At 35.8% G+C, this 72,089-nt stretch overlaps 2 protein-coding genes across 2 annotated transcripts; one reads left to right on the top strand and one right to left on the bottom strand.

Moving 5' to 3' along the window:
• Window positions 1-18,352: 18,352 nt before the first annotated feature.
• On the bottom strand, window positions 18,353-22,332 carry LOC121319965 (THAP domain-containing protein 5-like). Its single transcript, XM_041257972.1, has 3 exons — window positions 22,198-22,332; window positions 21,195-21,405; window positions 18,353-19,855 (listed from the first exon to the last, which is right to left on the bottom strand). The coding sequence occupies exons 1-3, from the start codon at window positions 22,278-22,280 to the stop codon at window positions 19,025-19,027; spliced, it is 1,125 nt and encodes a 374-aa protein (XP_041113906.1). The 5' UTR covers window positions 22,281-22,332; the 3' UTR covers window positions 18,353-19,024.
• Window positions 22,333-22,477: 145 nt separating this feature from the next.
• LOC121319964 (dnaJ homolog subfamily B member 9-like) lies at window positions 22,478-25,537 on the top strand. The gene is made up of 3 exons (XM_041257971.1): window positions 22,478-22,549; window positions 23,680-23,909; window positions 24,129-25,537. Exons 2-3 carry the CDS (start codon window positions 23,693-23,695, stop codon window positions 24,575-24,577), a joined length of 666 nt encoding a protein of 221 aa, XP_041113905.1. The 5' UTR covers window positions 22,478-22,549; window positions 23,680-23,692; the 3' UTR covers window positions 24,578-25,537.
• The last annotated feature ends 46,552 nt before the right edge of the window (window positions 25,538-72,089 follow it).

Below are 72,089 nucleotides of genomic sequence, written 5' to 3'. Positions count from 1 at the left end.
CTGCTAAATGACTAAATAAAACTAATGTAAGTACACAAGTACAGATGCCAGTTAACTTTATGTTACACAATGGAAGTTGCAGGAAAGTGGCAATATTACCTAACAAAGGTCAATGCTCTGTCACATACGCCTTATCTCTAACATAATAATGATGCCATTATCCTTAAAGTCCATTCACATTATTACTTATTTAATTGATGGTTAACTATTAAATAAGAGCCAGTATCCACTGTATTATGAACTGAAGTTGATTATGCTATTTAAATGGTTTTACATTTGTTTAAAGGAACATTTATAGATTTTGATGCAGTAACATTTTACAAGTGAAATCAGATGTTATGTTTATGCCTTTATTTAAAAATGTATAAGTTGCTATATATTAACTTAACATTATTCAGTATGGATGCCTTCTACAAATGCGGTAAAGACTATATAATCAGAGGCAAGGTGAAAATGCTGGGCATAGAACTGACAAGTACGTCAAAACTTAGGCCCCTATGCAACCCAAGCTGAGAAATGTGTGTAAAATGTATGAGGTGATTGGTAGCTTGTTTCTCTTGTAATTGTTCCTTGGTCAAAGAATAGAACAAGTTTGCCTTCAGAATTTAGTTTGTGTCTTCAGAAGTTTGATTGCTGATACACACATCCAATAAAGTTAACAAACCGGAAAAAATAAAACAAACAAAAAAAACTCAAACATTTAATTGAGGTGCTTTGTAAACAGTCCCTGGCTGTCTCTTACTCATTTTAGAATTGTAATTGTTTTTTTTTTCCCTTAGGGAAAACAAATTGTGCGAATTACAACTGGGAGTAAATCATTTTGAGAATCTAGCCCCAAGTGAGAACACAGCAAGTTGTCAGAACAGTCCGAAATTCAGTTTTGAATGTCTTTCTTTTTTTAGATTTGCATCATATAACAGAGGGATTTTACACAACAGGATAAGAAGAGCACAGCACCTTTAAGTGCAAAACACAAGTGAGGCAGGCAGAAGACCAATTCACTGGGACTGAACTGCATGAGTTATGATGTTTCAGACCTATGCAGTGAATGGATGAGCATGGTAGGGAAGATTTAGGTAATTATTATGTTAGCTACTTTAACTTTCCTCTCAAGCCTTAGTGCCTGTCTTGCTTGAATTAATGTGAAGTAAGTCTTGCCTTAACTTACAAAACCTTTTTCTTTTTGACAGGGCTTTATTTCTTAATGTTACTTACATTTTGAACATAAGAACATAAGAAAGTTTACAAACAAGAGGAGGCCCATCTTTCTCGTTTGGTTGTTAGTAGCTTATTGATCCCAGAATCTCATCAAGCAGCTTCTTGAAGGATCCCGGGGTGTCAGCTTCAAGAACATTACTGGGGAGTTGGTTCCAGACCTTCACAATTCTCTATGTAAAAAAGTGCCTCCTATTTTCTGTTCTGAATGCCCCTTTGTCTAAAGTCCATTTGTGACCCCTGGTCCTTGTTTCTTTTTTCAGATCGAAAAAGTCCCTTTGGTCGACATTGTCAATACTGTTTAGAATTCTGAAAGCTTGAATCACTTCGCCACATAGTCTTCTTTGTTCAAGACTGAATAGATTCAATTCTTTTAGCCTGTCTGAATATGACATGCCTTTTAAACCCGGAATAATTCTGGTCTCTCTTCTTTGCACTCTTTCTAGAACTTTTGTAGAGAGGTGACCAGAACTGAACACAATATTCAAGACGAGGTCTTAATAATGCAGTGTACAGTTTTAACATTACTTCCCTTTATTTAAATTCAACACTTTTCATTTGCCTTTGTATAGCTTCCTCACATTGTCTAGATGAAGACATTTCTGAGACAACATAAACTCCTAGGTCTTTTTCATAGATTCCTTCTTCAATTTCAGGATCTCCCATATGATATTTATAATGTACATTTTTATTTTCTGAGTGCAGTACCTTACACTTTTCTTTATTAAATGTCATTTACCATGTGTCTGTCCAGTTCTGAATCTTGTGTGGATCATTTTGAATGACTTTTGCAGCTGCAAAAGTGTTTGCCACTCCTCTTATTTTTGTGTTGTCTGCAAATTTAACACGTTTGCTTACTATACCAAAATCTAAATCATTACTGTAGATTAGAAATAGCAGAGGACCTAATACTGATCCCCGTGGTACTCCACTGGTTACCTCGATCCATTTTGAGGTCTCTCCTCTAATCAGTACTTTCTGTTTTCTACATGTTAACCACTCCCTAATCCATGTACATGCATTTCCTTGAATCCCTACTGCGTTCAGTTTGTGAATTAATCTTTTGTGCGGGACTTTGTCAAAAGCTTTCTGGAAATCTAAATTTAGCCTTGTCATATGTTTTGCAATTATCCATTATCGATGTTGCATCCTCAAAAAAATCAAGAAGGTTAGTCAGACACGATCGCCCTTTCCTAAAACCATGTTGACTGTCTCCCAGGACACTGTTAGCTGTTTTTATTTAAGTATAAAGAGAGAAAGCAAATTACAGCAGCAGTTTTTTGTATTATTCTTTCTCAGTTCACTCAGCTGCCTCTAATTACTTGTACGCTAAGCTTAAAAAGGTTACCTTTTCAAATGGAACATTCAACTTTTTCTTTACATTGATGTGCTGTTTAATAAAGGAAAAACATTATTTGCACCCAGAACAGAAAAACATAAAGTTCAACATCCACTGTCTGTTCATTTTTGTGTTTTGATATTTTGTTTAAATTTTTGATGGCAGACTTTAATAACGCTATCATCATGTTTTAAAAATACATTACATTTATCTTGCTAATGGAAACATGAAAAACTTAGTGATATTACTTATGTGCTGCTTGCATAGACCGCTTTACCTCAAAAAGATAAATTAAATAGCTTGAAACCATTATCAGAATGCAGAGTGTGATGTTCTGCATCAATGAGGGGAAAAGCAAACGGATATATAGATACAGTTTGCTTGACAGTATATGTAAATGCAGGTCTTCAGTGCGCTCTATTAATGCAGTTCCTAACTCCATTAATCACTGCTATGCTCAGAATCTTAAAATAATGGGCACATTTTCATATGTATTCCTTACAGCTCTGTTGACAATTTACTTGTAACAGAGCCATCATATGGTCATTTACCTTTGCCTAGTTTTACCAGTCCCCTGAGCCAGATGAATATGGACGAGGCTGTAAATGAAATTAAAAATGCCATTCAAGTCCCATCGGTCATTTACTCTCATATTGTATTACAACTTGGTATAAAAGATGCCCTTGAATTTTACTGAAAATTACAAACATGTGTCCGGATGGACTGGATCAGGCTTTCATTTTGAATTGTTGTCAAACTATTCTTCAAATGAGTGGACATGACTGATAGGACTTAAATGAGTGGACATGATTGATGGGACTTAAATGAGTGGACATGATTGATGGGACTTAAATGAGTGGACATGATTGATGGGACTTAAATGGCATTTGTTAACTATGTTAAACCTTGCTTAGGCTCAGCTGGTTTTAAACCACAATCACGTTCCAAGACTGAAAGGAAACAATACCAACTTAATAAGGCAAAGTCAGCAGCCTAAACACTGTATTAAACAAACCATGTTATGTCTCTCCAATATATCTTTTAGGAAGTGTCCAATGTGACTGTGCACTGCAACACAGACACAGCTCTGTAGCATGGCATACTGTACCAGCTTCATAAACTTTAGTGCTGATCTGAAAATGATGGGTGGTGCTCATCTTCAGACTATCTCATTTTATACTGTAGCTGGAGGCATAACATGTCTGGTGCCAGAAATAATAAAACACCTGACCAAAGACGTAGTATTTTAAATTAATTTACAGCACAGTGCTTTAGGGGGAAAGGACCAGGTTAACTTAATTGACAAGACACAACGTGGTTGTAATCTATTGTAGTTATAAAACAGATCGCTTGTACAGTTCATCCCACACATGTGCAAACCATACTTCTTCCAAACAAAAGCTCTAAATGGAATCCATAATGTAATGATCCAACTATTGGTGAGGATACCCCCTCCTCATCCAAATTCAACTTCAGGCAAAAAAGTACTTCTTCCCAGCGCTGCCCCTTTAAACGTGTACACAGCTCTGTTTAGTTTACTAGTAATACAGTAAATGTTTAGAAAACCCATAAACTATAAACTAACATGAACCAGCTGACAAATCTGTATAATTTTCTCCCAGTGTATTCTTGTATTAAGTTGCCATCCCATACTGACTGAAGAGCATCTGGTTCATGAATGTGCGTGTCATTGCCAGGTACCAGATTTGTGAAAAATGTTTGGGACATTGTCTCTTTAAATTATCTCTTTCAGTACGATTAGTATTTTAAAAGACATTAGCTACAGCTACATAAACTCAGCTCCGAGGCAACAATCTCTGCTGGCTTCATTTTCTGTGGTGGTCAGAATTTGATTGGATTTCCAGTTTTGAAGTTTTACTTTTTTTTTTTTTGTCACATGTAAATTCAAGTGTTTGAAAGGTGGTGGTTTTCCATCAGGTACACTCAAAAAGACATGTGCCCATATCACCACTTATAACCTACCTTCATTATATTAAAAATAACAATGCTTCAGTGAGCAAATAAGTACATTTCACAAGCAAAAGAACTGAAGCAATCCATCTACTTGCCTTTTTTTTATTTTGAAAATTCATAATTCATATTTCCTTCCTAATGTCTTTCAGATACAGACTAAACTTTTTATTTCTTTTCTATAGCCTATAACCAAGTAGCAGAAAAGTCATTACTTAGGAACGGCAATTGTCATTTTGTGCCTGATGAAGCCTGAACATAAAATGAATGAGGGCTTTTGAAGCCTTGGACCTCCTGCTTTGCCAAATTCCTACAGAATGCCACAGAGCTCCTTGTGTCATGATCCCGTGTTGTAAGGGAGGATATTTCAAGAATACTCAAAGACTAAGACAGTTGGTGTAGTGTGTTCTGTCTCCTGTTCCACTCTCCTAAATCTCTCTTTTATTTAAATAAAGTACCTCCCTCGCTTTAACATTATTAGATGTGTTTAAACAAAGTAAATATTGTAAAACATTTCATTACAGCTCAACAGATGAGCAACAGTGAAACAGAGGAGGACAAATAGTGAAAAATAGTGACACTTGCTTTGCGCCAATGTACAGTATAATATAAAAACATGTTACTGCTGTTTCTGGTGGGGTTTATATTTTCTGACAGTGTTATTTGAAGTTCAAAGAGTTCAGTGGAGTTCAATTGGAAGTTTTGTTCTTGTTGTCCACCTCAAATTCAATTCACAGTTTAGTTTATAAGATAGGTAACACAGAGTAGCTCTGAAAAACAAAATGTTCGCTTCTGTCACTGGAAGTGACTTTTGTTATTCAGTTATTTCTCCATCAGATCCTCTGCATAGGTTTACAGTGCTATAATATAATAATGTGTTGTGTTATATGGGACTGTAACAAACCCCCCTGACAAACCCCTTCATTGTTAACATCACAGAGGTAGTGGGGAATCAATGTTTACTCTTCTCCAAATATATGTTCTTTCACTATTTATTTTGTGAAGTATTAGTTATTCCTCTTTTGGAATCAATGCCAGCACTCTGTTGTTTGTAGTTTTCCCATTCATACAAATCCATATTACAGAAAGTCAATGTTTTCTTCACCCACTGTATGAACAGCTGTATTGATCTACTAATAGAGATGACAGACTTCCCCCATTTACCAAACCACTGTTATGCACCCTATTTAGAAGCAAGTGCAAAGGCAAATATTTACAACAATATAACTAACAGCATTAACCTCGCCATGAGAGGAGGCATCTGTTTTTGTTCTGAGTAGTTTCTTGTTAGTTTTATATTATTTCAAATATCGTATTCCATTCATCACAAATCCACACTTACTGTAGAACATGGTCTCAGGAATAGGAGAGATAATTGCTTACTGTAAGTGTTATTATTATACAGGTTAAAGGGAATGACATCAGTTTACAATAACACATCCATATAAATCCTATAGTTCATATATTTTGAACAGCTTGTATCCCAATTAAACATTTTTTTCCTTATGAATTACCTGACAAAGTGTTTGTGCTGTGGATTGATGTTGTCTTGTTTTCCCAACAGAGAGCCCCTCCTTCCTGTGGGTGGACCTGAGCAATCCATTTGTAGAACACTATATGCCGTGCTTTAGGCCAGCAGAGAATGGCAATTACACAAAGCTTAGTTTAAAATCCTTTAAAAAAAGCACTGAAAGCTATTCCAAGTGAACTGTGAACACAGAAAAAACACAAGCAAGGTCTACTACATTTCATAGGTAATGTCTTTAACTTATATTGACGAGCTACATGGATGAGGTGTAAATCTGAGGTCCTATTATAAGTGAGTTTGCAGCAGCAGTTGCAATGCATAGTTCACACCCAAGTCTCTGTAAGTCGCTTCGGATAAAAATAATATTTAACAATGAACAACAAATATGGGAGGTCAGTATGCAAGGTTTACTATTAGAACTAGTTTCAGTTATAAAAAGGCAACAACCACACAAAGGAAAGTGAGTGAATCAATGGTATCATTTGTGTCATACTGTATGGAAGGTAACCCTCATAGCCTAGACTGGTAGACAACAGAATTGCAAAATGCACTCAACATGAGGTGATACAAAAATAAACTGCTTGGGAGCAATTAAGAGGAAATGAAACTATGTAGTTCTAGTTTTGTAATTGTAACACATATAATTAAGGTTTTGAGAATAGGCCACTTATAGTTTTACCTTTTCTTTAACTGTCACATATTATTATTTGTTTATGTAGCAGTCGCCTTTATCCAAGGCGACTTACAGAGACTAGGGTGTGTGAACTATGCATCAGCTGCAGAGTCACTTACAACAACTTAGTCTCAACCGAAAGATGGAGCACAATGAGTGACTTGCTCAGGGTCACACTTTGACACTTTCGTTTCAGTTGGGAGACCACCTGATTACAAGCCCTTTTCTTTAACCACTGGACCACACCGCCTCCTACGGTAAGCATTTGGTCATTAGAGTGGGTTGCATTCACTCACCACATGCTGACTGGTGTGAGAAGGGATGCTGTTCAGGCTTATAAATGATAAAAAAGGCTTGTGGCAGTGAGGAAGAGTGTGGGCAATGGGGATATATTTGATCATTAGCCAGGTTTTATTGAATGATTGCTAGCTTTGTAAAAGTCAAATAGTTATCAGTATGGTTAGAATTGGGATACTGTTCAAGGTTTAGGTCCAGGTTAAATGCTAAAGAAGTTAATTCCTCTCAAGCATGTGGTTGAAATCAGGTTGCCCCGTCTCCAAATGCGACTTTCAATTTTAATATGGCTACGTTAATGATTCAGCAAGAATTGAAGAGAAAATAATTGTTAACATCCTGTGGTTTTATTGCTCTGATGGTGACAAACTTGCCCTTTAACTCAGAGGTGGACAATTCAGGTTCCAAGGGGTCATTCAATTTCAGGTTCAATTAAATAATTTGGCTGGATCAAAAATCCAGAAACTGAAGTGTCAGTAGCACAGAAAAGGAAAAGGTCACCCCATAGCATTACTAAACCAGAAAACAATGTCTCTGACATTTCACTTAGAATGTGCAAGTAGTCTAAATTTTCTTAATAGGAAAATCATTGCATTTTAAACAATAGTGACAGTGTATTGTTTTACAATGAATTACAAAACAAGAAAAAATTGGTATCATTAATGCGTTAATTTTGTTTACTAAATCTGTAACTTAATGTCTAAGAGGCTTAAAAGAAATAAAAAAAAACCCACAAATCTTCCATTTGCATTGTTTTCTCAGTGTTTATTTTTTGTGCAGATGGTGGGACATTTTCCCACGATGGTATTAATATAAACTGTTCCCAGACAATATCCAGACAATATCAGAGAATGGCATTTCTTGATTAAAGTACTTTTTCAGAAAGATTAAATCAGCAAGACCTGCAAACAGAATGAAATATTTTAATATGCTCTACACAGATAAATGACCTTGGAGAAGGTGCAGTAATACATGTGATTTGAGGCATCATTTTTGGTTACATTTAAAACTCAATCCATTAGTACGGATATAGCACATGGTCTCTATCTGGTGATACTGTTTGTATTGCATGTACAAGATTTTACTGTATGAAGTCACTTGCAGAATCTAAACCGCAATGGTGGGTTAAAAGGCATTAGTCACGATTCATGATCATATGGAACAGTCCAGGCACTTGAAGTCCTGGGTGTCAATTCAAGATGAGACAGATAAAACGCAACAAGAACGCATTCATATATGAATAAAAAGAAACAAAAAAAAACCTTAACTGTCCCAAACTTTCCCTGTGAGCCATATGTCACCCTAGTGACAGAGCACTGACATGTAAAGGTATGTAATGTTCATACATAATGTGCTCCACATTGTCACAACTTCTACTGTGGCCCATTGTGGGGCTCTGTCTTCCATCATGCACATGTTTTAAACCATAAGCTGTTCAATGTGATTTTCTATTTGGTTCTATTGCAGCATCCAGTCTTGGCTCCAGTAGCATTGCTCTCATTAACATAATGTTTGAAGTTTATTAGCTGTTCCAAGACCAGCCACACCTAGCAAATTTGGCTGGCTTCTGTTGTATTTTCGAATATTAATGAATTGTAGAGGCAGTACCATGTAAGAATTGTTTCAACATGCACAACTGGTGAACAGAGGGTCACAAAACAATGACATTGTATTATTTTAAGCGATTGTATTTGTTCTTTGTTTTCTGGATTAATGTAAATTATAGGTATTCACTGGACACTGAGTTCTTCTTCTTCTTCTTCTTCTTCTTCTTCTTCTTCTTCTTCTTCTTCTTCTTCTTCTTCTTCTTCTTCATCTTTATGTCTTCAATATTAACAGCTGGTTCCTTTTAATGACCCAGATTTGCACTGCTCATAGGATAACACAACCATTTTATCTGTATACTCTTTAACAGATCTGCAAGACCGAGAAGCTAATGCTGGTTCCCATGGTGATTTTTTCCCTTAAGAATTAGGAATACCTTACCTTGCAGTATATGATCCCCTGCATCTGAGAACTCAGTTTTAGCATTAGATAAAATGCTGGGCTAACCCCTGAATGTAAATAAATATATAAAACACTATACTACAGTATTTATGAACATATTGTGAACACATATGAATGTGTTATTGCCACATTACTACTGTAGAGATTCATGTCATGTTATAACATAATGCATGGGTTTGTTATAAATGCTTTTGTGTTATAATAACTTATATCTCTCCTTATGTTGCTACATTTCTATTGTCAATTTTTATTATTAATTGTCATCTCCTAAGATATTTTAAAATAAATGTGGAGTTATCCTGCGTCATAATACAATCCATGGTACCAAGTGTTGCCACACTACAGAACTTTTGAAAATATCAGCTTTAAAAGTTTACTATTTGGAGAGGATGGTGACCCCCAGATTCGGTTTTGTCGTTTGAGCTCAAAGCTTTGTACAGCTTTGCAGATAGGGGCAGGAACACTTCTAATTGGTGCACAGTGCTGTCGTAGCAGGATGGCGTTTGAGTTCCTACAATTAAAACTGCTGTCAAGATGATTCACTCTCTGAGAAAGAATAATGCACGGTTGTAGTTTAGTTAAATTACATGCTTTTTAATGTTAACTTGTGAAATTCGGGGGGCGTGAACCAGGGCTTTGCGATTTTCTAATTTCAACTGCCTATCATCATTGACTAATTTCTCCTGTCTGTCATCATTGATCACCTACTAAATCACAATCACAGCTCAGCTCTTTCTCTTGTGTTTTGCTTTTTCCCTCCTCCCCTTCACTTTTTTCATATGCCGCCTGCCTCTGTGTTGGTCCCCTCTGGGGGGATAGTGACTCTCACTTTCCCCGACCTGGAGTTCCAGTAACTCTGCAGGTTCTTTGTGTGGTCAGAGGGGAATACCAGCCACACTATTCTTTCGCAGCATATACGCTATATATCTTGCCACATGAAAGAAGGCTCTGTCTTACTTCCTCCTTTACCCTCCTGGGACAGGGCTCTCTTACTCTTAGTGCTCGAGTCCCATAACTAACAATTATTTGTGTTCTTTCAGGTTCTAATCAGATTTTTTTCAGTACAAAGCAAAACCAGTTTGGACAAAAACTACTGCATTAGGAGGAATAAAGTGATAATGGTACTGTTATGTCAGTGCCCCAGTTCAAGTCCTGCTCACTGCTGCCAACGGAAATGACCAGGAGTGATTTAATCTCAACTCAGTGAAAGTTAGAAACAAGGTGTACAAGTGTGCACAGAATCCTCTTAAGAGTAGCTAGTGCAAGCTAATCGAGAGCAGCTGATGCAGTTTTGTTATGGCTGTAGTACAAGAAGATTAATAAGGACTCCTTGAGGTTTGCTGCTGGCACTTTGCTTTTGTTTTCTCACAGCAAGCCCTCTACAATATCAATGTTTTTCAATGAGTACGGACCACAGAAGGAATTAAACGCCACTTTGTGGCTTTCTGTGACTTCCGCATAGGGAGACAAAGGGGCTAATTCTATTTGATGGCCTTTGTAGTTATCATTAAAGGAGAAAAAAATCATGCTTTTGATACTGCAGGTGTCACAATCAACAAGAGGAATGCTTGGTGGTGGTGGTGGGGGGGTGACAGAGAGGGGCATTGGTGAATCTGATGTGGAATAAAAGTCTAAATTACAGTAGATTTTATTTTCTATATTTCTGCCTAGTAAATATTAAAACTATGTTATCTAACCAATATGCTTGGGGCCTTAATACGTGCACCGCAGATTAATACAGAAATTGCAGTGTCCCTTTCTTGGTTCTTTGAGTTAAATAAATAAATAAATAAATAAATACATCTTTTTTTTCCTGTGTCAATAAAATCTTCACTGATATTGTGGGTGTTGTTTCCATATGTCAGTGTTGATGAATGCAATAGACACAATGGTCACATTAATAGCAAGCTTGGGGTATAGCTAGGATAAGAGGCACTGATTGATCAAAATGAATGAGAATATTTCAGGAAAACACAAAGATCTCATTGTGGGCTATTAAGGCCATTACCTATTTTTTGACCAGTCAGTATGTTGGTTTTCTGGAGAGGCATATTTGTTTGACAAATAATGTTATGATGAAAAACATGCAGAACTTGGAAGTCAACTGTGTTCTTTCAAATTCAGTAAAAAAAAAAAAAAATTAAAAAAAACAGTCATCGAGTATATAGTTTAGAATCATTTTTAATCATAGGATTTAGGGTTAGATTTGTTTACCCCCTTTACTGTGTGTACATCATGTAAAAAGTTGTGAAAACGTGCCACCTTGTGGACATCTAGAAAAAACAACAACATTATTTTAGAACACAGTATTCCAATAGGAGTCATATACTTTATAGTTTGTATGAAAATGTATACTTTGTGTGTGTGTGTGTGTGTATGTATATATATATTGGGCAAATTAACCAATAACATTGAATGGGCACGAATGCAATTCAAGCCCACTAAATCAAGGAGCATCTCTATATTAAAGGCAAAGTAGTAGATAAAACATTCTTCATTAATGGTGAGGCAATACCAACAGTCTCTGAGAAGCCAGTGAAGAGTCTTGGGAGATGGTACGACGGGGATCTAAAGGACACAGTTTGTGTGGAGAAGTTAGACAACAAGCAGTGGAAGGGTTGAAGAGCATAGACAGCTGCACTCTACCAGGCAAACTAAAACTCTGGTGCTTTCAGTGTGGTCTACTGACGAGGTTGCTGGGGCCACTGACTGTGTACGAGGTTTCTTTGACAACAGTAGAGAAGATGGAAGCTTTAATCAGTTCATAGATCAAGAAATGGTTGGGAGTTCCACGCTGCCTCAGCAGAGTGGAACTGTATGGTAAAGGAATACTGCAGCTACCAGTCTCCGCTCTAACCGAGGAATTTAAGTGTGCCAAGGTCAGACTGGAAATGACATTAGTAGAGTCACGCAACAAATGCGTAAGGGAGGCAGCACCTGTGTTGAAAACTGGAAGAAAGTGGGCGGCAAAGAAAGCTGTGGAAGATGCAAAGGCTGCCCTTCGAGTTGGTGATATCATGGGGCAAGTTCAGCATGGAAGAGGGGGTCTTGGTCTCAGTTCAGCTCCTCCTACATGGCACAAGGCAGCCCCAGCTCAAAGGAGGAAGCTGGTAGTCAACGAGGTGCAAAAGCAGGAGGAGAGGATGAGGTAGGAGAGGATCCCTCATGTCCTTTGTGTTCATCACCTGCAACATTAAGGCACATTTTGACAGGAAGAAAGGTGGCTCTTAGCCAAGGTCGGTTTACTTGGCGCCATGACCAGGTGCGGCGATGTTTGGCCTTAGCAATGGAAGACAAGCGTAACCTGACCAATAAGTTGCCACCTGTTCCATCAAAACATTACACACAAAAGACAACATTACTCCGCTCAGGAGAGCAACCACCAAGAAAAAGTGTGAAAACCAATCCTCGCCCAAGACAACCGGAAGCTGCTAGAGACTGGAAAATGCTGGCAGATGTTGGTCAACGGCTTATTTTTCCACCTGAGATTGCCACCACTCAACTTCGACCAGATATTGTCTTGTGGTCTGAATCAGCACGCCTTGTTCACCTGGTAGAGTTAACAGTGCCGTGGGAGGATGCTGTAGATGAGGCGTACGAGAGGAAGAAACTGCGGTATGTTCAACTAGCCACTGAAGCAGAACAGCGAGGATGGAGAGTCCGGGTTTACCCAGTGGAAGTGGGTTGTCGAGGATTTGTGGCACACTCTACAACCCGGTTTCTCAGAGACGTCAGATTCAGTGGCCAAGAATTGCGTCGCACAGTGAAGAATTTATCTGAAGGAGCAGAGAGGAGCAGCAACTGGCTGTGGTTGAGACGGAAAGATTCTGGCTGGGGATCTCAAGCACAATAGAAAGAAAGAAACGCTGATGTACAGGTAAGTAAGCTGGGCTGAGTTGAGTGGGGGACGGAGGGGGGTGATGCTGGGACGCCAGAATCACCGTCGAGCCCTCTTGAGGTGTCGTGGGCTAGTCGACGAAACACTGAGGATGGAAGGTGCCCACTTGAAGACCCCAGAGATGTACCCTACTTAGCTCAATCCAGACGGTTGTCATGCTGATGCGCTGGGGAGGCCGCACTGTGGTTGATCCCCGGAGCCAGCATCGCAGCCGTTGTGTGTGCTGATGCGCCAGGGAGGCAAAATAAGCTGATCCCTGGAGCCAGCATTACACTTCAGCCATCAACACCAGACAGAAGGATATCTACATCATATATGGAAGGAAATGCAAATGGATGGAGACACATATGGATCACATTAGTTTACTGTAAAGCTATGTCTTAGTTGGTGCTTATCTTGGCGAGAGACGAGTTCAAATCAGCATGAAGTTTTAACATCTACTCTTATGTAATGGAAATCATTATATATATATATATATATATATATATATATATATATATATATATACACACATACATACATATACATACATACACTATGGGTCAAAAGTTTTAGAACATCCCCATTTTTTCAGTTTTTATTGAAATTTAAGCAGTTCAAGTCCAGTGAATAACCTGAAATGGTACAAAGGTAAGCGGTAAACTGCCAGAGGTTAAAAAAAAAAGTTTAGGTTACCAAAAATAATGTACATTTCAGAGTTATACAAAAAAGCCTTATTCAGGGAAAGGGATGGGTTAACAACTTACAGCTGTTCTGCAGCAATGGAAGTAAATTAAGCCTTGAAAGTTGATGCTAACAATTCCTACAGGTGTCCCAACTTTTGTTGATTACTTACAAACCCACTGTCTGTATAAAAGCAGTGTTGGAACAGACTGTGTTACTACACCCTCTTAAGCATTATTTGTACAGTATTGTACTGCAGGAAGTAGTATATTGCTCTCATAATGGCGAGATAAAGGCAATTAACAAAGGAAGACAGACCGACCATTATAACCCTTAAAAGTGTAGGTCTTTCCTTTAGAGAAATTGTAAAGAAAGCCAAAGTGTCAGTGAGTACAGTTTCCTACACCATCAAAAGGCACTTGGAAACTGGAGGAAACTCTGACAGGAAGAGGTCTGGCAGACCCAAAGCCACAACAAAATTAGAAGACAAGTTTCGGAGAGTCAACAGCTTGTATTACAGGCGGCTCATAGGACAACAGCTTCAACACAGCTTAACACTGGTCGAAGTAAGCAAGTCTCAGTTTCAACTTGTCTGGGCCATGAATTTAGATTCAATTTTGTTAAAAAGATTCCATGATTTCTTTTTTATCTCCAATTGTTTATTTGTTCTGTGCTTTAATTTCAGAGTACATTGAGACATTAAACTGCGTAAATTTCAATAAAAACTGGAAAAACTGAGGTGTTCTAAAACTTTTGACCGGTAGTGTGTGTGTGTGTGTGTGTTTATATATATATATATTGTAAGGTACCAGGGAGGGGGTTAAAATCCTTCCCTGCGTGAAACCTTGTGAGAATGCACATTTGGGTATTATGGGGTTTAATTGTGTAATTGTTTAATTGTTTAGTAATTCCCTGCACCTGGTGGTAGTTGTAAATTAGAGCCAGGTGCAGGGTATTTAAGAGAGGCAGCCAGTCTGTTCGAGGCTGCTGCTGAGGAAAGAGCCTGACTGTGTGTACGTGAGAGCAGTCGTATCAAAGGAAGGTATTGTGTGGAACGCGAGTTTGAGTTTTTGTGTGACAGGTAAACGGCTTAGCCGTCCTGGGGTTTAGTGAGGAACCAGTCTATGTTTAGTCAGAGCTCCAAGAGGGAGCCAGGTGTTTGTTTTGTTTTCATTTCTGAGTTTATTAAAAAGTGCGCGTCAGCGCCGTAAAAAATCAATTTGTGTGTCCTGGGTCTATTTAAAGGGGCAACGAACTCTGAGTTCGAGGATCGTTTACAATATATATATATATATATATATATATATATATATATATATATATATATATATATATATATATATAAAGCACTATATTTTTTATGTTTTAACACATCTTGCTACGAGAGAAAAAATCGAAAGTTAAAATCAGTTACATATCAAATGTTTGTAGATTTGTGGGTTAAGTTTTGTCTTGTGACTTAAAAAAATACTTGTCCCCTTTATTGTTTAAAATAGTAAACTTTACTGTAAATGCTTTTGAAAAGTTTGTGTTTAAAACAATTGTGTATTTGTTGAATTTTATTTTAATGACTCACAATTTGCTGTAGCATTAGGTATATTTGGACAGTATAATTAAGTAAAATAATTAGTCAAACTTTTTGTTTTGATTACACACTTTCTAAGAAAGTCTAAATGTGTGTACGTGTTATGTTGTGGTGTACAATAAACTAATCTACAGCCTGCTTAATTTAAAAAACAGAACTACACAAAGAAGACAGTTAACCAGTAAGTTAAGAAAGCCGCTTTCGTTCTAAACTGTTTATCACAACCACAGACTACATACAGACTCCTATGGTTGTATAAATGAGACGCATGCAGTTATAGTAGTTTTAATGCGAAATAAGTCAATAAAGACGCATTATAAACATTTTAAAAACATACATAGGTTTGGAAGGAGGTATAACTGCAGTGTACAATATATAAAAAAATCTTTATTTTGGATGTACACAATCATTTATTTCAAGACATTTCAGACAAAAGCCCTGCTGTATAAAAAGAAAAGCAAACATGTTTACTGTGTTGAACCGATATATATATATATATATATATATATATATATATATATAATATAAAATGGCATACTTCTATTGGGTTCCTGGCACAGTTCATGTGTTTCATGGTTCTTTGCATAATAAGCACCAGTATTGAATTGTGTCTAAACAAATTAGTAACTTTGTTGAATAAATAATTTACAGCAAATCCCTATTTTGATGGTACTTTTTTAAGGAATGGCTGAAATATACAGTATATTAATGCAATCTCTGGACACTTATCTGTTACATGTAGAAAAATGAGTACTAGTACTCTTTATCATGGGTACGTGTTATTTTGTGGTTGACTACATGAACTGTCTACATTCAAAGTTATAAGCAGTGTTGATATTAAAACAGTAACATTCAACTTAGATTTAAATACATCACTGTTTTCACATGTTATAGTTTATATCCTGCCTGTCATATTTGTTTTCATGGAGTTGAATTTGTTTGAATTTCATAAAGTCAGAAAACAGTGACAGTGATGTTTTAATCAGCAATTTTAGTGTTCTTTCTTTTGTAGTATGTTTTGTAATTAATTTTCTGTTAGCTCACAAAATTGCTGTTCAGCCATTTTCTTGTTAAGAGTGCAGGGGAGAAAGGTGTTCCTTTGAAAAGGGGTGGGACTGACAGTGATGTAAACCAATCACATGAGAGATGGACTATTGACCAATGGCGTAAGGATTTTAGGGCAATAGTTCAATTTATTTTATTTTTTCCAAGCCCTTGCTCAAGACAAATCTATAATGGAAAATGTGTTTTGTGTCACTAAGTATGAATTAATATTACACTGAACAAAAATATAAATGCAACAATTTCAAAGATTTACAGTTACAGTTTATAAAAGGAAATCAGTCAATTGAAATAAATTCATTAGGCCCTAATCTATGGATTTCACATGACTGGGAATACAGATATGTATCTGTTGGTCACAGATACCGTAAAGAAAAAAGAAAAAAAAAAAAAAAAGGTAGGGGCGTGGATCAGAAAACCAGTATCTGGTGTGACCACCATTTGCCTCATGCAACGCGACACATCTCCTTCGCAAACAGTTGATCAGGCTGTTGATTGTGGCCTGTGGAACTTCAATGGATGTGCGAAGTTGCTGGATATTGGTGGGAACTGGAACACGCTGTCATACACGTCGATCCAGAGCATCCCAAACCTGCTCAATGGATGACATGTTTGGTGAGTATGCAGGCCATGGAAGAACTGGGACATTTTTAGCTTCCAGGAATTGTGTACAGATCCTTGCGACATGGAGCCGTGCATTATCATGAAGAAACATGAGGTGATGGCAGTGGATGAATAGCAAGACAATTGGCCTCTGGATCGCGTCACTGTATCTCTGTGCATTCAAATTGCCATAGATAAAATGCAATTGTGTTTGTTGTCCGTAGCTTATGCCTGCCCATACCTTAACCCCACCGCCACCATGGGGCACTCTGTTCACATCTGTTGACATCAGCAAACCCCTCGCCCACACAACGCCATACATGCTGTCTGCCCGGTACAGTTGAAACCGGGATTCATCTGTGAAGAGCACACTTCTCCAGCATGCCAGTGGCAATCGAAGGTGAGCATTTGCCCACTGAAGTCGATTACGACGCTGAACTGCAGTCAGGTCAAGACTCTGGGTTGTACGATGAGAATGCAGATGAGGTACCCTGAGATGGTTTCTGACAGTTTGTGCAGAAATACTACGGTTGTGCAAACCCACAGTTTCATCAGCTGTCCGAGTGGCTGGTCTCAGATGATCCCGCAGGTGAAGAAGCCGGATGTGGAGGTCCTGGGCTGGCGTGGTTACACGTGGTCTGCAGTTGTGAGGCCGGTTGGACGTACTGCCAAATTCTCTAAAACGACATTGGAGGCGGCTTATGGTAGAGAAATGAACATTCAATTCTCTGGCAACAGCTCTGGTGGACATTCTTGCAGTCAGCATGCCAATTGCACGCTCCCTCAAACTTGAGACATCTGTGGCATTGTGTTGTGTGACAAAATTGCACATTTTAGAGTGGCCTTTTATTGTCCCCAGCACAAGGTGCACCTGTGTAATAATCATGCTGTTTAATCAGCTTCTTGATATGCCACACCTGTCAGGTGGATGGATTATCTTGGCAAAAGAGAAATGCTCACGAACAGGGATGTAAACAAAGTTGTGCACAAAATTTGAGAGAAATTTTTTGTGCAAATAAAAAATTTCTGGGATCTTTTATTTCAGCTCATGAAACATGGGACCAACACTTTACATGTTGCGTTCATATTTTTGTTCCGTGTATATATAAAAAGTTCCAGTGCTTCCTAACTAAACTTGTGTCTAAAAAAAAAAAGAGCAAAAAATTAGGACTACTATAGAATAGATACCAGAACTTGTATTTATGGGAACATTTTACCAAAGAGGCTTTGATGGTGCTTCAAAAGTGAAAAGTTAAAGTAGCAGCTGTCTGCTCATCGGTGGATATTACTAGACACAAGCTTCTAAAAAATGCTGCTGGCCTGGTGATGTTTTTCCAGCAGTTTAAAGATCTTGATGAGACAACACTATCAGATTTGTCAATCTAACGCTCATAATCTTACCTATCTCAAACCCAGAGTTCAAAAGCAACCTTACATTGGTTTAATTTATTTATATGTCAAGAAAGTGTTGTTGACCAAAAAGAGACATTTAGAAACCAGTCAAAAAATGCATTTGTGTACTTTTAATGCATACTGATAAATATCTGAGTGAATACATGTAGTACATTGAATTAAACACATTCATCAGTTTAAATATTGCAATTGTTCAAAAAAGAAAATTTGCCAAGGCTAACCTATGGGACTACACCTTAAAGCAAAGGGTTTAAATTCTGGTCCACAAATAATACCAAAATTCCAGACTTTGTTTAAACTAGGAACTAAACATTTGTTTTAAACAAGGCTTGTTTTCCAGTGCACTGGTTGAAAATCCTGGACCACTGGGGTACTTAAGCATTTCTACAGTATTTGCTAGGTTAGTCTTGTGTGCAGTTTTGAAAACAGCATACAACATGTTATGGCAACATGAATTTTAATGTTATAAAAGAAACTATGCATTTTATATGAAAAGTTGAACTGGTATCAGATGTTATTAATTAAGATGATGCTTCTTAATTAAAAAGTCTCTTTCAAAACTGCACATACCGTGCATGACTTAAATAGCAAATCAAAGTTCAGGAAACAAGTATGACTAATAGAATTATTGCATTAGCTATAACCCATTTCAGTTGTACGAAATGTAATGCTTGCAATACCATCAAGCAGCTAAACTTAATTTCCAATGATATTTCATCACTTTTTCAACTTACAGGACACTGCTTAAACATGCAGTGGTATCCTGCTTCAAATCATTGCACCACAGAAAACTCAAGCGTTGTAAAATAGTTTTCCAAAACCTTCAACTTCTCTTCAGAAACAATATTCTCCTGCTTTAAATGTGTAATAAGATTAGCAAGTGAGTTAAGTTTAGCTACTGTTCTCTCTTCGTTTTTCTCCAGCTCTGTTATCTTTTCATGCAGACTGGCAATTTTTTTCCATAGATGCTCCTTGTCAGTGTCCTGTCTGCAATACGAATGTTCAGAAAAAAAGATGTGATCTGCATCAGTGCACTGCTGTGTATCAGGTGGTTCAACTAAAGCACAGATTTCTTCATTATGCCCAACAGGACGTGTAATGGTGTCTGTATTTAAAGTTTCATTCGTTGGTTCAACAGAGTGATATGGAGCTCGGTTTCCATCAGACTCCCAGGTGATTGGAGACGTTGAATCAAGCTGCTTTTCAGTGGACTCATTCTCAGATGGGGGATCAGACTTGACCGATATGAACTTTTCCTTCAGCTCTTCTTTTGCATCTTGTGGATTGTTTGTGGTGTCTACAGCTGAAGCATTTGTGTTAAGTATCTCAGAAGAATGTGCACCTTCCTGGTCATTTAGTTTTATGTTTTCCTTTTGGCAGTTTTGTTCTGATTCCACAGAGTAAGCTGTCTCTGAGTTTTCCTTTTCAACATATTCAATTTGAGGGCTGGCTGCTTTTTCTGTTTCATCTTGCTTTTTTAAAAGCAAAGATTTTTTCTTCGTTGAAGGAGAAGGTTTGACAAATGTATTTATGTCATTGCTATCAGCTGCCTTTTCCTTTGGCACTGCTTTTTTCTTTCTTGTATGTGGCCTAGACCATTCCTCCTGGAAAACAATCATAGAATATGTATTATTAAAATTTATTTTTGAGACCAATACATGTACAATCCTGCTGAGTTTAATACACAACATACTTCAATGTACACAAATACATGCAAAATTAACATTTTGGTATAATTACAAATCCAAATATTGTACATTTACTCAATAAACATATACTTTTGTACCACAGAGGAGTCTCATCTAATTGAAATTAACTGTGGGGAAAAAAAAAAAAAACATATTTTCTCTGTACCCTCAAAGGCATCAAGTTCCTCTTTTGGTATTCACTGTCACAGCTTGTGACCTGGTGCATTTTTACTTCTCCATTGACACTAACAGGCTTCTGTAGTTGTTATATTTTATTCACCAAAGGGGGTGGTTGTCCAAACCCATAATACATATTCTAACCCTATGAGGTAATAAATAGATAAATAAAGAAACCTATTCCATTTCAAATATGCTTTGAAATGCACACCAATACCAATAACTGATCTGAAAATAATTATTTATCATTATTATTTGTACTCATTTCACAGAGCGTTTGTTGAGGCTGTAAGGATAGAATAGAAGAAGCAGAAACAAGCTTGTTAGTGGGACAGAGGTGGACAAAGAGAGCCCAGACTTAGGACAGAAGGCAAGCTGATGGCCTAGACTTAGAGGTGGGCTTGGAGGGGCCCGGACTTGAAGTTAGGATAGGAAGAGATCCCGACTGACGAGTCGCCTTTATGTAGGACCAGGCTTGGTTTAAGGCTGAAGCCTCAAGGATCTGAAAACACATAAAAGGGCTCTGACTCGGATGAGGCACCTGTAGGGGCAAAGGAAAGTCAGATGAATCAGGACCTGAAAGGAGAGATAGAAAAGGGTTCACTGATCTGGTGCTGCCCTCGGACGAGTTGGGGCACAGGCCTCCAAAGCCGGGAGCAGAGAGGCATCCCGCAGAGAACCTGCAACAATGAGAGATGGGTTAGTCTGGGACTCGGAACTGAGAGCGTAAAGCGGGCCACGTCCTGAGGGAAATAGAACAGAGCCTCCGGTGACGAGGTAAGATTAGCACATATCTGCGACAGGATAGTGTGGCCAGGTCCCCTCTGACTCACAGCGGTGAGAACACCCCAGAGCGAGGACGAGGTCGCTGAAGCAGACCTGAGGTCAAGGAAGTGAGACTCACTGACACCCCAGAGGAGACCGATATAACATAGAAGGAGGAGGAGGAGGACAAAGAGAAAACAATAGACAAGGGAAATGCGTAAGATTGTGCCTTAAATAGAGAGATAATAATGATAGCCATTAATTAAGCAGCCCCAACGCTCACCCCCTGAATCTCGTAAAATGAGAACTTTACCTGTACTGCTTGTGAGCCATGCCGATCATGCGAGAATGCAAAAACTGTAGGTACAGCACTGTGCTTCAGATACCGTATACCCCAGCGCACATCAAAGGAGTCTGGAGTGAAATGATCACTACATAAATACTGATGTTTACTGGGGAGCCACACTCCTCGTTTCATGTTCACTGTCCATTTCTGAAGCCTTTCTTTATCTTGCAGTGGAAACCTTTTGAAACAAAACATAATGAAAGATACCTAGTATTTACAGGCATTTTACAACATTATCCAACCACTATGCCATTCACAATGCCCTTCACACATTTCAAATCCTGGTAAATCAAACTATTTTAAACATTCAAATATTTTCTATTATTGTCTGTTTAGAAACATGCAGTTATGTCATACAATAACAATGTCTTCCTCTTAATCTGCAAGATACACAGCATGGATATTTTTTAATCCCTTACTACTGCATATTTTTCTCAACCATCGACACCATGTTCATTTGTTATATAGAGTTGGAGGGTACATTTTATGGGTGGAAACTGTAGAGTAGACTGAAACTTGAGAGACTTTAATTTGTGTTTTTATTAAGTCTGTCCTATTTATCTCTACAAGGAAAATAAACCACACAGTAAAACCTCAAACAGATCAAATTGATAGCAATGGAAGTCCTATTTCTATCCATATAGACTATGATTTTGTTGTAAAAAAAAAGTTAATATCCTTAAATGTGAATATTTGTTCATACTCTGCCACCAGAAAGCAGAAAGCAATCGTTTTTAATTTAAAGTCAAGTCAGTATAGTAACACATATATGAACAGATCTGAGTTAAAAACGATATCTATCTTTTGAGACTATATAGATAGATATATTATATATACTATATATATATATATATAATATATATATATATATATATATATATATATATATATATATATATATATATATATATATATATATACACATTTTTTTTTTTTTAGTAGTTTAAAAAGAAACAAAAACAAAACTTACGGATAGAAACTAATTTTCCTATTATCTTTTGAAGATAGGCCTCCACGATTTTTACAGAAATTTGCAGCACAGTAACGGGGCATATCACAAACTGCGGGCTTAACACAAGACACGGAAATAAACAATGCAAATATCTACACTCACACACTTCAAGCTACTAATTCCGGGGGATAGGCGCTGTAGTCGGAGGTGACGTCACGTGCTCAAAATGAGAGGGGTCACCTGGTAACGGCAGGAGCCAATGGGTTTGCGCTTCGTGTTGTTTCTGTTCTGGAATTCACTCACAAAGTGGAATGTGTGTTTACAGGAGCGTCAGCCTTCATCGTTGAGCAGAATACAGACGCAGATTTTGGTAGGTAAAAAAAAACAAAACATGTTATTTCAAATAACAGCCATAAATAGGATATATATATATATATATAGTTCTTGGAAAAGTTAAAAGGTGCCAAGGTATTGCTAACGTTAATAACGAACATTTAGGTTTACTCTTAATATTAAATTACAATACTTTCTGGATTCTGTTTAATGTTAGTTACTCAGTAGGCTATGTGCTTTTGAGTTGCAGTTACAGTCGATGGAGTATGTTAGGGTTTGTATTAACTGCCGGTAATTAGCTCTGTTTTTGAAGTTGCTGGCAGTTGATGAATACTAATGTTTTTGTACATGTGGAGAAGAAACCGTGGCAATTAAAAAAATAAAAAATAACATAAAAAATACCGACGAGTTAAGTTAAATACAGCTGAAAGCAGGAACTCTTAACCTCAAAACCAACCATTAAGTAACTGTTGAGCTGTCAGAGTGAGGATAGGAGAGTCAGCTAGTTGAAAAATGTAGGATTTTTGTGAGGGGCTCATGATTAAGATTTGTTTAACACTTTTTTTTTTGATAAAATCACCCCAATGGCTTTTCTGTTTAAAATAATAACAAAAATAATCATCGTAATTATAAATATATTACACTGACGGGACATTAAAGATCATGCAATCAAATCTGTGGGATTACTGCATAGTAATGAAGGATTATGAGAATAAAATCAAGGGATTGTATAATGCACTTGGACCCGAAACGCTTACACGCATGTGTGTATAGTTTACTGTATTTGTCCCATACATGCTTTAGCTGCAAAACAAACAAACAAAAAAAAAAAAAAAATCAGAAGTAATGAAAAAAGTAGTGAACACAGATTGCAAGCGGTTTTTAAAAAAATAAATCTTTGTAATCTTTGATTTTAACAATTAATATAACCAACATCACCAGGCAGTTATCAATGGTACTGCTGTTAAAAAATCAAACTCACTGGGCTTGATTACTACGTTCAGACCTAAAAATGAAGTTTGTCAGAATCGCTCCTCCAAAACCATGATGTTTCTTTTCAAATTAAGCAACATATCCATTATTTTCTCATTTTGTGTGTGTGTGTGTGTGTGTGTGTGTGTGTGTGTGTTTTTTAAACTAATTCAGTTATTTATTTTTTCCTTCCAGGGTAACAGGCAATATGGCATCAGCACAGGCAGCCTTAACATTTGCTATTTGTATATTAATGATATCAGAATTAATATTGGCAAAAAAGGACTACTATGATATTCTGGGTGTGCCAAAAAGTGCATCTGAACGGCAGATCAAGAAGGCCTTTCACACACTTGCAATGAAGTACCACCCAGACAAAAATAAGAGTCCTGATGCTGAGGCAAAATTCAGGGAAATAGCTGAAGGTAAGTTTTTTTTTTTTTTTTTTTTTAAAACATCTGATTCATGATTTTAAGATGGATAATTGTATTAATTGTCTAAATGGTATATGAAATGAGATTGCGTGTGTTTATTAAAAAAAAACAAAAAAAAAACATAATAAACATGCATTGCTATTTAAGGGAGTTGTTATTGTTAATGCATTGTTGTTATTGAGTTGTTGTTTCAATTTATTTTATTTCCAGCTTATGAAACCTTGTCGGATGAGAAAAGAAGAAAAGAGTATGATCAGTTTGACTACCGGGCATTTACAAATTCTGAAGGTGGGAATGGACAACATTTTGATCAGCCATTCAATTTTAACTTCCATGATATGTTTAAAGATTTTGACGTGTTCAGTCAGAATCACCAAGCTCGTCAAAAAAAGCATTTTGAAAACCACTTCAGAGCTCACCAGGAAGCCCACCGGAAACACAAGCGACATTTTCAAGAGTTCTCTTTTGGAGGGGGGGTCTTTGACGACATGTTCGAAGACATGGAAAAGATGTTTTCCTTCAGTAGTTTGGACAGTACTCGAAGGCACGCAATAAGAACTGAAAACAGGTTTCAAGGGTCTAGGAAGCAGCACTGCAGAACTGTCACACAACGAAGAGGAAATATGGTCACCACATACACAGACTGTTCAGGAGCATAAGTTACAATGTTTCTTGCCTTGTTAGGTACAGTGGTTAACATATAACAATCGGATTTAAGTATTTTTTTTTAATAATGCAGACATATTTAATGTGTTGCCAAACAAACCTTTAAGTGTGTTATTCATGAGTAGGAGTGTGATTCTATCTTCACATACACCTAATCTTAATTTTTTTATTATTTTTTTATTTAAAGTGTGCTGCAGAGATAACCTTAACATTTACTCACAAAAAGAATCGGGCAATGCAGTTCATATTTGGCCCATTTTAAAACAAACGCCCTGCAATTAGAAAGTTCCAATTAGTAGGAATCGGTTTGTTTTGAGCATTTTTTATTTTTTATTTTTAGTGATCCAGTAATAAAAAAAAAGGTAATTGTAGTTTTCCAGGAATCAATACTTATTCATGTCAACAGGTTCATTTTTTTTTTTTTTTTTTTTTTTTTTTTTTTAAAAGACAATAATAATATGATGGCCAGGTTTTAAAACATTCAAATTTGATTTGTAAACTAAAGGTTATGGTAACATTTCTCATATTAATTTTATATTGAATTAAAATATGCAGAAGACTTTGACATTTAAATGTGTACAATGTAAAATGTGTACATGATTTATACTGAAGTGTACGTAGTACTCCTTATCAGTTAATACTCAGGAAGGCTAAAACTATATTTGCTTTCAATAATGATCTGAATTTCTGTAGTGTTTGATTCTGTTACCTCATGTCCTCTGTAGAGTCTGTGATGTATGGATGTGTAATGTGCAATATGTTAAACCAGCTTTTCCTATGTTTGCTTGATTACTTTCATTCATTGCTGGTTTTATATTAATTGTTCAATTTCTGTACAGCTGAATTGTCATGCACTTTCTCTCTTGCACTTATTCCTATGGATACATTTTATGTACGAGTCTTATGATGAGTGCACATGTCTGAAAAAATAAAATATATTTGTAAGAGCTAAAGACTTTTAGTGTAATCTTGTGATTTGTAAAATGTCAAGAAAAACACTTAATTCAGGGATTTGTAATTGTGTAGAGTTTCACATCTTACGTACTGTTCTGTGGTGTGTGCAGGTTTTCTGTGTATTTCTCCTTTCTGTTGCACCCGTATCTTAAATTGGGGGTGACCAAAATTGGACCTTCCAGTTTTGCTCTTTCTTCCAATCCTGGTCTTACAATTAAACCTCCATACAAACACTAAAATAGTTAATTATCTAATTGTACCCCCTTTAAAAAGAGGTGGAATGGCTCTCTGGGTCTGTCTTAAATGCTGGGACTGAACAGCCTTCCTCATTTCATTCCAATTTGACCATGTTACCTTTCAATGTCAGCCCCACCATTGGATTATGTAGAGTAGGTGGATCTAACAGCGTTAGTCACATGATTTGAGTAGAATGAGGAAAACTCTTCAGTCACAGCACACAGGATACTCCAGACACACAACCAAATAAAGGATTTAGAGAAAGATTACAATGATGCAAAAGAACCTCAGTTTTGATCTGTTTATGGTGCGCCGAGTCTATCAACAGATAAAAACTGAATGTCCTTTCGGCTGTAACTGAGCAAATGAAGACAAACAAGAAAATATACTTTGTTGAACCACCAGAGGGCACAAGAATATAGTGTTCAGCATTGTAAGCCACAGGGACAACACAGATTTGAACAGGTGGAAAGGGGCCACACAGTTATTATCTGATGTGAACAGACAAAATGTCCTTTAAGCTGAAGATTCTGACAGTTATGTAAGCAGCTTACTATTTTAACACTTTTCAAATTGTGAAGAGACACTAGTGATTAGGCATATAACCTAAGCATTTTAAGAATGTTTAATTACATAAACATTTGTATGAACAATTTAACATAAAATAATTTCACATGTAATAATATTAGAATTTTATTAAAGCTGAAAACATACCCATGCTATATGTCTTCCCCTTTAGAAGAGGACACATTTTTAATTTGTGGTGTGATTAAAATGCAGTACTAAAAACAAGAAGCTTAAACAAGAAGACAAGAAGCTATTACGTGCCCTAAACGCTACGCTGCTACTGCACTTTTTTTTTTTTTGAACATGTTATTTACAGAGAGGTTGACAACCCCATTGATTTAAGCTGTGAATGTTATACTCAGTGGAATAGCTATCCTATCGAGTCTTCATTAATGGTTTTGTATTAACAGGCAGCAGAGGATTCAGTTTACTAATTGAATGTGCAATCAGAATAACTCTTCAAAAATGCCATTAGTACCCTTCCACGACCAATGACCTGAACCTTTACTCACTCATTACGGAGGTAAGGGTTCTTGACAGATTATGTAATACTTGTCAAGCAGTGTGATGCATGTACTGAGTAGCCGCTACTAGTATACTTGCCTTACTGTATTGTCTTTCTAAATGTTTAGAGTTATATTTTTCATTTAATAGCACATTGCCATTTTTTGCTTTGATGATATCTTGAAAATAGCCATAACCCAACACGCATGTTTTATTACAGCTCTCTCTGCAATACATCTGTAGTAATAAAATATTTTATGTTGGTGGCTTGCTTTTTGAAATCCGAATATCTTTACCAAATAAAAAAAAACTACCTGCACCAGTTTAAATTTTTGGTTTAATGTAATATACCGGTATTTTTCTTGAAAGCACCCCACTCATCGTTTAAATGCTGCTTTAACCCCGAGAGAAACCTTAAATAAATAAATAAATAAATAAATAAATAAATAATAATAATACAAAAATGATAGGAGACCCTCAAATAACTTTTATCCCCCTTCTTTAGACCAGTTTTAGATTTTCTTTAAAAAAAAAAAAAAACCCAGGAGGACCCAGGCATCTACTGTTCCTCCCCTAACCAATGATCAATTTCACCCAGCGAGCAGAGGCAGAGGATCTTACTAAGATACTGCGACCTAGAGGACAGCCTGGAGCTCTCTCGCTGGTCTTGTCATGCATCTGACTAGAACTTGTAGCTGGAGTGCGATGAAGCAAACCAACCCAGCAGCTCCCTCCCTAGCTCGTGGGAGTAATAAGGCCAACACAGCATTTTACTGTCTGTGTTTAAGTACAATGAAGCTATAATTTTTAAGATTGAATGAAGACTCATTGATGATATGTGTTTCATACATAAGTAGTCAGACTCACTTAATGCTTTCCCTACTATTCAGGATTAGATCTTTAGCTGGATAAATTAACCATAGAGAAGCAACACAAAGCCATGTTTAATACTAAACATTCAAGTCATGTACGGGAGTGCTTGAGTGTGGCAGTGTACAGTAGTTCTAATTTGCTATGAATGAAGCTGAGCATGAAACACTGACAGAAAGCCATACAACTGAATATTTGACGAATTAGCTTCTCTGGGCTTAATGCACCTCCTCCCTTCTATGAAAATATAGTTCTGACATCTTCTTCCTCTAGGAGGCGATAGTTCTCCAAAAATGATAATAAAGCCAACATGTTGTCAACCATTTTCACATATTTCACATACAATTTGACTTGAAGGACTGTATCAGCCTAGTTATCCTAAATCTCAGGGAAATCTTTGAAAAATAAAGACTTTCATGAAGTGATTGGATTTGAACAATCTGAAAAATAATGCACAGCGATGTAAATGTATTTCACAAATCAACTTCAAAATAAAATCCAGCAGCACTTCAGATGGGTAATTCAATAATCAAGTACATCAATAATGTACTGTAATTCTAGGTAAAGAACAGATACATGATTCTAACGTGCACATACCCATAACACAATATTGTCTTTCTGTGTCCATAAAACCTCAGCTCACAGGATACAGTGCCCCAGTAAAAACTTCAGTATTTCAATTTAAAGTAAAAAACAGTTTTAAAGTAAAATGACAGTATGAATTTGTTGGGTGTAATATGCTGATGCTGATAGTTCAATTTGAGTGTGCTGGGAAGGTGACAGATTGAGAGCATCAGAAAATAAAGACACCTGTCAATGATAATCAATAACAGTCGGATTATGAGCAAGCACAGTGCTAGTTTTTTTTATTTCCTGTATTGTTTCATTAGTGTACCTCAAACCTGACCTCTCTGACTTTAGAGGGCTCAGAAGCCAATTCATTTCACAAGCTTTTCTGCCCATCGTACTGATCGGTGGTTTCAATAAATGGACAACAGTCCCATAGTTATGACAGCTGACAGCCACCCAATTCATTACCAGTTTCTCTGTGGAAAAACATTTTAAAATTAAATGCATTAAAATTAACACCAAATAACTTGATTTCTGTTATGTTAAGGCTTTGTAAATTAAACTCTGATGTAAGAAGGTCCACTGCAATATGCATTGATAAAAATGTTTAAATTCAGCATTTAAATAATGGGCATAACAGGCTCTGTTGTTGAGAGATTAATTTACTGCACAGGTTGTGAGCCAGATCCCTGAATGTACCATAAAATGAGGTCAGATTTTGACAGGATGTCCTCTGTCTTGTTAAGTAAGAAATCATTTTTTTCTTGAAACTGAAATACCTCATCATAAAACTTGCTCCCTATTTATTTTTTAATCCCACAAGTTCTTTATTTTTAGAATGGTCATGTTTTGTTATATTGTAACATTAACGTTGCTGTCAACAGTACGCTCCGGTAGCAGACGTTGGGTTTCAGAGGGCTGTCTTGCATCATACGAATTGGAATAAAATTTTCAAAAAGAGGACAGTGAATGGGAAAAAAAGTAGTTTGCTTTGATAAGATGATACTGTTTCATCTATTCACTATTGTATTGAAATACTAAGACTAGTAGAAAGCAGCCTACTACAAAGTGAGAAAGAAAAAAAACTGCTGGTATTTCAAAGGTAGAACCAACTTAGAAAGTGCAATTTATCATATTTAGAGAGTTTTCACTATGAGGCTATGTTAATGTGCTTGAGGCAATGCAAAATCTGAAAAGATCCTTATTTCCATAGACTAGACATTTTTAGTATGCTAAGGATTATGATCATCAATCTGTACAGGGTCCACCACCAATTGGTTTGGATAAGCGACGACTGTCTACTATATTTGCAAAACCAGTTTATAATCGTAAATCTCGAAAAACTACTCACTTCTAAATCTTGAGTAGTCATTTTTGTATTACTTTAGTATAAATACATGTTAATTTGGATTCATATGTTGTTTTTTTATGACTTTATGTGAACGAAAAGACACAAATTCACCCATTTTCTCATTGAAAATAGTGATATTTTGAAATTTACCTGCCCTGGTCACAAAAGCAAAGTTTGTGGGGAATAATTGTTACATGGTGTTATTATTGCAATAGTAGTAGGTCAATGAATACTTAAAAATATTGATACTGTAATTAATACTGTGTGTGAACATGGTGTCCTGCTTTTCTTGTATATTGTTCTGCTTCTGCTCTAGCCTTGTAGAACCATACTGTACCAAATTGGTAATCTGGAACTCTCTTATTCAGAATCTCAGCTGCATCAATATGACCCCAGTTTACAATTGTTTACTGGACTGCTACAAAATAAAATGCAAGTAAAACTGCAATAAATAAACTTCTTTCATCACTTTCTCATCTAATAATACAAATACATACTGGGTTTGTTTCCATTCTGCTTTTTATGTTTAAATTACTCACAGGCAAAATTGTGGTACATACAAGAGTAATGACACAATAATACATTTCATTGCAGGTAAGCACAGTACATTAACTGATATTCCCAGACCATAAAATGGTAGTTACTGGTTAAGCCAGTTCTTGCTGTATTTTAATTTGCCTCAGATAGTGATGCTAAGTCTATGTGACCTTAAACTACTTTTAGGCACTTGAACTGTATTTCACAAATATAGTCACACAGTTTTACAATCCATTTGGCACATCTTCTCCAACAGCATGTAATCTCAGGTGCCCGGAACTGTAAGAGAGGAGGACTGGTAAATTCTCCATTATCCAAACATCTGTACCTTATATAGAAAATCCTTTCACAGTCATACACCACTTTATAGAAAATGGTTCAACTGTAGTTAATTTTGCCTTTCAAGTAGCCAATAGACCTTGTTGTTATTGCTGTAAAGTCTTGTTTGTTAGTGTTGGATTTGTTCTACTTTCAGAAAGTCTATCTTCTATCACGTAACTATCTTGTGTCTCAATGGAAAACAAATACAATATTTATGTTGCACCTCTGTTGCTGAACATCAAGCAGAGGGGTTTTGTACTGGGTGTAAGAGATTAGAAAACTACTGGGAAGTCCCACTGCCTGCAAGTTGACGTATTCCATGTGAAATATTTGGGGGGGGGGTACATATAATGTTCATGAGGATATTAAATATTAAGTAACTGGCATACATTCTTCATACTGTCATTATTTGTTTTACAGTCAATTAGTGAAGGGTGCTTACACAGCATATGAATGTACGTGTTCAGTTCACAACAATGTCAACTTTGAATTAAATAAATCTTGATTGTGCCAGGAAATCCACTTTCTTTTTTTTTTTTTAAAGGCTTGCGAAGATAGAAAACTATATTTATTACACACTACAGTCTTGTTTTTGGGTTTTGCATAGTATATCAAAAGTCCTTGTCTAGACTGGAATTAAATACATTTTAACAAGTTGTGTAAAAGAAAAGGATTGTTTACAGGACTATTCTTTGCATATGAAGAAATGACATACAGTAATATATTCATAAAGGAAGCTTAATTTAATCTCTTTTCTCTACAGTGAACATATAGCATTAGATTTATTCAAGCCATTCAGCAAATGAAAAAAGAAAAACACTGAAATACGTTCAAGTTTATGCATTCCTTGTTCTCTTATTTGAATGCAATTTCCATTTCCATTGCTGTTTCCCTAATGTGATTGTCATGTATAATAAGAACATGTCAGCATGTTAAGGATTTCTTGAGCTGTTGAACTGAAATTCTTAGACAAGGTTATCTTTTGGGTCACTCGGATGCAGATTAAAAGCTTTTTGCAATTTGTTTCTCAAATAAACAAGATGCCAGGTACTCCTAGCAGGCCACTGAGCGCAAACTGTATTTAAAACTGTCTTTCGAGCTTCACATAGAGAGGTGTTTTTACATTTTTTTTTTAAATAAATAGCAAGAGATAACGATATCACATATACACTATACATTATCACTCAAGCAGAGGGATGGTAATGTTTCTATTGTGCAGCATGACATTATCTAATTATTAGCATTAAAGCTGGTTATCTGTTTTATTTTCAAAAATAGACAACGGATTTATGATCTCTGCTTTTATCCACAGTAGCGAACAATTAGTGCCTTTTGTGTAGGATGTCAATAAGTAATTACTATGACTGAGCATTAAGTGGTAATCAGTCTATAAACATAGAACATGAACAGCATGGTATCAAAAGGACTCCTCTAGCCAGCCCAATTTGCCATCCACACGGCTACCCTACACAGGGTACACTGGGTTTTGCAATACTAGGAAGGACAGTGTGATAAATTGTTTTTCGTCAGCAAGGCTACAGTATGTTCACACACAGTGATTCTGAACCCCACAACAGGGCTATAAAAATAAGCTGACACGCTGTGTTCACAAAATAAAATATAACTTGATTTCCAAATGTGATATGTTAATGACTTATTACATTGTTCCACCACACCACTAAAATATGTTTCTTCAGTCATGTTTTCTTTTCTTTTCAATGCTTTGCAAAAAAATAAAAATGTCTCAAGGATCAGCCACAATGTTATAATACCTTCCCTTCAGTACCTTGGCATGTGCCTGACAGCAGATTGCTTTAAGTTAACTGCTTTCACCCAGCAAAATTGGTCTGGCCAGGGTTTTAACATTGCTCTATGACCATGGACTGAATTATCCACTTCCCCTTAAAGTATGATAGTGCCCCTTCAAATAAGCTTAATATCACAGTTTAAGGGGCAGGTAATTTGAGAATAAATATATTTAAGAGCAAAAGGAACATATGAAAGGATGATTATTGCACCATTTATGATGTGGAGTCTGTCTTGTGAAGTGCTTTAAGAGCACAGTGAATGTAAAATGGTTGTTTACAGTGCTGTAAATACCATACCATTGTAAAAATTGCTAGAACCATTTGTCATTTTACAAGATATAAACAAGCCAGGACACTGACTGAAATATTTTGGTTCTGTATATTGGTTGTGTGTGACAAGTTTACATTGTTCTGCAGAAAAGAAATCATTTTGAAGCTGCAATGTTGTTGAATTTGTGAGTTTTTTTTTTTTTTTTTTTTTTTTTTTTAATATTCTGACATGCCCAGTATCAGGATAAAGCTGCTTTGGTAAAACTCTGGAACCAATAAGTAAAAGTTCCTTAAATACATTTCATTAGCTAAGGTATTAAGAGAAATTTATTGCATCCATGTTGCCACCAATGTCCCCAAGCAGAATAAGCAGTCCTACCATACCAATCTTAAGCGATTAAATCTGACGAATGGGTGTGCAGTTTGCAGTGTCAGGAGAGTGAACGCTATCCCAGGATGTTGTCATGCCACTTGATTGACTAGGATGTTTCCTTTTACTCAAGCAGATTGGAAGACAGTTGACCTACAATAGGTAAGTTTGGTCCCTAGAGTAACTTCAGTAAGTGAGTTTGGAATTTAACAAGATGTCAATTTGTCTACATTTTATATAGTAAAGAAGAAATTATGTTTATACAGTAAATTGAAAGAGAATTATATTACAGTCATGATTCTAACCAACAATTAACCCCCAAATAATTTCATCTAATTAAATATATTCTCCTTGCCTTTTGTTAACCATAGAAATTGTCAATATACTGTCTCTGAATTTAAGCAACGTCTACTCAGGAACATTTAATATAAAGGCAAACATTGAAATCAGTGTTATTTTAAGGGTAACTTTATTTTAAAGGTTTAATTTATATGACTGGTTTCACAGGTCTGATTAGGACTAGCATTAGAGGACTCACCATGGCAGTATATCTAAAGATGTGAATTCAAATGCTATCCAGAAAAAAAAAAAAAAAAAAAAAAAAAAAAAAAAACTACATTATTGATGTATTTGTTGTCTGTATTAATTCATTCAGATGTATGAAAGGGGAGAACCTGATGTGCAGCATGTCCTTTGTAAGTACTTTGATTGTTAAGTTGGGTGCAATATTTGCGCTAGTGATTTTTCAACCCACCATTATGATTACGGATGCTACCTCTCTGTAATATTCTTGTGCATGCTTCTCTCAACCCATGTATTAGATGCTAAGCAAAAAGTTGAGATAATGATGGCAGAGGATTCAAGTCAAAAAATGGCCAGCAGAGTTTGACTGTCGGCAACCTTAGAAAACCCGTCCTCACCCAAGGAGCAAAGAGAGACCTTTTCTATTCCCCTGATTTATTATGCCACACCAGAGTGTGTCGGTGCCTTGAGTCTCTTCAGATCATAAGCGGCTTTGCAAAAACACCATTTTCAATTTTCTTTTTTGCATGCTTAGGTGGCTCAAGATTCCTTTCTCATTTACCGGGGCTTAGATAAGGCAACCAATTTAAACAAGACCCAAACAGCTTTTGTAATAGTATTTTCATAAGTACAGTCAGTTCAACTAAATAAAATTGTCCACTTAAACCGATAAAGAATAGATTTCTTTTATGCTACTTGCATTTTGTATTTACTGTACCAAGCAAAGGAGCACAAATCACTTTTATCTTCACAGTTCTCAGAACAATATGTTGTGATGCTCGATTTCTCTGGGATAATGGGCAGTTAAAACTTTGACCCACAGAGGTGGGTAAAAAAATATGTACATTACAATAGCCTATACTATATATTCTAAAGTACTATGACTCTATTTGCCCTTTCGTTTACATCACTGAAGCAGAACATTTAGGTTATCTGGTAAAGGAAAAAAAAAATGCTCTGCTCATAACCAACAAAGCTTATATATAGAACCTTGGATTATCTTGCAGTATTTGAACATGCTCTCTAACCCACTGCATAAACATAATAAGCAAGAATGTGGAATGTTTGATTTCTTGTGACACAGCCTACTCCAATGATCACAGCCCACACAGAATGATAAACATCAATTTATATTCCAGTAAAGACCTCAATTTTAAATTAATATTTTATTACTTGAAGAATAATTGGAATAGGGTCAGTTAAGTGAACTCTGCAAAAACGTGACTCAGTCATTATAAGACATCTACAGTATTTAGGATGCAAGTACTGTAACTATCTCCTACACCAGACCCTGTGATTATATTATTTATCACTTTTAAATACTATTCCATGTTTAAGATACTATACCACTGCATTCTTCATTTTGTTTTCTTTCCAAGTCAGTTCTGCATTATTCAGTTTTGGACATCACTGTATAATGCAAAATGTATTGGAAAAACATAAGCATTTTTTTCTAGTTGCTTTGACACCAAAAGCGACATGCCTCATTAGTTTTGTATCACTCTATCTATCCCTATTTTAAATGAACCATCTCTTCACTTTTCAGTAAATACTAAAATGTAGAGAAGCAGATGGAACCATCAGCCACCTGAAGCACACATTCTATTCCACCTGGACCTCCCTGATTATTGGGATATATCTCAAATTTAAGTATACCAGGGAGTTTTTTGTTTGAAAATTCTGTACCTTTCAATTTAAATTTCCATATTTCATATTATTCAACATCAAACACACCTAAGCAGGCTAAGGATAAGTTACCTGTATCTTACTTAGGAGCGAGACAGTTCAGAAGGACAGGGAGGGGAAGAGATTTTACCACCAATAATGTATAAAGTATTTGACTTCAGTGTACTTGCCCTAATTAGCTTGCAGTGAACTGACAGAGACAGACAGGCTTAACATTAATCAATCCTGGCAGTCTCTGAATTCTCTTTTATACTGTGTATTAATTCAAAGCTTACAGAGCTGTCATTGAGTTGACACTGGTTCATTTGGGAGTGTGATTTCCCTAGAAATTGAAATTCAGGAAGATAATAAATCATACAATTTTGCACACTTCATATTTTACCTTTATGAAAGTTTTATTTTCTATCAGAGATTACACAGTGTTAGTGAAACAAAGCATTACATTGTTTTACATGGTGTTCTCCAAAGGATGAAGGATGCATTTTTATTTCAAAATCAACAGAGACACTGGCATTTTCCAGTATCATTTAGATACAAAGAGGGGGGTTCTGTGAATGTAGATGGCAATCAAAACACCTGATTCCTGAGGAGTCTAATACATTTTCCATTGACAAATTTGCATTACTGCGCTTAGCAAACAGGTGCAAAAAGCATAATGTAGGTAACTATTAGCAAATGCGCTTGCATACCGGAATCCTACCTAAGCAAATAGTAAACAGCAGCAGAAACAACATTTGTTATTGCCAAAGGCATTGTCTTATGCACAGAAAATAATTGTTAATATTTTTCACCACTGAATTGAAGATCCCCATCTAAATTCAGACTGTAAAAAAATGTAAGGAAAAAAAAGACCTTGATTCTAAGTCATATTCATTATTTGTCCAGATTGAAGTATTAAACTCAAATGGGACCGGTACCTAATCTCAATACATTGCATAATTCTAGCTACAATGGTTACTATACATTTCGTTTTTGTAGAAAAAGAAATCCTTCATAAGACAATAATTTCAGAATTTAAGGACCAGACTACAAAAAAAAAAAAAAAATGTTGATGTTACATCCCTAGCCTAGATTCAAACAAAATGATGACACTAAAATATAATTCAAATTCTGGTTTTCTTTGTGGGATTTTCATCTATTGTGTTAACCTAAGATGTATTTTGACAATAGAAAAGCAAGGTAATACAAATTAGAATACCTTTGTAAGTGCTTTTTCATTATATGAATTACACATGTTAACTCATGAAATCCTAACCTATAACATAGGACATGGATGTGGCCAGATTTACTAGGCTTTGACTGAAGTGTAAATTTTGAATTAAGTGTAATACAAAATTAGTAATAAACAGTATAGATATGTATAAGAGCCATAAAATACCAGTATGACTTGTGTATTCCTGGCTTTGGAAACATGATAAAAGCATTTAGCATATCTTATCTTGAGTATAGTGCTTTTTGCAATTTGTGCATACAAAAAAGAACAACACAGCAAGATAAAAACAAGGAGGGCAGGTGGAGAATTTGCTATAGATTCCTTATTGCTGCTCACCAATCTAAAATCCAGGTGCTTTTAACCTTTTCAGAAGCACCCCCCCTGGAATTTCAAAAGGATATTAGTTATTGTAACAGGGTCGATGTTACTCATGTGGGTCGTCACTGCATAATAATAAGTCAGGCACAGAGCAGTGGGTGTTGACACGTCGGACAGACACGAAGATTTAATTCATCATAAGTGCTGCCACTGGGGTACAAGCAATGGTAGCCCTAGTATCAGATTTAATAAAGAAAACAAAACAAAACAAAGTGCTAAAAAAGAAACATTTGCGACACATACAAGTGCTAGCCTAGTTAAAAGAGACGTCCCGCTCCAGGAACCTACCCGACGAAACCCTCGATATACTGTTGTTGGGATCAAATCCCCTAAACTAACCTAGCCATGTCCCGGCATCCTCCTGGTGACTCCGGCCTCAGTTGGGCAAGCACCGTCTTGGAAAAGTTTTGTGTTCTCTCCTCTGGAGCGGGAGCTCTCCACCTCAGTGTACACAAACACAGAGGCTTTCTCTCAGCGCCCATCCATAGCCATGATGTTGCAGTAGCCTCGAATGCTGACGCTGTAGCATTCTTAAACAAAGGAAACATAATACAATCAGCACTCACATATCCGACCATAAAATGTTGACTTCAGTGATGGTTAAAAAAAGTGTGATGCATATCTGATTATTCCAAAAGAGACGACATGTGGACTGTAATACAGTACATACTTTAAAATCCAGTACGTATTGTAGCAATATGTAAAATTCCCCATTAACAACCCAACAGGAAAATGTATTCAAAATGTTACCAGTACACAGAACTGCGTAATACATGAAAGGCAATGCAATTTAGCAAAAGAAGACAGTTTCTAACAGCATGCAAAGTCAGTATTCAAAATTGCAGAATATAGTGCTCGATAAGGCAGTAACTATTCTTTTTTTTTTCAGAAAGCTCGCTGTACTGGGCGGGGAGGTGGACTTGCTACTGTTTTCCAAAGTGAACATCGAATCAAACAGGAAATTGTTGAAAGTTATTCATCTTTTGAAGTTTTAACATTGATAAAGTTCCTATGCATAATTGTGGCCATTCTTTAGATCTGGCAATTTCTCTTGGTTTAGCAGTTAAGAACGTCATAACCCTAGATATTACTATTTCGGATCATCTTGCCGTTCGTTTTTAGGTAAATCTGCTAGTATCTACTGTGGACTGTACATTTAAATCCCGGGTAATCAATTATTCAACTGCTGTTAAGCTTTCTGATGTATTGAGCTCATTACCACTCTCGGAGTCTTCATCAGTAAATGAGCTGGTTAATACCTACAACACCACCTTGACTGGTATCTTAGATACTGTAGCCCCAATCAAAACTCAGAGAGTGTGTTTAAAAAAAAAAAAAAAAAAAACTCATCGTGCTTTAATGATACAACTCGTAATATGAAATATGAGGGTCTTAAAATAGAACGGAGGTGGCGGGAATCTAAATTGCATGTTCATTACATCACATGGAAGAGCCACCTGGTTAAATATAGGAAGGCTCTGGCATTGGCTAGATCTTAATATTATTCTAATTTAATTGAAGCAAGTAAAAATAATCCTATATTTCTTTTTGCTAACCTAGATAAATTAATTAATCCTTCTCCTAATAGTCTTACCCTTGACATTGGCTCCTCTTACAGCTGCAATGACTTCTTACATTTCTTTAAAAATAAAATACTAGACATCAGAAATGAGACTCCACAGACACCTTCTATTAAGAAGGAGTCCAGCGCAATTTTACCAACCATACCTATTAAGGCTACTATGGGGGCTTTTTATTTGATTACCTTACAGGAACTGACAGAGCTAGTTCCACATATGAGAGCTACTGCATGATCTCTTGATCCTATTCCTACAAAACTATTAACAGATGTTCTTGGTGTTATTAGTATCCACATTTTAAAAATTATAAATGGTTCACTTTCCTCCGCTATAGTTCCCTCAGCACTTACGGTAGCTTGATAGAGCTTATGATTAAGAAACACAATTTGGACACTAAGGTCCTCAATAACTAAAGGCCAATCTCCAACCTACCGTTCTTGGATAAGGTTCTAGAGAAAGTTCTTGCAATTCAATTACAAAAAATTGTATCTTTTAGTGGTATATTCTAGAAGTTCCAATCTGTTTTTTGTGACCGATCTGCTGATAAGCTCTGACTTGGGCTTTCCATCAGTATAAATTTTTCTTGATCTAAGTGCTGCCTTTGATACTATAGACCTACTGAATCATCTTGAAAGCACAGTGGGACTGTCTGGCCTTGTCCTATCCTGGTTCAAATCTTATCTTTCTGATGGGTTTCAGGTAGTCTCTATTGGGGAGGTAAAATCGGCATTACACTATGTAACACAATTTTTGTTCCTGGGTAGTAAGTGTTATTTCCTAATTGCTTATGCCTCAAAAGTATAGAAAATGTCTATTATTCCCCACAAACTTTGCTTTTGTGACCAGGACAGTGATTTTTCAAAATATCACTATTTCCAATGGGAAAACGGGTAAATGTGTGTCTTTTTGTTCACATAAAGTCAGAAAAAAACAACATATGAATCCAAATTAACATATGTTGATACTAAAGTAATACAAAAATGACTACAAAAGATTTAGAAGTGACTAGTTTTTCGAGATTTACGATTATACTGTAAATACAGTATAATCGTAACTCTAATAGCCATTTTCTATACTTCTGAGGCATAAGCAATTAGGAAATAACACTTACTACCCAGGAACAAAAAAAAAAAAAAAAAAAAAAAAAATTGTTACACAGTGTTATCGGAAGTTGTCTGTAGTGTTCCAAAGGGCTCCATTCTAAGTCCCTTGTTGTTTTCATTATATATGCTGTCATTAGGTGACATTATTCGCAGATACAGAGTGAACTTCCATTGCTATGCTGATGATACCCAGCTATATTTATCCCTAAAACCAGGAATTTCTTCTGACTGGGTGTTATTAGCTTCTTGCCTTGCAGACATCAAGCATTGGATGTCGTAGAATGTTCTAATGTTGAATTCAGGTTATGCTAGCGGGATCACAGAACCAACTAAAAATAAATGTGGGATTACATGAGCTTGACCCTTGCAGTCTCTTGTCAAAATGTGTGGTATCCCGCTAGAATTCTGACTAAAACCAGGAAAAGTTAACAAATTACCCATTTTGGCCACTTTACTCTGGTTGACAGAATTGATTTTAAGATTTTGCTGCTGACCTACAAGGCCCTGAATGGATTACCACCTAGTTATTTGCAGGAGTTACTGACCCTGTATCTTCCAAACCGCACTCTGAGATCACAGGATGTGGGGCTGCTGGTTATTCCTAGGGTCAACAAAAGCAACATGGGAGGTAGGGCTTTTTCATATAGTGCGCCAAAATTATGGAATACTCTGCCTTCAGTTGTCAGGGAAGCTGGGACCATTACAGTTTTCAAGGCAAGACTAAAAACACACTTTTATAAAATAGCTTTCTTATCTTCGTGGGTTTTAATGTAACTTTAAAATTGCTGCTTTTGCTTATTATGTATAAACAGTTATTTAAATGGTCTGATTGTGGCAGTTGCATGTGTGGCATGCTATATAAATGTATTGTGGTTTGTTCTTTTTTTCTGCTATGTCCTGTGCAGTGCTTTGCGATACTTTTGTATAAAAAGTGCTATATTAATGCAATAAATAAATAAATAATGTTACAGTTCACTTGCAAATGAAACTGCACAAAAGCAACTGATCACAGATCACAGATTTAAAAAAATACATCACAGTATCTAAAACTGTTTAATGATTAACTGTTTTACATTAAAGTAGCTGGTCTCGTTCGCTTTGTTTTAATGTTGCAGGTAAAACTGGAGGAAGCTCTGTGTAAGTGCACAATAAAGAATGACTGATTTGCGCATGCGAGAAAAACAAATGTGGGCTGTAACAGATAATCAAATAGATTGTAAGAGATGGGCTTTGTATCACAAAACTGGTGACTGAGTCAGAAATCGCATGTGACGGGTAAGTACATTAATTTGTTACATATGTATAATGGGAATTGATTTGTTTCTTAATAGAAGAACCGTAAAACACGACTGACGTGTGTCTACGTGTCATATATATGAGTGCTGACTGTAGTGTATTAAACATTATATCTCTTTATTAAATGGTTTATCATAGGGCAACAGAGGCATACATAACACTGAGCTCTTATTGTTCAGAATTAGTACAATTCTGAGGTAGTACATACAATCTGACCAAAAATAAATAAATCAGCAACAATGTACATGAATTTGACAGCTGCCTTTTCTGCATCTGTGACGTGAGGACTCCCTTAGCAAAGACTAACTATAACTTGAGAGCAACAATTGAAAGCTGTGTTCCCTTCCCTGGCTAGCATAAACAACCTGGTTTTCATTCACTCATCAATCCCTTACAATCTATGGATGCAGGCAAACTAATGTAATGGATTTCTCCATCTCTGGTATGTGTCTGTTATATAAATCTAGGATGCAAGGCCAATGTTGCCTTGATTTGAGTTCACTTGAAGCAAGTACAAAGGCAATTTAACTGTTCCTTCCTGCAGCTGCAGTATGTATTTTCTTGGTATTATTATTATTATTTTTTACTACTGCAGTTATTTAATTAGCCTTTAGCCCTTCCACTTTCTTCAAATTTGATCAAACCACCAAATACTGTACTGCATTAAAGTAGTACATATTGTAGGTTTTACTACAAATATAGAACAGGCCTGCCGGTAGAGCTTTAATTTAGCTTTCATTTAAACATCATACATAATTAATATATTTTCAATGCACAAAACACCCATTATGCAGCTTATCTGGAGCGTTGATTATAGTAAGAGTCGTTTGGGCAATGCATGACTGATTTACGCCAAAAAAATATTACGATAGTGTCTGGTCCAGCAATGTAAAAGAAAAATGATACAGATTGCTTTTATTGGACTGGTATGCAGGCTACATTTAAAACCAATTGTTTCAAGACTGACTATAGAGGTCCCTTCATCAGGCACTGTAAGAGCAGTAGAAGTGAGAAGGAAATGGGTGTTTATATTTGATATTACAGCAGAATGACGTCCTTCAGCATCACAAGTGCATTGAATTAGTTGTATTGAATGTAGCAATGTAGCTGTAATTCAGTTTGTTCTGTGGTAAAAATTATAAATCAGTAACAGTTTTTACCCAACTTGTCTGCATTTTGCCATATTTGTTTGAACTTACTTCATGTACCTGGCGCTTTGTGAGGCTTCTAATAATGCTGAAATGGGATCTTGATTTTGTGATTTATAAAATCTACCTTAGAGAAACAAAAAATATTGCAATATATTGGATACAACAGTGCCATACATTGACATATACTGTGAGATAATATATTGTAAAATGCATTCTAGCCATATATTTAAGATATATGTGAAATATACTCATCTACACAATGTCACAGTATATAACAATATATTTCATTGGATATATTTCACATTACTTTTTCAATACTTTCAAAATATAACACAATTATAAATCATCCTTTACTTTCAATATAAACCAAATAACTGAAAATATAATGGTACATATGTAGTATATTCTCTAGTACTATATATATATATGTATATATATACAGAACACAAAGTTGGTTTAGAAATCTACCACCAAAGCCTTAAAGAAACAGTATATAACATATTACACTATAAAACTCTACAGTGCTTTCAAAATACAAACATGCCTAGCAAGAGAATGAAGACAAACATGGGTACAAGGATGAAATTGTATCTTCATGTGCTAAACCTTATTGTTAGGGCACATGTAAATCCATTTGAATAATTTTATGATAGAATTTAAACACGCATGACCTTTTTGGGTATTAACATTTTCTTTAAAAATTGCTCACTGAAAACATACTCACAATAAAGCAAATCAACCCATTATCAATAAATGGAATGGACAAAAAAACAGAATTTAAAATCATCTCAGTTTAAAAATCATCTGTAACGTGTGTGTGTGTGTGTGTATATATATATATATATATATATATATATATATATATATATATATATATATATATATATATATATATATATATATATGTGTGTGTGTGTGTGTGTGCATGTGTTTTTTTCTTTTGTTTTAAATAGGTACTAATTGAGTGTTGGCAGCTTGAAGCAGAATTTTTACAATGTATAGGTAGGGTGTGTTTTTAGACCATCCTCACTTGTGATAAATGCTGTTATCATTACATATTAAACTGCTGTGTACCATCTTTAAATACAATGACACGGCAATGTGTACAAACTGTATACTATTCACTTACTGTTGTAGACACATCAATGCAACTTGCATTAACTTCTGCACTATTGATTTGAAAACTATTGTGTAGCCTACCATTTGATGAGACAAGCTCAAAATTGCACAAAAATACGGATGAAATAGGTTCAAATGGAACAGCTGGAGCCCATCCTCATTGTAGAAAGATAATACATTTCTTCAACCATTTTTAAAGTTTTAAAGCAATGTTCAAGAAAGATAAACTATGAGTACAAAAGCAATTGTTCCAGAAAATGTGAAATCTTGACAGGCAATATCTTGTCTTGCTTGGGAACAGATAAGAATACAATAAAGGGTTGTTTAAAGCCAGGAAGAAAAAGCCCTCGAAGTGGAGGACCAAATGTACTTTTCATTATTGTGTGGCTTAAAATGAAGGCAACAGTATATTTGCCAAAATAAACAGTAAAGCTGTGAAGTGTTAGTCCTTGGCCACATAGTAAAAGAAAATATACTGCACTGGATTTATTTGAGCTAGTATTAGCATTTACAGGTGCCAGACAAGGAACACTGATTAAGAGTCATAGTAAATACAATATCTAATTTTGAAAGCAGGATGAATAAAAAGGTATACAAATCCAAGCCAATATTATTATTAGAGCCTTTTGTGTGCTTATCATCAGAATATGAATTAAGTTTTGTTTAAAGTGTAAAGTACAAATATATTGTTACTGTATAATATATAAATGATATATAATATATATATATATATATATATATATATATATATATATATATATATATCACTCGAAAAAATGTATGTTTGAGTGTTTTTATATATATATATATATATATATATATATATATATATATATATATATATATATATATATATATATATATATATAATATAAGACATCAAATAATAATTTGTATTAGTAACAATATGTCCATTATCGTTTTATAACAATATGTCCATTAACTGCATATGTTCTGTTGTGCAGCCATAAAGATTTGTAACTTTAGTTAGTTATTTTGGTTCTTTTCTGCAGATGGTATGTCCAATATATACTAACATTTCTTCATAGAAATATACAACGAGCTGTAACCATTCCAATTCTCTAACTTGATGACTATGTACTAGTGAAAGACTTTTAATCTTCCATTGGCTGAGACATGCTAGATATTCAAAGGAAGAATGATTATGATTTTTAAATTACAAAACAATATATGTATTCAAGATAACCTTAGCATTATGCTGGATATCCCAATTGTGTTTTGTAAGACTATGAGTGTGTTGGGTCTACTCATGATATCATCAGTCTTATTGTAAATGTGGTTTAATTCAAAAGAGAAAACAGACTTTTTTTTGTTTTTAAATGCCATCATGTTTATTGAAGAAAATTAAGAATGAAAAGACTAACTGGGTCATCAAGAACAAAACCAAGTAATCATATTTGCTAGGAGTTTTTTTTTTTTTTTTTCATGAACTGTCCAAAACCTAATTTACTATGGCATTTCATTTCAATTAAAATTCTACCAATAATCAACTTAAAGTTAAAACGTGCTTTGTCAAATCATTTACTCAACACATTCTGCTTCTAGAAATGTAATTTGAAATGTAATCAAGGCCCCTTCCTTTCTACTTCACCTATGGAATTACAAAAGCTAATGAGTGAAGAATGGAATATTTCAGTTAGCCAGAGTAAACACTATTTCATTTCAGAGTCATTTTAGGATTGAATCGAGTGTTGAAAACAAATAAAACCCAGTAAATGATTTGTACTAAAGTATGCAAGTTTAAACACATCTCTTTTTCAAATGACAGTAATTGCTATAGTAAACAGATTGGAAATACATCTGTCTAAAATTGGAAAGGTACTTTAAATCATTTGCATTTTCAGTTGTTGCATATTTCAGTATAAAATACCTTGATAGGTGCAATGGTAGTCATATCAGTCCAGAGATGATAGACAAAGAGATGGAGAGGTGATACCTTTTATTGGACTAACTAAAAAAAATAATTAAATCGCAAGCTTTCAAGACCTCAGAGGTCTCTTCTTTAGGTGAGAGAAGAAAAACCCAACACAAAAAAGTGTAAAAGACATATCTGAATGCCCCTAAGTAGAATTCTTGCAATGATAAGGTGTCAGATTTAAATTAGAATCTTTTTTCTTTCTGTTTAATTCTAGAACTGGCATATGGAATTCGATGTGGATGTTTTTGAAATAGAAAATGAAATGTGAATACTAATGTTACACGAACAGTTCATCATGTGAAACATCGACTTTTTAATTTAATTGCCTTTCATGACTTTCGCTGTAATTGATATCTGAAGAACTGCAGAAAGAATGATTGCTTTTCTCAGGAAGCACGTTACTATTCCACAGACATATGTAATCTCCGTTAATGGTTGCAATCTTTAATGAGTCTAAAGTTTTAATGACATAATTAACATTGTTGGACAAAAATGCTTAAGGCATATAATCTATTCATAAAGGGACCTTGACATTCTAACAGGGAGCATGGGGTGGCTAAGCACAAAATACTCTTGACCACCCATATCCAATTGTGATTTTTTTTAGATTATTTAATTTATATGGTGGCTTAACTAGACAGTTAAACCTTTTTCTAAATATATGAAACCTTATATCACCAAATATTTTTTTAGATTACTAATATGCAAAACTGCAGTGATCTCATTGTAATATTTATATAAGTGACATGAGCTGGGATAACATTTTAATTAAAGAACTTCCACCCTGACAGCAGGTTTAAAGCCTCACCAAATAACAGAATGATTGCATTGCAGAAAAGCCCTTCACAGGCATTGTATGAACACATTACAATTAACCGTTATTCCAGCATATAACGAGCCTGCACAAAGTAATGCCTTTACATTTATGCAGAAGCACTGATTAAATATCTTTCAACACTTAAGCTGTTGCAAAAGCAAGAAAAGTGATTCATAAAGGGAATTTATTATCATAAAAAAGACGATCGCAACGTTAGAGTAACATGCCATTGGAGAGTAATTTTTGCATAAGCATGTTTTTAATCTGATTAATAAACGTTTACTGACAATATGAAAATAAAAGCAATTAAACAATAAAGGGAAAACATAAAACAGGTGTCATTACAGAATTTGTAATAATAGCATGATATTTTGTCCATATTAAATTGAATAATTTATGTCTTAATACAGCACAGTGAAAAATATTGTACCATACCCCTTACAGTTATGTCCCATAAAATAATCCATTGAATTGTATGCCATTGAAGTCATGTCCAATATATTTAAACGATGTGGCATTAACACATCTAATTCTTCACTCTGCTAGATAGTTTTAGTGAAAGACTCTTGAAATGCAAGACATTACTAAACAGGACAGTTCCCTATTTCCCTATAAAGCAATAATTAGTTTGATAATTAATGAGTGTTGAGCATTGTGTAAGCAGCTGGATGAGTCGCATCCTGCCATTTCACACAACTTGCTTGACCTAAGTTGTTAAAGGAATTAATTAGCTGTTTTAATATTAAGAACAGGATTGACTTATTATATATATATATATGATATATATATATATATATATATATATATATATATATATATATATATATATATATTATATATAATATATACACGAGACGTTACATATAATATGGAATTAACTTAATGTAACAAAAATTGGTCTTAGTTGCTTTGGTACCACTAATACATAATTATATATTACACCCAGGTTTAAAATTATTAACGAATTCCTATAGACAAATATCTTTTATTATATACATATAAACCATATGGACCTTTTGAAACAAATAAAAGACCTTCCTTTTAGGTGGGTGATTGAGTTGCGTAGTATTAGGTTGGTGGTATTTTTTGAGACACCGTACGAAGTACAAAACAAAGAAAAAACAAACCTGGGAAGCGTCAGTCTTCACGTTGTCAGACGGTCGTCTTTAGAGCCTGGAGGAAGGGCCGCTCTCAGCCATGGATTTTCCGTAACAAAAGGAGGAAGGTCACTACCAGTGAGTAGGGTTTTTTTTTTCCTCGCCTGAGTGCAGAGTGGTTTGTATTTAGTTCATGCAAGGGTGCGTGGCAGGCGGGAGAGGAGGGCGGGCCAGTGTCTCAACTGCTTACTTTTCATTCACTCTTTTCCTGTTTTTGGGGGTAGGTTGCAACGTGTCACTGCAGTTGTTGTAGTAACCATTTATCATTTTCATTTTTTCAGTCATGGTTTGGCGGCCTTGTCTTTTGGGGGGAGGTGGCCCTGTGAGCCACTTCCTATCCGTGGCACTAGACTACATGATGTCATCGTGTTTTCTCTGGTCAGCCAACATTGCAGATAGCTGTCAGCACCCACGGACAAGGTCTCAGGCCAAATTCATTATCATCATCACCGTCTGCTCAATTACAGTTTAAATCATCCACATTGTGGATTCTCCGTACTGAATGGAAAACTTGGTTGTATTTCTGGAAGGAGAATCTGCCCACTAAACAACACGTATCCAAGCACCATGAAAACTCTGTGTGGCTTGCATTCATATCGTTTCTTTTTTGTTTGCTCTCCTCCTCCCCTGCCATCACTTTGCAGCAACTGCAACTGAAATCACCCACATTGCGGATTCTTCATACTGAATATTATGTAAGACATTGTTTGAGTGCAGCAAAAAGATGTATTAATATTGTTAGTGTTAAAACACATTCCACATAAACTGGTTTTTTTTTTCTTTTTCTGTTGCCGCTAAATGCATTTAATACTTTCCTGCTTTCCACGGTCAGCAGCACAAACATCATATAATAACAATAATAATAATAATAATAAATAATAATAATAATAATAATAATAATAATAATAATAATCTTTATTTTTATATAGCGCCTTTCATAGTGGACCACTACAGTAGCGGCTGGTGGCCAAAATATTTGGGTGTTCACACCTCAGATGTAGCTGATGGGGTGGGTTCTGTGAGGGTGGTGTCCAGGGGGCTGACCTCAGTGGTAGATGCACTATCTAGTGGATCTGTTTCTTGCTGGAAGCGATGCAAAAAGTTTGCTCTGCAATGTGTTATCGTGGCAAACTTTTCAATTACTTTATTATTAAAGTCAAGAATGTCAGTCATCATGTCTCTTTCAATTGATAACATGGCTAAAGCATTTAATCGTTCAGTTTCCATACTGTTTCTCAAGAAGGTATTTTATCCGTTTCAGTGTTGAGAAGCACCTTTCTGCCTCTCTGTAGTTAATGGAGTGGTAATAACTATCTTCAGTAGTTTTGTAATCTCCAGAAATGTTTTGTCCAAGTTGTTATATATCAACCATACTTAATGTATTTTCAGCACTTTTAACTTTAATTTCATACACTTTGTAAGTCAATGCATAAAGAGGTCTTTACAAGCATTAAATATGCTTGAACTGTTTCTTCTAGTACACTGTCTGGGAAAGCTACCTAATATTCATCAAAACGGTCACTCTGCAGCAATTTTGCAGCAACAAGGTGCTTTCTGAAGGCAAACAGTTCCTTGGCATTAGAGATTATGATGTCACAAATTTTCAAGGCAGCTGTGTCACAATCTTCAGTGGTGTTTGGGCCTCTTCTTCTTTTTCGCATTGGTGGCAGGTTTTGAGGGAGACTGGATTCTAGTTTTCCAACAGATGCTTGGGTGTCCTGAATGCTTTCAACAAATTGAGTGACCCCTGCATTAGCATCAACAGATATGATGTTTCTTGCCTGAAGTTTCCCATGAAAAATATTCACTTTCAGCATTATCTTTTGGAACAAGTATAAGACGTACAGAAACTCTATGTCATTGAGACTATGGCAAAAACCATTTGCGTCTCTAACTGTGATGCTGTCAAAGTCTCCTGAATTGCTGATTGTTTGAAAACACTCCTGAGTTACCCGAGGAAACAAAAAAACAAACAAACAGTTGTGTACGGCAAGTTACCCAAGGAAATGCATCACCCTGTTCAAACACTGTCCTCACTGCTCAACTACGAAAATTCCACCTGGTTTGAGGAGCAGTTGGAAGTCTTTTCTTTACGACTTCATCCAAACAGCAGTTTTCTTTGGAGAGTGAGAGAAAAATGTTGAAAAACCAGAGAGGGTCTGAAAAAAAATTCGAGCCTCTGAAACTTGACTTGCTGCTTGACATAGTGTGCAGAGTGTCTCTTATTGGCTCTTTGGCTGTGCAACATGGTTTCTGTTATAGTAAGACTACACATGACATATTATCTTATTATACGTGGTAAGAAAAGATTGTTACATTTTAGAATTGCGTCACATGTTCTAAACTAAACCCCAGGAATCGACAGAATGTCCGCTCAAATGGACAACAGTTGTTTGGATATCACTTTTCTCCTCAGATTAATTTATACTTGTAAAGGCTTTGGCTTCTTTCCATTTCATGAAATAACTGTATCGTTCAAGAAAAGATACACTCCACAGGAGCCTTTTTAAGCATGTCATGGGCATTATACTGAGTGGACCTCTAACCCTGGCCAAAGACTCCTTTTCTATATAGGGTTTAACTATGTGTGATTTGCAACTGATACCAGATATCAGGACAGCTAAATGCAATGTATGTAAGAAATACCCTTTTATAAGGTATTTCAAAGCTTACGTGAAAGCCATTTCTTAAGTATAATGTGTATTCTTTTAAAGGATAAAGACAGCAAGAAATCCAATCTCTTGAGGTTAATTGAGGTTATTGCCTTGTTCAACATTTTACCTTGCGCTGCGGTTGGCTGGAGTTTCAACACCACATGATTGTTGTGCAATTTGACTAACATTGAGCTTAAAGAGTAAGTAGCGGGGTTCAGAAAAATACAGCGTTATGCATCCGCATGTGTTGCTACAACTGTTTAAATAGCGTACCTGTCATTTTCCTTTTCATTATTAACATCCTGATAACTTTTACACTTATAACTTTAATGTCTGTTTCAAAGCTCTTTTCAAAATGGCCGCTCTAGTGCATTGACAGTGTAAGGATTATTGCAAGCATTGTCAAACAGGAAACACATCAGTAATGATCCATGCTGTGGTACGGGACAGAAAAGCCAGAGCACTTGTTATGTTTTTTTTTTTTTTGCAGTGATTTTAAAATACAGTAGAGCCCAATATTGCTTTATATGCTATCTGTAATGTCAGCTCTAACATTCGTTAGTGATGCATTCTGTTTGAGCATTTCATAAAGCAAAGTTACATGAATTTAAAAAAAAAAGAAAGATTCTAGATTTACCAAAGTGCTTAGCGCACCTATAATAAGTCTACAACACATGAGAAAAGGCTAATAATTGGTAATCAGAATTGGATCACTCTGTCTCTGTGGATACAGGACCCTTACTGACACATTTAGGCTTCTCATTACTTTGGGGAATCATTACCAGTAAGCCCACCAATTGAATATATGACTTGAGCAACATTTTTAATCCTAGTTGTATTTATTTTTCTTATATACTCTTTAACTGCTTCTAAGGTCTCTAGATCCTACTTGAGCAGCCTGAGCTTGGAATCCATACATTAACAGAATTTTGATTGGTTGACAGGTCACCTGTCATTCTCTCAGTCTCCATGGAAAATAATTGGAAATATGGCTATTTGTTGCATGTCAAAAGTTCAGCTTAACATGACTATTTCTGATAGATTTCCCCCCAGGACTGGTACCTTTCGCTCTTACTCTGTTTCACTCTCTTACTCTTGTTTCACTTTCCTCTGCAACCAATCATTCCATTACCACCTGGCCACATTCCAGACTTTTCCAATCACACCTCAATCACTCAGTTAAACAATTAAACATAATGTCCATCATCAGACGTCAAAACACACGAGCACCCATGTGCAGAGCCTCTGCTGTGCACACATCCGACCCCCTATCTGTCACAATATATATGCGTTAATCACACTTCTCTGTCTAGACACTCTTAGCATGCCACAACATTCCCCCCTGTGTCACCATTTGAACGTACTCGAACGCATGTGTGTGTGTGTGTGTGTGTGTGTGTGTGTGTGTGTGTGTGTGTGTGTGTTGTGTGTGTGTGTGTGGTGTGTATATATAGATTATAATAAAAACTGTGTGTGTGTGTGTATGTATATATATATATATATGTGTGTGTGTATATAAATATATAAATACACAATATATAATATCGTATAATATATATGTATAAAACACAATACTCAGGTCTAATGGATTTAATCAAATATTTTAAACAGAGAAACAAAATCACATAAAATGTGAACAAAATGACAGATCAAAGAATCATGATAAGTTTTCAGTATGAAGCGTGACACACTGTCAAAATGAAAACATTACAAAGTTAGTATCGGGTATGACCTCCTTGAGCATTAACACAATCCTGGCAGCATTGATGCATATACCTGATCAGCCTCTGGATAGATTGCTGTGTGTTGTTCTGTCACTACTCCTGTGCAGCTGCAGCCAGCTGATGAAGGCTGGCTGGTCGCGGTTGTCTCCTGTGGATGGCACTGGCGATTTGGTCCCACAGATGTTCTATTGGACTCAAGTCAGGAGAAAAAGCTGGTCATGGCAAGACCTCGCATTGATTTCTTGTAGTCGTGCAATTGTAATCCTAGCACTGTGTGGTCTTGCATTGTCCTGCTGGAAAATCAACACTTCCGGATTGGCTTGCAGGAATGGAGAAACTGTTGCCTCAAGGACTTAGTCAATGTATCGCTGAGCAGTAACGTTGCCCTCAATCTGCACCAAAAGCATTCTTGTGTCAAAGGAGATTCCTCCCCACATCACCAAACTTCCACCACCCCACCGGTTAGCTTGAACAACGCAACAGTCAGCATAACTCTCACCACGATGTCTCCACACACCTTATCTTCCGTCTGGTTTGTCAAGGACAAAACAGCATTCATCAGTGAATAAAACACTCCATTCGATGGCCCAAGAAGACGGCGATTTCATCTCTCAGCTGTCAACAAGTGGCCTCCAAGCATGCAAATCATTTTCATGCAGACAGCGAGCTACAGTCATTCTGCTGATGCATGGGTTATTTCTTCCTGGAGTTTCTTGTGCTGTAGCCGCTGCAGTCTGAAAACGATTGTGCTGATGGATGAGTTAGATGTGATGGTCCTGGGCCAGTGAGGTGTCCCTCTGCCTTCCAAGACGTGGATTGTCCCTCACAGAGTCGGTTTCCTGGTTTCTCTGGACTAGTCCGCTGATTGTTGAAGCAGAACATCTCATTCGCCGGGCAACTTCTCTCACAGACAGGCCGCCTGCAGTTATGCCAATAGCAACCAGGTGATCTTCATTACTCAGACGGGGCGTGGTCGTATCTATATTTTGTTTATGCCAGATGCTCTTGGTTATTGTTTGCATTGCTGTGCCTTTTTCTTACAGTGTTGAGGTAGGGTAGAGGACAGATATTGTTGCATGTTGATTTAAATTTTGATTGTGTTGAATAAAGCGTAAGGAGACTGGAGCAGATCTGGAATCAAAATGCACACAATCAATTTTACATTGTGCAAATAAAGTAGCTACTGATGTATTTGTTTCAACTGTGCATTTTTATTTTACAACAACCTCCCCACCCCATTCCCCTCTATATCCAGTTAGTGGTTGGCAGTTAAACATATCCATTAGTACTAAAGGCTGTATCTCAGACACTAAATCCATTGGTCGTAATCCCAAATTCGGAATTCTATGAAAGACAAATGTTACAACCCAGACCCTGCAAATAACAATACATGCTGTTAGCTCAAACTGTCATGGGGAGGGAATGAGTGATCTGATTAAAAAAAAAATAGTAGTGATAGACTATTGCCAGTTTTTAACAGGTTACCAAACTTACAGTTACCTTATTTAACTTGTTTGCAGCCAGTGAATATTCAATTGTTTTTTTATACAGTTTTTTGAATAATTTACTTTAAAATAATATAAAACAACCTCAGGCTCCCCTAATTAGAAGTATAAAAACAGTGCCCATCATGTATTCATTGTGTTGCATACTCCCTACAGAGGTAACCCACATTCACTTGAAACATAAGAAAAATGAATTCTGCATTGTATTAAATGATTTACACTACTTGCCTTGTTAAATTAATCTATATGTGGTAATGGGATACCAAACACAGCGATAGCATTATTTGAATTCTTGATCTGTGTTATCAATTAAAAATACTGCTGGACAGACGTCTGAAAGTAATCGCTCACTGCTCCCCATGTAACAGCTATTTCTCAGAATTAGGTGTTCTGAGCACATTAATTTAACCCCAAAATCTCAATATCTCTGTAAGATTTTCTACAGTATATGTGCTATTTCTACCCACACTGTCAGGATAGCCTTTGCTTCAGTTGTAATTATTTTCTTTAGCTTTGTCTGAGCAATAGTTTCAACGCAGCACAATCAACTGTAGAATCAGTGAGGCTAGTTGCATTTCCAATCTCATCCAATAAACAATCAGTTTAAAAAAAAAAAAAAACTGTTTAATTAAACACCTATGGTCACTCCACTAGGATCAGATGAGATGTGTATTCATACTATTAGTACTGCACAGTTGGTTAGTCTCCTTTTAGTTTCTCTGACTTTTTTCCATTTGCAGTCTTTTGGGTGAATATTGGAACCCGGTAAAAAGGAGCCTAAAACATCCAGGAATCGATTCTTCAGTAGCTCATTGGGGTCGATGTCCTACATCAAGGCACTTCACCCACTAAGAAGTCTCTTTTCCCTTTTGCGTCTAGATTGATGATAGCAGCTTTTTCATAAAGCGAGCAGCTTTTGTGTGCTGCTATTCAGGTCTATCTCCAGTGATGCCTTCAAAGCGGCTCTACTTTTTGAAAATTCTTATAATCCCCAAACCACTCTGATGAATCTAAATGTTGTCTCAAAATGTCCAATTCCCCATTTGCTATTAGAATTTATTATTTCAGCTTAATAAATCCATCCAAGACTTCTGTCCACTTCTGAATAAAAGATGCCTCTACAGTTTCTGAACAACATTTTCATTCTTGAGGGACCGGTCAATACTCAGGAAGCCAGAGTAATTCCCCTTCAAAGTGCAAAAGGTACATTTTTCCACCTTTCAAGGATTGCGTTATTATTTTCTTTTTCACATACCAAAATCACAGCTCCTGCTTACTGGAAAAATAATGTAGAGGGTTGGGGCCTTGTTTTTTTGTTATGAAGTTCTCTTTGTGCTTATTGTGACATATAGTGAAGCACAGGTTGTTGACAAATTGTTTGTTTTGCTGTTTACTAGATTTTCTTGAGTTTCTATGTACATAATATTTGTTTGTGTAGTTTATATTTGTGTTTGTGAAATTTTAAAGGTATTTAGCAATGATAACTCATTAAAAAAACATAGATATAATATTACAAAAATTCTTAGCACTTAAAAAAAAAAAAAAAAAAAAATCAATAAATGGTTACTTAAATTATAAGTTAACTGCATTTATGTATGTGTGGAGCATTTTCAACCCTTTTCCACCTTCCTTGTGCACCCTATTATTGCAGTTAACAAAGGGTTAATGAAATTATATTGTCATTGAGATGTGCTTCCAGAACATTATTAAAGAGCTTTAACTAATTACAACCTTCAGAAAATAATGAATACTGTATGTTTGAGATCACAGTTCTCTTTGTAAAATGTTGAGGTACAGATTAAAGATCATTATTTTTGTCCTGAATGGTTTACAAAAACTAAAATGCAAATGTACCAGTGCAAGTTACCTGGCTTTGAGTCTATCCTTTAGTGACAATGTCATTGCCAGGAGCTCAAGTATTTATCAGAGCTATCTGTTAATTAAAACAGAGACAGGCTTTAAATGCCCTTAACTGTAATCCATTTTACTGAACTTCTGCCAGTATAAATCCATCTGTCAGTCACTGCAACCCTCAAGCAATCTGGATATTGTTTTTTTACCAGCTGTAATTGCCCACTGTGTGAAATGCAAAATTATATTTTTATCACTCAAGGCTATCTGGGATTTTATTTTTCTCTACATGACTCACAATTATTGAAAACAAAACATCTATTTATTTCTTAATCTTTGTTCTTATGAAGAGCTATTCAAAATTCTGCAACTTCGCTTAAGAGAAGTGGGATTGTAGTGACCCATTATGGCATTTTCTGACAGTCTAGACATCATCATGGGATTAAAAAAAAAAAAAAAAAATCCTTTTAGCACTACAAAATCTAGAGATGTGTGTATGTGTGTGTGTGTGTGTGTGTGTGTGTGTGTGTGTGTGTGTGTGTGTGTGTGTGTGGTGTGTGTGTGTGTGTGGGGGTGTGGGGGTGGGTGGGGTTGTATTCTCCCTGCTATTCATGATTTTGATACTGTAAGAAATGTTTCTCTATTTCTTTATATTCCAACATGGTAAGGAGTTGCTGAATTAGTAACTGTTTCCCTTAGTAGAGTAAAGTGTTTGGTCAGTGTAACTTGTATCTGTTGTGCTCTATTATGTTATTTGCTAAAGTAATAAAAGTTACTGTTTTGGAACCATAGCTAAGCAAGTACCTTAGAATAGTCAGACATTTTTTTAGGCAGTCCAAAATTGACAAATCACTTTAATATTTATTTATATAATGATAAATTAGACTATTAATACTATAATACTATATGTATGTATTTTTGTTATTTTGTAGTTCATACTGGCATTTAAATGATTTGCACTGAACTGGTTAATCAACGTGGTATTGTACTGTCAAGATGGGAGTCTGGAACCAGTAATATTATGTACCCAGTATATGATTATTTTCATTGATAACATGACATCAAAAATGAAAGCTTTTCACTCTTGTGGTATTGTGTGGTATGCAAATGTAATTCCATTTAGTGTTTCAATTGTTCTAATAATATCCAGACTTATTTGACTGAATACACAAAAATAGTGCAAATGGTTTCAGCAGCACTGTTTGTTTTATTCCTTTAAAATAAATACTTCTGTACACATCCACCTGCTGCTTATTGCATATTTATGTGTAAATGATGTGTGTGAAGTTACAGTCTAATTAGCGCAGGATAACATTAATTTCTAGATCATCAATAATACCTTCCAGGGAGTGTTGTGCAGCTTTGCAATTCTCCTAAACAGAATTAATTCACCAGAACTAGCGCTGGTAAACAACCATTTCAGTTATTTGCACTGTTAGTAACTAAATACAGGATGCATGGGGTGTTCCACAGAGACATCATTTCGGAGTCATCAACAATCATGTTAGATGAAGCGTACGATGTCCTGGGGGAGCTTTCATTATTAGTGCCCTTCAAAACGTATTTTCATAATGGGCATCCTTAGTGTTACAAAAGTACATTTCCCTCCATGGTCTGCAGTTTCAAAACACTTGCTGGTATTGTAATCGCAGGGTTTGCATTTATCCATCCACATTCTCATAAGTCTTTAATGTTTTGCTGTTTAACTTTTCACTTTTACTTATTTGACTTCAATTAAGTTCATTATCCTTCCACAGCATAAAGTGGTCATCCAAAATGATCTTCAGCTACAGCAGGGGTCTCCAACCCTGGTCCCAGAGAGCTACTGGGTCTGTTTTTTTTTGTTCTCAGTTATTTAACTGCACCAGTTATTGGCTAATTAGTCAAGATTAACAGATGTTCCAGATCTGTAGCCATTGATGATGTAAATAAACAAACCCCCTCAAAGAAATGAAAGAAGTTATTTACAAACCGGTAACCAAGATCATGCAACAGTCTCTCGAGACAGGGGTTGTAACGACAAACTGGATAATTGCAAACGTAATACCAATCCACAAAAAGTGAGACAAACCGAACCAGGTAACTACAGACCAATAAGCCTGACTTCTATTATATGTAAACTTATGGAAACTATAATAAGATCCAAAATGGAAAATTACCTATATGGTAACAGTATCCTAGGAGACAGTTTTTTGGAGGACGCAACATTGACAATGGATAATTGCAGAGCAGATGACATGGTTTATTTAGATTTCCAGAAAAGCTTTTGACAAAGTCCTGCAAAAACGATTAATTCTCAAACTGAACACAGTAGGGATTCAAGGAAATGCATGCACATGGATTAAGGAGTGGTTAACATATAGAAAACAGAAAGTACTGATTAGAGGAGAAACCTCGAATGGAGCGAGGGAACCAGTGGAGTACTATAGAGATCAGTATTAGGTCCTCTGCTCTTACTAATCTACATTAATGACTTAGATTCTGGTATAGTAAGCAAACTTGTTAAATTTGCAGACAACACAAAAATAAGAGGAGTGGCAAACACTGTTGCAGCAGCAAAGGTCATTCAAAATGATCTAGACAACATTCAGAACTGGGCAGACACATGGCAAATGACATTTATTATAAACAATGTGTAAGGTACTGCACACAGGCGATAAAAATGTCCATTATAAATACCACATGGGAGATACTGAAATTGAAGAAGGAATCTATGAAAAAGAGTTTAGGGGTTTATGTTGACTCTTAATGTTAAAATTTAATGTTAAAACTTTACAATGCATTAGTAAGACCTCATCTAGAATATTGTGTTCAGTTCTGGTCACCTCGCTACAAAAATTATATTGCTGCTCTAGAAAGAGTGCAAAGAAAAGCGACCAGAATTGTTTTGGGTTTAAAAGGCATGTCATAAGCAGACAGGCTGAAATAATTGAATCTATTCAGTCTTGAACAAAGAAGACTAAGCGGCGATCTGATTCAAGCATTCAAAATTCTAAAAGATATTGACAATGTCGACCCAGGGGACTATTTCAACCTAAAAAAAGAAACGAGGAACAGGAGTCACAAATGGAAATTAGATAAAGGAGCAGAACAGGAGATAGAAGGCACTTTTTTTACACAGAGAATTGTGGGAGGCTGGAACCAGTAATATTGTTGAAAATGACACCCTGGGATACTTCAAGAAGCTGCTTGATGAGGCTCTGGGATCAATAAGCTATGAACAACCAAACGAGCAAGATGGGCCGAATGGCATCCTCTTGTTTGTAAACGTTCTTATGTTCTTATATTCTAATGTAAAGACACCTATAAAACCTGCAGGATAGGGGCTCTCCAAACCAGGGTTGGAGACCACTGAGCTGCAGCAACTCTTTTTATTAACACCCCCCAACACCCCCCAACTGCCCCTCACCCCCAAAAGCCTACATCAAATTATGACATCTTAGCAGGCCTTAGAATTCAAAATAAAATGTAATAACTCATCATAGTTAAAGTGAAGGCAGAGACAATTTACTGGTTTGCTGTATAATTATTGTATTTATTACAATGCAAAAATAATATAAACTATTATGTTTTATTGATAAAGCACAAGAAAATGATAAGAAAAGTTACAGAGGTACACTGAGAAAAATAACAGGAGCTTGTTAATGGTACATATTCCTTTCTATATAATCTCCCATCTGCTGCATGACAAAAAAAAGTGAAAATTGTAGAAATAAATTATATACATCTTTTGTTTGTGTTTTTTATCTTTTGTTTTAACTAAATGCCCTAGTGAAAACTGATTTGTGCTGCCTAAACCAAAAGAACATTTTTAGAGCAATGTCTATTGGTGCTCAAATACAGAAGTTGTAAGCTGACTGTAAAGCACACATAGAAAGTATGTGCCAAAAATGAGAAGCAACTGTGGTAGATGATAGAATGCAAACACACATGAATGTTGGTACCTTCAAAGATGCTTTTAGTCAGAAAACAATGGCAGCAGATGCATTATTTACTAGATTCCCAATTTAATACAACCTGCCTTCGGCAGCTGTAGATCATGCAGACCCACTGTTTAAAAAGATTTTCAGTGATTCTCCCATTACTACTACTATTGAGACAAGCTGTATAAAATTCAATGAAGCTTTTTCTGCAGGGTTTTTTCACCACAGTAGTACTTGTAGAAAAAGATCCCATGGGTAAATTGTGTAGGACAAATCCTTGATAATGCCAATGTAAACATGGGCAGCATTTAAGGTATGAAAAACTATATGTGTATGATGTGTATGCGCTTGATTAATCTGTGTACTAGGAAAGGTTTATCTAACCAGTTTGTAGATCCTGGTTATTTTGTCTCTCATTTTCAACTATTTTTTTCTAAGTTAAAAGAGGGTGGCAGAATATATTTTTTTCTGTGAATTCTGTGAAATTGAAGACAGAAAAAATCTCAAGCATTGAAGGAGGTTGTGAGAAAGATTTTTGGATCAGCTACTGCACCTGCTTTCAAATCCTCTGCTGTGTCAGATGAAAAAACAGAAATTGACAAGATTAAAGAAGATATATTTCAATCCAAACACAGAGCTGTATTTGCTGTTTGTACACTCCTATCTCTACACTCCCCTCATTCTCAACTGAATACATTCCTTATGTGAGAAAAAAAAGCATTCTGCAGAAAGGGATTCCAGCTCTCACAAAAGTCTTCAAGACATTACTTGGAAACAACTTGGAAGCACCTAAAATATGCTTTATGTTTACGTGAATTGATGTAAGGTTAAAGTGAGTTCTCGGCCAGAACCACCACTTTGCTTAATTTCAGAAACATTGGCCCCTAGAGGTCTTAATGCATTCTACAAATATGCAATGTGTTACTGTGTTGCAGCTGCTAATTCATGTCCATTATGAAAGAAGCAGATTGAATTCTTGATGTTCCTTAAAGAATGGCAAACACCTTCAAATGCCTTGAAACTTGTGTGACAGCTTTCTCATCAGTAATAGCAGCTGAAAAAACTGCCCCAGTTACTAAAAGAGTTCACAAATTACCAGACACTGCGAGACTGGGGGTTACCAGGGAAGGAAACTGATGACAGCTCACAATCTTCAGAAAAGCTGTGGTTTGACATTTCTCAACTGAAATCAACTTCCACTGGCTGACTGATTCATTCTCTTATGGATGGTTGTGAAGCATCTTCTAGTGCTACTGCACAGCATTGCTGACACAGAAAGAGTTTTTTCCTTGGTAAAGAAGAAATAAACTTAATACAGAGCTACACAGTTTTCTGAATCTACCTGGGGGGGGGGGCTGATTGGCAGAGGTCACTCCATTAAACATTGGAATGATCACCAAAAACATGTAAGTACAAGCTTGCTTATGATAAGATATTATACTCCTAGGTAAGTGTTTTCTCTGAGTGCCATCAACCAACAGTAAACCCTATTATCAATAGGCCCTTCTCTGTTATGTATTAATTTTGTATGGTGAAGCCACATCAAATTCACACGTTATATACAATACATTTATCATTTTCAATTTTATTAATAGTGGTTCCACTTCAATGGAAGGCAGTTACAACTCTCTGCTCAACGTTCAATGCATACATATGAGGATGAAAACCTATCCATAAATATGAACCAACTCATCCTACCAAGTTCTTTCTAAATTATTACCCAACATTTCAAACATTGTTTGGAAGCATTTATGTATACTTCATAATTTAGAAAAAAATAAAAATATTATTTCTGATTATAGCTTTTAGAAGGAATGCAAATTTTACTTACATTTTAGACCACAGTAAACATAAAGGGATCATATATACAGCAAGGGACAATGAAACCCGTAAAAGCACATGTAAAGTGTGCAAATATATTGGTAAAGATAAAAGTGAAATCACATGTAAAGAAAATAAATATTCAGTCTTAAAAAATCAGTTATGCAATATGGTATATTTTGCATACAATGTAATAAAATAAAATATGTAGGAAAGACAGGTACATCATTACAAAAAGAATGCAGAATCAAATACAAGCAATACAAAAGTACATGAGCAATAGTTCAGTACTTTACAAGGAACAGACACACCATGGATAACCAAAAATGTGTGGTTTTAGAAACAAATACAGGCAGTCCTCGCAGTTACAACACAATTGGTTCCTGAAAGTTGTGTTGTAAGCCAAAATGTCGTAAGTCGAAGCACATTTTCCCATAGGAACAACGTTATAAATTGGGGTTGTATTCCTGAATCTTCAGCCAGATAATATATCTTTACAGAAATGACCTGTTATATTGTACTCATGCAAATATTTATTTAATTATTTACACTTAGCCCGGTGGGTAGGCGTATATTACTCAGGCATCTATATGGCTTGTTTAAAAGTACAGACTAGGGGCTTTCCAATGACATATTCCGTGTGTGTATGCGGTACTCCTAGCCAGAACTACGATCGTCTGAAGTTAAGCCTCTCATCATGTGACAGAGTTCACAGCTTATGTTTCGTTTTGAGTCCATTGCTCTTATCAGACATTATTAAGGGCAAATAAATAAAAAAAAAAAACAGTTACATGAATAAAAAGAAAACAAAAAACAACCGCTAGACTGAGTCAGGACGACCACTGCAGGTACTGCAGTTCGGACACCGAGCATGCACACATGACGCATGGCTCGTGTCTCGCCGTGTTGTAAATGCACATCGATATCGTAAAGTTGAAGCAGGGTAATAATGCAAAAGGGTCATAAGTGCCGTGGGTTGTAAGTTGAGGATCGCCTCTAATTAGAATTTGAAGCGTCTGTCTATCTACCTTAAATATTACTATGTTAAAATAAATGCTTTGTAATGGCTATTGTGTAGACACCCGCTTTGCATAGGTCAATAACGTGCTGGTTTTTTATGTATCAGAAAGCTGCAGAATCTTCTTCATACACTAAAGGGCGACTACATCATTTAAGTGTAATGGATCAATTTTGATAGGTTATAGAGCTAAGCCTCTATTGGCATAGGACAAGCATCATTCCTGGATCTCAAAATGATAAGTAACAGCCATGGCTCCATGGATTACTATTTAACTGCTTTGCTATTAAATAGTTAATTGCAATGTTTGACTGAGCTATATTACCACATTCTCTGCATGTCTAATTAATATTCTTCAATGTCAACCTCCACTATCACTGTAGGAGGCAATCTGTTGAAACGAGGCAATGTATTCAAGAGGAATTGTGATATACTTGCGTGAAGAGTTTACTTCTTGCCTACTTATGGTTTATCCCTTAGCGGTCTATTTATTCAGCGCTTGTCAGGCGCGTCAGGTCCAATTTATTTTCAAATGCACTGTTTAAAATATATATTTTTTCAGAGTAAAACAGGTTTAAAAGGCACTGCATAGCAAAAGGACTCTCAGTACTGCATCCCCAGCCAAACCCCACCCCTTGTTCGCTGTATTTTTCACATACTTCTTCATACGTACTGATAAATCCTCTCCTGATCACTCGTTTTATCACCAAACTCCTCAGTAACGAGATCCAAGTCATTATTTTATTACTATAACATCTCAAAAAGCAAATGTCCATGATATTCTTTGAGCGCTGGATGCGGAAGCAGCTGTCCTCTTTGTTTGTGTTCGTGTTAGCTCTGTGGTGCATTAGGCTATTTATTTTTGGATTCTCTAGGCTCCTCTTGGTCTCACTCGGCCATTGAAAGGTTTGCTCTGCTTCTTCCAGAGAAAAAAACCACTAGAGACCTGTGCTTGACGTCTTTTTGATGATGTCACTCAGGGTCCGACATAAGACCACAAAAGGTTAAATGAAGTTACATACATTTATATGAATTTTATTTTAACCTCAGTTTTCTACCTAGTAAACAAACCCCATTATTCCGCCACTTTTGGAAGCGGATGATAGTTAAAAATGCCTTTAGTGTTATAATTGCATTATATGGATGACAGTAAATATATTCAGACAGAAATTTACAGTAAAACTGCATTTAAAATGCTGCAGTTTTCATGACCCTTTTCTCCAGCGATTGTAATTTGGAATTCACTTTTTTTTTTTTTTTTTTTAATAGTCAAATGTAATTCCTCTCCAAAATGACCTGCTACATTATCTAGTATGCTTAAATAATATTGACAACATTTGTCTCTTTTTAATTAAAGACCCCTTTTCACATTTAGATACTTGGGCTGGCAGAATTACAATACCAAGTTGTAGATGACCAGCTTTGTCCAGATGGCTGACACAGATGCTGCACAAAGCACTGCTGATTTGAAGTGGTTCTCATGGAGTGATTTGTGTTCTACTGCTTTGAATTCATATAAATGTCAGCATATATGAGAAAATAGTAGGACTCATAGGGGAACACATTAATACCATTTGTAATACAAAAAGGTGCTGAATATAATGTCCCTGAATTATTCAGTTTGATCATATTAAACAACATAATATATGGGGTTGCTTTAAAACCTATAGATACATGTGAATAATTTAGAGATGTATGCTGCATTTAATCCTTATAAATCAATTTATATTAACTTAAATTGGAAAATAAAGCTTCTCCAGACAACATTGCAAACTTGCTATTGAAAATACTTATTTGAGGGCTCCCGAGTAGTGCATTCAGTAAAGACGCTCCCCGTGGACTTTGCTGGTTCGAGTCCAGGCTATTCCATTGCTGACCATGGTCGGGCACTCCCAGGGGGCGGTGCAGAACTGGCTGAGCTCCGCCCTGGGGGGGGGGTGCAAGGTCGGCAAGGGTGTCCTCAGCTCACTGTGCATCAGCGACCCCTGTGGTCTGGCCGGGCACCTGCGGGCTTGCCTGTAAGCTGTCCAGTGCTGCGGTGTCCTCTGACGCTGTAGCTCTGAGGTGGCTGCACGGTGAGCCTGCAGTGTGTAAAAAGGCAGTCAGCTGACGGCACACGCTTTGGAGGACAGCGTGTGTTTGTCTTCACCCCTCACGAGTCAGCGCAGGGGTGATAGTGGTGAGCTGAGCCTAAAAATAATTGGACATTCTAAATTGGGAGAAAATAATAAAAATAACTGGTAATGACTAAATAAAAAAAAAGAAAATACTTCTTTGTTACATGCATCAAAATATTAATAATAATAATAATAATAATAATAATAAAGGTATACTTAATGTTTAAAGTGATACAGCTAAATGGTGTTGGTACAGCATTTGTGTCTCACTTACTTTATAACTGGCTTATCTTTGTACAGTGCAAATAAATCATGGCAGAATTATCTCAATCTGAAAATCCCGAAGAAGATCATTAGGTTTCTGATGGGTTGTGATTGTAATAAGGGTTTTGAGAGATTCTTGATCTGACATGGGGGTTCATTTGATTGATCTATATCCCATGAGGATAAATCACTCCTGGAATTTATTCAATTTATTTATTCTAATTAAATCTTTATGCTGAACCAGTGAGCATTGCTCACCACAGTTTAGTCATTAAGGTTTGGTTGTGATTTCAAACTATATATACTGTAATACTTGCAACTAAAATATATATCTCTGAACGTGAAGACTGTTAAGACTCCCTAAGTTAAAAATAACATGGATTTTCAAATGTAGCATTGAAAGTATAGCAGTATACTTCAAAAATTGCTGATCAAGATGTATTCATAAGTTTCTTTTTTTTTTTTTTTAAATGTGACTACCTAATTATTTTCCTCTCGATTTCCTCGCCACAGCAATTCCCCCTGAAGATTCGACGGATGTCCTCCAATCCCATGACTAAATTGACACTACTAAAGAAAACTGGGTGGAAGTATATCGGTTATTTATGGATTTTGTGATAAAATGATGCAGCCATTTAAATAATAAAATTATATACAAGCTGTATCTTTTTTTCCCCCTAAAGTAGGGTTTAAGGAAACATGTATACTGTGTTTGGTGATATGTTTTCAGGAAAGTAAATAAGCCTTATTTCTTGTCTACTCTAAGCAGTATACCATAACTAACTTGCTCTGCCTACACTCACAGTAGCTCCACAATTATAAACTGCATCATACTGTAATGGAATGGAAAAATGTAAGGAATGGAAAAACTGTCAATACCCGTTTCCACACCAGATGTTCTTTCAGATGTGAAATGTCTCAAAGAGGAATGAGTTCAGAATATTTTCATGTGCAGATAGTCAATGGGGTGTAGATACTTGATTTAACAGAGAACAACCTCACTTAATGAAACATACAAAGTTAGTCTACATTATTCTTTGCAGTTATATTCTGAATCACTCTGCCTTATCACTACCAACACTTCATCTGTAGCTCAGTAATAGCTGAAACATTATACAAAAAACGAATGTTCCTCCTTGATGTGTCATTTATCTGATGACCTGTACAATAACACACACTAGCACACAATCCATATACCAATTTTGAAATGTTAACAAAACAAGTTGTTAAAACTTTAAAAATAGTAATACTTGACTGTGGCACAGCGGCTTGCAGTGTGCAGGTGTAGGAGTGATGCGGTGATCAATGAAAAGGTACAATGGTGTTTATTTTTATAATCCTGGTATGGTGACCACAAATAATAATCCCAGGCAATACACAGCAATGTGTATTGCACTGTTCTAAAGCACGGGTTAATAACACAGTTTATCACCCACAAATACACACACAATCACAAGTCCCTAGTGAGGGCTTTCAGTGCAAGTGATGAAATACAATTCAATATGTGAACAAATGTGCAGTGTTGTCCAGGTTCATGCTGGCCTTAAGTGACAGCTCCTAGACCATGATTAGCGGTCTAATAAATAACAAACAAGCACAGTATTGGTTAGTGATTGCAACCGCTCCTCCAATCCGCGGCTGCCACTTCATTTCCCTTGCGGTTCGATGATTTACTGCAATGTAGCTCCGCCCCCTTTCTAGATGGTTGATTTCTGCCTAATCTTGGGAATGAATTGTCTGGCCATCCAGTCCTGGGCACTCTGTTCCCTTTACACAGTGCTCTCACAGGTCGGGAGAGAGCGCTGTCACCAATAATCATTGTATCTCTGTCACACTGCACAAAACTGTGTGTGTGAGTCTTACTAATAGAAGTAAATAATCCATTAGCCTGATGGAAAAATGTAATCATTTCTAATCGCTTTATTTATACAGCAAAATCTTAACTTGCAAACTAGACAAAATGAGAGACTAATTTCAGTCACAACAGCAGCTTTTTAAAAACATGTTTACTACAAATAAAAACATAAATAAATAAATAATGTATTAAAGAGTAGATAGCTTAAAGAACCATTTTATAAGAATGTTCCTTTCCAGTAGTTAAAAATATTCATAATTGTCAAGATAATCCCATCAAAAGGCAAATGTATCAGCATTTTCAGATCCTTTAAATAGTCATACAGACTCTTTTTAGTAACCGCTATCCATATTTATGAACATGTATTACAAATATTTACCTACTGTTATTCAACTAAAGACATTGCTAAATACTAGTCAAAAAGTTTGTCATTGTCATTGAATTTATTATATTTCTTTTAGTCTATCTAAATGTACCATTACTGAGTATTTTATAGTTATGGATGTTATATAATGAACATGTGAGCCTTTGGTTAAATTATTATTATTATTATATATTTTTAAGGTACCTTCAAACATTTTTGTACAAGTAAAGTTTCAGTTAGTCAGTCCTGTCACCTGTTTTTTTTTCCCTGACATACTAATATATCCCCATATACACAATCTAGTTAAAATATAACTGTGTATATAATTTGGCAATGCAGTACTTAAATATACACTGTATCAATTTATATTGTTTATGCAGAGCACCACATAATATGATAACAGACTCCATGGACAAAATAGCTTGTCAAATGCAGTAGAGCTGGAATCTTGGGTCATGGCATGGAAGACTTGAGGTTTAGACTCTTGGTATGCAGCTGGCAGCAGTACAATAACTATTACCTCTGATGTTCACCCTATTGCATCATATAAGTTTGCAAGTATTTTATTCCAAAAGCAGGGTTGGTTGATGACTTATAGTAGGATAGTCACACAAAGTCTTCTTTACAGGAATTTAGACTTTTACAGGTGTTGGGAATAAACCAATTAAAACAGCTTTCTTATCCCAAAGGAAAATAAGCAGTCTAATTAAGAATCTCTATATTTGTATTATTCTTGTTTTACAGATAACCTTCCCAGTTATTAACGTCACTGAAAACCTAGTCCCCCTTTGAGAACAATCTATAGCTGCACTGCTCACACACACACGACTATAAAAGCTATGGCGGAACAGCCCCCCCCCCTTTTTTTATTCTATAAAAATATTAAATGGTCAAACATATGTGCCCAGCTATCTTCTACAGATAAAACAGGTCACCTGTCATTCTTTCAGTCTCCATGGAAAATAATTGGAAATATGGCTATTTGTTCAGCTTAACATGACTATTTCTGAGAGAATTCCCCCCAGGACTGGTACCTTTCGTTCTTACTCTGTTTCACTTTATTGCTCTGTTTCACTCTCCTTCTCTGCAACCAATCATTCCATTACCACCTGGCCACATTCCCCACTTTTCCAATCACATCTCAATCACTCAGTTAAACAATTAAACACAATGCCCATCAACAAACATCAAAACACACGAGCACCCATGTGCAGAGCCTCTGCTGCGCACACATCCTCCCCTTATCTGTCACAATATATATGCGTTAATCACACTTCTCTGTCTAGACACACTTAGTCTCCCATAACTCATTGAATGTACTCGAGTGCATGCAATGTGATATGTGCAGTTGGCGTTAGCAGACAGGTCAGTCATGGTATATTACCAGGAGGATCTCAAAACATCCCCCATTTTCATTCTTAACCCCCTAAAGGTGTAAAAAAAGAAGGAACAAGGCAATAATGGATACCAATAAAGGTAATAATGACATGTAAAGCCACGCACGATTGTGACACAGACAGCAAAGTAAAAAAAAAAAAAATATGAGAACAATACGACTGCAAAAACCATCACTAAATAAGCAATGGGAAATCTAAAACTTGCATTGAAATTTCAACCATTTTATAACACACATTTCCTTAAGAATTAATTACATTCTATGAAGTAAAGGTGGCAGTTTAGTTTGTAAACAATTTTAATTAATGTAAGATATAATTATATGAAGTAAAGGTGGCATATATTATGTATATATATATATATATATATATATCTATATATATAATATATATATATATATATATATATATATAATATAGTATATATTATATATACTTATGAACTCACATGTAATATGAACAATGTTAATATAAGTTTTTGGGGGTTCACCCTATATCGTTACTGGTTGCTATAGCTGTGCTGATGAACACTTTCATGGTGCCCCGAAATGCCTTTCCAGATTAGAACAACATGTGTCATTTCAGTTTGTTAATGTAAAACTGGTTGTATCTGTGTCATGATAAAAGTTAACCTACAGTTCCAGAACTAGCATCACCCTTATAATGAGTTGGAAACTCTCTTTAGACCCGAATCATTTAAAAAGGAACATTCAAACCCCACAGCAGCCAACTGTGATGACTTCAATTTTACAAAAAAAGAAAGAAACCAGGCCTCCATATGTTGCCCATTGAGTTTAAACTTGGTAGTTCATCATTTTTTATATACTGTACTTATGTATCTAAGTTTGATCATAAAGTCTCCCTGGTGGTTTAAAAAGCCATAATTAGAAAATTTTTAAAATGGGTTCATTCCTTATCGCTGCACTGCTTAACACTAGCAAATTTCTAAAATATTCAGACATGGGCCACAAGAATAGTATCAAGGAAAAATAACAGGACAAGTTAGTAACAGTTAGATCATGAGATTAATATAACAAATAGACACAATGGAACACATATTTGCAAAGAAAAAAAGAAGAAAAAAAAGATTATTTCTGATTTGTTATCTGTATAGTTAGTAATAGTATTTAATGTATTTTAATGATTGGTTTGAATTAGCCATGATTATCCATAAAACACACATGCATATACTGAATTCAGAATAAATGTGTTCAATTAAGTAATATCTATGAAGGATATAAATTGTGCCTCTGCTGTACTGTAATGTGCTACACCTTCTACACTTAGGTGACATTCAAGGGGTGGGCAAAATGACCCTTTCCTCATTGGGCCAATGAAACATCTGTTCAGGTCCATGAGCTGTTAACTATTTAACCTGCTTTATTTATTCCAGCGACAGTGCATGAAGTGTCCCCTTTTTTCATTGTACTGTATTTGAAAACACATTCTAAATAAATTAATTATGGTAATGCTATGACATAAATGTATTAATCAATTTAATTTCCTTTTAGCAAAATATGCAATCATATTTTTAATCCATAACCATGCATTCTCATTGGTTCCCACCCAAGGTTGACACATATTATAATATTTATTCCTTAACATTTTTAACAATATTGATATAATAAAATGACTTATCGGGTCAGAAATATCTAATTATTCTGTTAAGACAATTTATATGTTCTATTGGAAAAGTCCAAACATATAAATCATACGGTAAACATATTGATCATTATAACACCTATTTATTATTTTAAACTAACAAAAATACACATCTGCAGCTAAACTAATAAGCAACCATAACTGATATTCTGAAGTTTAAACCTGGTATATATTACTATTCTGCTTAATACACATTAATAAAACAAAATAGTCAATATTCTTTTTGTTTTCACTCAGGGACTTTAAAAAGCTTTTAAAGCTTTACCTTTAAATATGACTTGGTGTGAATCAGATATTTTGTGACATCTAGTTTTAATTTGTTCTAAATGATGTTGGCATGCTAGCCAGAATAATAATAAGAATGGAAGCCATGCAGTATGTGTTTGATATAAGTGTGGTAGAGAGCATTGCTGTCAAGGCTGGCTGGCAGCAGGAATAGCAGACACACAGGCAGAAGACCCGTGGTGCATTTTTAGTAACACATTTAAACAAACAAACAATCAAAAAAATGAAATAAATCAATACACCCAAGCAGTGCTTTCACAGTACACCCTCAGCCCTTTCCCTAAACTAAATGAGCCCAGAACAAAGACTCAGGCTCCCCTTATGTTCCATTTGGCCAGGACTGATTGACAATCACTCATTCAACACCTGGCCTGCATATGGATATTTGGCAGAAATGGGATTTTAACCCAATCCCTGCCAGCTTTACATAAAAAAATAAACAAGCCATACACACGATTTCCAAGTGCAGGCCCATAGAAAGGGACAGATAATACCTGCCTCCTAAATCTTGAACAACAACCTGTTTCTAATTTTCAGTTTGGAAATTCTCTCATGGCGGTGAGAACATAAAATCACAGCTACACACATGCAAGAACTGTCACCATACAAGAAAACAAACATATACCCACATGTTATTACAGAAGATTACTGACAGGATGTACTGGTGTCTACTACAAAAATACACACATCATTTTTTAAACTTTTTTGTTTGTTTTAATATTTTCTTTCATTGTTTAGGTTTTTTAGTTGACTTTTTTTACATTATTATTTTTTGTTATATTTTCTTTGTTTATAGATTTATTAAACAGAAACTATTCCAAGGATACTGTGCACTGTTCCTGTTGAGCCGGTTAGCCGGTTACCATGGCAACAAGTGCATCTCACACTTCCTGAATGCAGAAGGCTAGAGTTTATAAAGCACCTGAATTCAATCTTTGTTCACACCAAAGGGCTGGTTCGAAGCTCTTTGGAATCCAGCTGAACGTTAGCTGATCTAATGAGAATAAACCTTGACAGTCTCGTGCCTAATCAAAGCCATTCTCATTCTCCCTAAACTTCCATGAGCACTGACTTTTTTTTTTTTTTTTTTTTAAACGCATAATATTGTAATGGTCAATATGACTATATCAGTTTTTCATGAATCCATAGCACATTATTTTATTTATTAGATAACTGTTGATCCACAAACATAAATATCATGAACTATACTATCCCCAAACGTTTTGGTAACACTTTAGTTTAGGGATCCGATATAAGTGATTATAAACAATCTATAAACATGTTATTAATTATGCTAGTATAATAATAATAATAATAATAATAATAATAATAATAATAATAATAATAATAATAATAATAATAATAATAATAATAAGAGTATTTTTGCACCCTTTTGTCAAAAAACAATTTCTGTCCTAATTCTAATACCAAATTATCAATATTATCAATCTTAGTATGATGCTCATCAATCCATATATCTAGATATTTATAACTTGTAACTTTCTCTAGTAATTCTTCATGTAATGTAACAACAGCCCAAGTCAGATTTCTAATCTTCCTCCTATTGGAACAGAACAGCATTGTTTTTTGCTTTTTTTTTTTTTTTTTTTTTATCTTAGATACATTAAGTATCTGTCATGGAATAAGTCTGTGCTGTACATTATTAAATGCAGTCTGCATATTCATCCACACTGCCTGTACGGAGTATCCTGCCGTATACAAAAATTGTGAACTATCATAGTCTTTCTCTTTTTAAGTAATTAAAGCAGATCAATAACGGCACATGTATTGTCTTTCCCATTGGGACTAGATCATTTATAAATAAAAATAAGATCTTCAACTGGAATTGAGTGCAAAATAAATCTACTGCTGTGTAGCTGAAACCTTCCATCTGTCAGGCGGGATGATAAAGGTAGTTTGACCATCTTGGCAAGTAAAATTTATTTTTTTAACCACATAAAATGTTAATGAACAGGAATTCTTTGAAAATAATTCACATAATTGTCAACAGTGTATACATAAAAGATAACAAACCAAAATAAAAGTAGTTGTAGTTGTAGGGCCCTGTGTTTTTTACAACTTGTTTTATAATCCTGCCGTTCAGTCCTAAATCTCCAGATGTCCGTGTAGCCACCAGCTACTGATCACAAGAATAATTAAGTAATCAACCCTTAAAATTCTGGCTAGTTAGAAAACACCCCATAATTATGACGAACAATTATTGCCATTCTAGAAATAGATGTGTTTAAAGAAAAAGCCTACCTTGAGACTTGTTTTAGAACAAATAGACGCACCAACAAACTCAAAAAGCATTTCTTTGAGAGATTGCGCGCAACCATATCCACCTGGTGTGCTGCACACTAATGGGTCTAACTTATTCTGAAAGCTATAACATTAGAATTCAGACATACAATACAGTTGCAGAATTAATACATACACACCGAGCACTGGCATAAGAGTTGCACAGCACAGATGGCAGAATAAACAAACAGTGTGCTGTTAAAACTTTCCATAAGTTTTTTGAAAAATTGACAAGTTATTACAACCCTGATCAATGTATAATAAAACCACATTTTATTTAACCAGCTCACAAGTTTCTGAAGGCAGTAAGGATTTTAAACCCACAACATGTTTGTAGTTCCCTTTCAATTCGAAGATGACCAACAACATACTTATGGGAAATGCCTGCCTATTGGTATTTATTTATTGAGCTCTTTATATTAGAGCTGCCGATAGGGCACTTCCTGG

The sequence above is a fragment of the Polyodon spathula genome, chromosome 8 (genome assembly GCF_017654505.1).
Source record: "Polyodon spathula isolate WHYD16114869_AA chromosome 8, ASM1765450v1, whole genome shotgun sequence".
In the NCBI taxonomy this organism is placed as follows: domain Eukaryota; kingdom Metazoa; phylum Chordata; class Actinopteri; order Acipenseriformes; family Polyodontidae; genus Polyodon; species Polyodon spathula.
Note: the sequence above shows the minus strand (reverse complement) of the source record. Positions and strands in the feature narration are given on the sequence as shown.

Bases quoted from the DNA above. Each gene is read 5' to 3' on its own strand.
- LOC121319965 (XM_041257972.1), bottom strand. From the start codon at position 22,280: ATGCCCCGTTACTGTGCTGCAAATTTCTGTAAAAATCGTGGAGGCCTA. The intron at 21,406-22,197 runs GTAAGTTTTGTT...TTGTTTCAAAAG, and splicing joins AGGAAAATTAGTTTCTATCC to GTTTCCACTGCAAGATAAAG. The intron at 19,856-21,194 runs GTAAAGTTCTCA...ATTGTTTTCCAG, and splicing joins ATGGCTCACAAGCAGTACAG to GAGGAATGGTCTAGGCCACA.
- LOC121319964 (XM_041257971.1), top strand. From the start codon at position 23,693: ATGGCATCAGCACAGGCAGCCTTAACATTTGCTATTTGTATATTAATG. The intron at 23,910-24,128 runs GTAAGTTTTTTT...TTTTATTTCCAG, and splicing joins ATTCAGGGAAATAGCTGAAG to CTTATGAAACCTTGTCGGAT.